Genomic DNA, 72,089 nt, shown 5'->3' with positions numbered 1-72,089 from the left:
ACAAAAAAACCCAGCACTGTTTTGTTGCCCTTCCGATCCCTCAGACTCCATTTAAAACTTTGCACTTCAGGTTAAGATTGTCATTCTTAGTCAACAAGCACCTTATTTGGCTACTAAGGTTTTCTACTTTTCTTTGCAGTGAGTTGATTTCACCCTTCATCAGTTTTTTGTCCAATATCAACTGATTGATCACATCCCTTAGCCAATCGGTCCCATCATCTTCATCCATCCATTCAAAGCACTTGCAACCCCTTGTTTATGTTTTTGGATCATAAAAGTTGCATGCTTTGAACTTTAATTTCTTCCAAGGTTCTCTCTTGTCCATGAGGTCAGCCTTGCCATGGGAATGCCACAGTCACAATTCTTGTTTTTGGAGGGTGAAGACCTAATCAAAGATATAATTCCCTGCAAATTGACCAAATTAATGAACAAATACACTAACATATACATTAAGTACCAACCTACAACATTAATTTCTTGAATCTGACACCCAACAAAAAAATCCCTAATTTCAATTTACATAACAAATCCTAAATTAAATTGCTGCAATTAACTACAAACTACTCTAATAAAAATTCGATTATAGAGAATACATCATTCCTAAACACTAAATTCAAACTAATTAAAGCGTTAGTAGAATATTAATTTGCTAAATTGTTCGAATTGAACAAAGTAATTACCTTTTTCCCGTTGGATATCCCCTCGCAAATCAAACCAAGCCAATTCCAATTACCTTGTTCAATGAATTCGCAGACCGCAGTAGATTGTAGGAAATAAATTGTGTTTTTGTTTGATGCAATTGCTACGAGAAAGATTATGCAAAGCAAAGATTTAGAGCAAAAAGTAAAGCTTGAAGAAACGTATTTAAATGGGGAGAATTATGAACTAGCCATTAGGGATGGCAATGGGGCGGGTCGGATGCGGATGATGGTACCTCCATACCCATACCCGCCTAAAAATCTTATACCCATCCCCGCCCCACCTCCCGTGGCGGTTACAATATCCACATCCATACCTGCCCCACCGGGTACAAGATAGGATTCATCCCCGCCCCATCACCCACTTGAATATTCATACCCACCTCATACTCGCCCCAAAATCGTCCCAAACCCATTGCCTTGATGCTCTATTGTATCACATTAATGACAATTATATCAAATTAGGTTAAGAAAATTGGGAGTTTCACTATTTAAGCTTATTGGGTCTTAGGGGGTATCAAGTTTTATAAATTCTAAACTCTTCTAAAAGAAATATGGTGCGGGTATAAGGTGGGTACGGGGCGGGGCGGATATGGGGCGAGTCTACTTAAAGTCCATGCCCGCCCCGTCACCCACGGCGGGTACACATTTTATACCCATCCCCGCCCCATCACCCGCAAACCTCCCTCCATCCCCGACCCAAGGGCGGGTCTTTCATTTAACCCGACCCACTTCCATCCCTACTAGCCATTGGAGTAGACCCCACTCACAAAAACAGTAACGGCATAAGGCAACAAGTACTGATATCGATAATTGTGGGATTTGGATGGTTGTAAAATAAAATAAAAAAAATTAAATAGACAGCGAATATCAAACATGATTATTTTAGTAGTATCAAAATTTCTCCATTAAGAACCGGAAGGAGTATCAAATTAACAACCATATATTCGAGCAACAGTATAGCAATATCAAAGGATTTTTAAGCTTTTCACAAGCAGTCAACTAGTCAAGCACCCCTCTGTCTCATTCCTCCACTGAAGCGGCTACTCTGAATTCTCATTTGAACCTGCTTCTGAGTTTTCTCTCCTCTATTGAAGCCTAGGTAAGATATTTTTCATCATCATTGAATAACAGTTTCGCAATCTAATGTCTATCGTTAATTTAATTCAATCCATGGTGGTTCCAAGGTGGATTGCTTATTGAACTGTTTGGTTATATAATAATTACAGAAGTGCTAGAATTTTGGTATTGATATTCATATTTCATAATCTGATGATTGAGTCAAATTTGTTTGCTATTGTGTTGCTAAACCCTTGAATGTTAGGATTGAACTATGAAAATGGAATTTTTCTCCGTGGGCCGAGCTTGGCCGCCCCTTCTGCCCTATCTCAGGAATGGGCGTCCGAGTAGTTGCAAGGCGGCGATAAAAGTCGACAAAGACCGTAAGTTTTACCGTGCACTTTTTCTTTCTTCGCTCCTTAAATTTTGAGCAACCTGAGTTTTATATATGGTATACCGGTATACATTTATCCATATGATAGTATGGTTGCATTGCATAGTGTCTAGTTATGCAAATAGGATAGCCAATAGTTTTGTGAAGATAATACACCACATGGGAGTTGGGACTAGTTGTCTTACGTCGAAGCTGAAGAGGGACTAGTACGAGTTTGGTGGGTTATTCCATAGTCAATTAATTGGTTTTAAGATGAAATTTTGTTTAAACTCTTCTCCTATGTGAGCTTGGTTTACTGAATTTGGAAACTTGAAAATGCAATTTTTTCGTTGGAAAGCTAATGAATTTTATATTTTTTGTATAATCAATTACAAATGGTATGAATAAAGAGAATATTAGAATTTATATGGCCTTTGATGAAGACTTTAGGAAGATAAGGTTATTTTGTGACTCTAAAATCTTTGAGGAGGAAAATTTAGTGGTCTTTCGGAAGTTCTCTTGAGTTCTTGAATTTTCAACATTCGAAAAAGTAAACGGAAGCTTCATTAGGTGCATCCATTGCTGCAATTTCTAAAGCTCTTTAAAAAAATAAAAATTATACTGACCACGGCGACCAGTACATAATCTTCTAGTAAGAAACATAATACATCCTTTCCTTACAGATGCAGTCCTTTTTGTGTAACAGGCAAATGGGAGCCTGAACATCAGTCAGTGCTATATCTTGGGGAAACCCAATTGAATCGGAGACAGTTATGTACTGCAGCTTCATTGGTGGCCATTTTAACATTTCAACAAGGTATCATATCGGAACCAGTAAAAGCTGTAGATAAAGCAGATGATAATCAACAAGATGACAGTGTATTGGGCCCAATCAAATCATTGTTTGATCCCAATGAAAAAACAAAGTCAGGCAAAGTGTTGCCAAAAGCCTATCTAAAGTCAGCCAGGGAAGTTTTGAAAACGCTTCGAGAGTCCTTGAAGGAGGATCCACAAGAGATGTCTAAATTCAGACGAACTGCAGATGCCGCAAAAGAATCTATTCGAGATTACTTAAGTAACTGGAGAGGGCAGCAAGCTGTAGTCAAAGAGGTAAGTGTTCTATGATAGCACACTGCAAAATTTATTTCTCACCTTTTCTTTTGATATATCACATTTCTAAACGCTACTAAGTTTAAGATTTATAATGAAGACAGAGCCAAAGATAAATAATCTTAGTACCACTAAGCTTTCTGCTAAGAGGGTTTTGGTCTTGCAGGAATCTTATATGAAGCTGGAGGAAGTATTTAGATCGCTTGCTCGCTTTTATTCAAAGGCAGGTCCATCAGCTTCACTCAGTGATGAAGTCAAGTCTGAGATCTTGCACGATTTAGATATTGTTGAAGAATACTTGTAGCTGGACAAACTTTGCCTGTGTAGTTTGAAATCCCTGTTCTTTGTGTATAGTACATTCTTACTGAAAGAGCTGTAACCGTTTTCTTCAACCTTTTGACATATTTATTGTCGTCCAACCAGTCTCACAACTGGTATGATTTATATATTAAGGTGGATTCGGCATAATTGTATAATCAACCGGCATTCGGTTTTATGATTTTGCAATGTACTACTAGTATTAACCTGTTTTCTGGGTTTAATGCCTCAAGTTGCTGCTGATATATACTCCCTTTATCCAGAACTGTCACCTTTTTTTTTTTGTCCCGGAAACATGGTCACCTTTCTAAAATTGTCACATTAACCTGTTTTCTAGAAATCATTTTGTTAAAATTAATAACATCTTTAATCAAGAGGGATTGGGAGAATATGAGAAAGTCGATAGTTGCAGCATTATAATAGAGTCAAATTGAGCGTCAGTAGGAACCCTGATGAGTCAAGGCTTAGCATAAAAATAACAGTTATTAGTAGAATCTTGCAAGCCCTTTATATAATGGATGATACAAATTAGACGGAGTATTTCAAAACAGAAAATATGAGGTCCCAGCTTGCTGCTCATTGATACATTATATGAAGCCCAATCTGAGGACAGAAAATTCAGATACTCTACAGACATGTTTACTGAATTTGAGTGTAATATCCAAGCGTATACAACAGTAATACCATGTTTAATAACTTCTACAAAAGTTGCTCAGATCACATACAAAAAAAAAAAAAAAAAAAAAAAAAAAAAAAAAAAAAGGCTTCTATTGTTCACTTAAATTTGTGATCCTAGCCTTTGCATTCCAACAACATTACTGGCAAATGTAGCACACCCTTAGTGTGCACTTATATGTCAAGCGACGTGATGATCTGTCTGAACCAAAAAAATAATCAGCCTAGCTGTTGCAGACATTAAAATAGAATACTTTTAAGAAGTTGAGGCATCATGTAGGTGCAGAAGCAATGGAAATTGCCTTGGACACAATTCCTGGATGAACTTGTCATCAAGCACGTGATAGAAACCCTTTTGAACTGGCCAATCAGAAAAGCACAATTAGACATCTTGAAAATACATCTACAAGGCAAAGCTCCAGACAACAATGAGTATCCAAGAAACTGATTGCCAATTTCCAGTTAAAGCATATTCATTGAGTTGAGAAGTAGACGCTTTCCCTCCCATCCTCAACAACAGTGTATAAATAATACAATAAAGAGCACATCCACAACATATTTTTACTGGTCATCATAAATAAATAATTTACTCCTTTCATGCAACTACTCATCCTCTAATTACTTGGATACTCTGAAAGTACCTTTAGGGCTTAGCCTCATTCGCTCTTTCCTAAGACCCTGAAGTCTCATGGTTACTACATCATGGATACATAAGACTACCAAAATTTCTACTAGCAAATTTCTGCACAGATTGATACAGGAGACCAGAACTAAGATACAGGACAAAATATCATGTTACCCAATTATATCAGGGTGCAATGGTAAACCCCATCAGCATACTCCAGGAATAAGCCGAGACAAAATGTGACAGTTAACTAAATGATCATTTGTATCAACACCAATCCTTGGGGAGGGGGGGGGGGGGGGGGGGGGGGGGGGCGATGGCATAATTGAGTTAAACACAATCATATGCAACAAAGTCCGGGAGAAATATACTCCAACCATAAAAAAGTTCATAATGGCCGACTCAGGTGTGAATTTCATAGGTTGATAAGTCTGATGTCAGCTATGTTTATTTTGTGCTAAAATTACAAACCTTGGCACTGTCCCTGCACGACGATAGTCATATTCTGTAGCCTGCCTGAGAGCCCTGGCAAAGGCCTTGAAAGTTGCCTCAATAATGTGGTGAGAATTTTTCCCAGCAAGCTGTGTCATAGATAAAATTTTCTTTCATCAATAAAAATGAAATGTCAATACTCTCTCAATTGCACAAAATAATGAAGAAAGCTGAAGGCCTGAAGTTTTTTATTTTATACGACGAGCATTCATTGTTCATTTCAATATTTTTATAAAGCTTTCTATTTTTAAGTTAATAAATAAGTACTACGTATATTAACTGTGAACAATGAATATCATGCCTAGCTCAATTACGAAATTACCCATGTCCATCACCTACCCACCATGAACAAAATGAATACTTGTGTATGATCTTTGACTCTTTGACAAATAACAAGAAAAAAGGATATTATAAAGCTTCAAAATCTTGTGAAATACTTGTAAGAGCATGATTAACATAGCTTGTGACTAGAATGCATTACATTTATTCACAAAAGTTTTTAAATTCACCAAGGATGCTGAATTATTATCTAATTTGGCTGCTACTGTAAGAAAGAGAACAAACCTGCCGAATGTGAAGCGTCATGCCAGAAGTATTCACCAAAGACTGGAAAAAGTGCTCCACAAGCTAAATACAGAGACCTCATGGTAAGTTATACAAATCATTCTTGCAAAAAAAAAAAAATGCAGGACAGCCGGCCAAAATGAACTAGTTTTTCAAAGTACTTATATGTAATGGTGAAAAACACATTATTAGATAAAGTCATCTTAGCATAATTGGCTAGGATAGAAGGTGTTCAGTCTGTATGCAGCTTATGTTAAGTAGAAACATTAAGATCAGGCATAAATTTTAATAAAACCAATGCAGCAACTAATATATGCGAAAACCGCAACATATTTCCCAGAAAATTAGCAGACCTATCAATTACAAAAATGAATATAAGAAGGCCAACTTGCAAAAACGCTATCTTCACAAATTATTAACTTCCAAAATCAGGTTGTAAGGGAAAAAGTAATATAATCAGAATAAGAGATGAGTACAGTTAGGTAATCAATGTCTAAACAGAGTTGACACTCTAAGCAAATTTGCTTGCCAACTAATAAAGTGCAGGAGTGACAAAACCAGCCTATTTTGCCAAAATATAGGCATTAAACTTATGACATTATACACTGATATCCTAATAATAAACACTCGAAAAAAAAATTATGTACTACTTATCCCAAGAATAATTAAGTCATAGATGTATAGAAATAACCTGGGTATCATAAGTTCCAACTCTCTCAGTAGGTATTTGTAGATCATAGCTCAAGTGGGGTCTTCCGGATAAATCCTGAAACAGAAACACGTGTGCCTCAAAAATTCAATAAACATTAGAAGCAACTCAAAGGAAGTTGAAGCTTTGCAAATTGCAATAAAATGTATACATTGTTCATTCATATAACTGATCTATTATTCAGGTAAAACATGAATAATATACACACCTGTTAAGAAGTTAAATGCAACAGTTTTCTATATTCATTTAAGTAACTGAACAACAAACAACATTTCAAAAAAACCAACAACCCAAAGTGTCATGGCCAAACAAACACAGACAACAAGATCTAGCATTGGCTTATCATCCTGTTGTTTCAGAGCCAAAGGGCTGAAAAAAATCAGATCCTTCACTTTGCTCCTTCATGTCTTCTGGTTTCTCAGGGTTCAGACATTCTAGATGACAGCAACAATGCACGAAAGTAAATCATTATATAGATTTACCCTAATAGATCAGAACATGCATATTTCATGCCAAGCACAAATTATGTTTCAAATAAGTGAGTCCTTCAAACACTCACTGTCATAACTCAAAAATTGGTTTCAGGAATACTGACAAATTCCATTCATTCATAGAAGTCACAATCAGTTACTTTTTAGCCTGTGTCCCCCCTCCAAAAGAGTACTGTTCATTGACAGTTATGCTACTTTCCACAGACATGAGAGTGCCATATTTTTTTGCCTCAATTATTTAGGGACCGAGAGGAATTTGGTGATTCCTTCTGACATATTTCTTCAAACAAATAGGAAGACTTACTGCCTAGTTTGCATAATGAAACAAGCATGGAGAAATCTCTTGCGTTCTTATTGCTAATTTTAGCCAATTTAATTAGAAAGGCACGAAGGTATGGTATATGTGTTACTGACTCAGCTCTTGTTTAGCATTTACGAAATTATAAATTCTTGTCCTCCAAGTTTAAAGTCTTTTTCAGAGTTACAACTGGCAAACTACATGACTTTTGTCCTTTACTCTTTCATTGGTATTATCCATATTTCCTAAACCACCAGTAGTTCAATCATGGTCACTCAAATAAATGACAAGTCATTGTAGCATTAGACTTAATTCATATTAGAGTTTCAATCTTGGATCAGTGGTACAAATTATAGTCTTTTTCAAAAACCTAACATTAATGATCTCACAGCATGCAAGAATGGATACAATCTCATGAATGTTGTGCAGAAGATTTGTTCATGATATAGTTCATAAAAGAGTTGTCTCCTTTTCTTATATCTATTTCATTCACTTCAAGGCTCATTCTAAAGCCTTCATAGCATCAGCTTCATCCAACTTCCAAAAAAAGATATCTTTCAGTGGGCACTTCCCAACTCTGGTTATCATTGCAAGTAACAATGTATACAACTTTATATCTATCAAACACAAATGATATTCTAATTTCTCTCTGTGCATCTTTTGGCTTGCTTAAACCCTCCCAAGAATCATAAAACCATTCATGGGTATATCCACTCCATTAAGAATCTCCATCACAGTTCAAGATTGTTTTTCTTTACACTTTTTGGTTGGGGGGGAGGGGGGGAGAAGGGGAGTTAGTTAGGGCATAAATTTCACATGTCATTAAACCAACTGTGTCAGTTATAACTAATATCTAACAGACTGCAAAGGATTCTGAAGTTGGGACACCTTGTATTCCTTCATCATTCCATAGGGAAACATTGATGACAAAAACAACAAAGCCTTAATCCCAAAATGATTTGGGGTTGACTAACATGAATCGTCATAAGGAACCATTTAAAAAAAATGGAACAAAGATAGAAAAGTGATAAAATGAAAATGGACAAAAAAAAAAGAGAAAAAACTTAAGAGCAAAAGACAAGGGCAGCGTAAAGTGAAAACACAAAATGAGAACATTAAAATCAAGTTCGTGAAAGTTTTATAAAAGAGGGCTATATGAAGATAAAAGGAGAGGATAAACATGCTAGTAAAAATACAGAAAAAGTTTAAGGGAAAAAATACTCAAAACAATACTTTAATATCAGCTAATGGCCAAATTTCTAACAAAAATCAATGTGCTTCAGCTTGTTTACAAGGTCACCATGGTTCTCCTCAAAAGCCCAACAAAACATTATTGAATAAAGTTGAATACTTCGTACATCCTTACTTAAACCTCATGTACAGTCAACAACTCAGCTGGTACATTTATGGAATAGAAGTGTACAACAGTATAAGATACTAAAAGTGTACATAATGACAACATACCAGTGACACATGAATCAAAGCTTCATCCAGAGGTGCAGAGAAGTCACCGAATCTATTGATTCCTTTTCTGTCACCAAGAGCTTGTAGCAAAGCCTACATCAAGAAATCAAAAAATTATAATGTAAAAAGCATTTAAGCTGGGTTTTTATCTAGATTTTAGTTGTAAAAGCCAGCAATACACCAGCAACAAACTAAACTCATAGACTCGATTGATAATTAAATTATAGCAACCCAAAAAAGCAAAAAAAATTAAAATTAAAATTAAAAAAAATTAGACGTAGTTGTGCAAACTAACGCAATTGCATCACTAGCTATTTAAAGTACCTAACACATAACGAGTTTAAATCAAATTTCATGGAAGATAATGATTAATGCCCAAAATAAATTTTGTATATATATATATATATATATTTTTTTTTAGACCTAAATTCTGAGCATACCGTTCCGAGGGCAAGCGCGATATCTTCATTAGTGTGATGATCATCGATATGAATATCACCCGTAGCTCTCACATGTACATCAAATAGCCCATGTGAAGCCAATTGCTATATACACAAAAATCCATAATCAGAATATCTTCAGCCTTCAGAAAACAAAGACAAATATAATAAGCAAATAGGATATGAAATTACTGACATCCAACATATGATCCAGAAAAGGGACTGAAGTCCTGCTATCAGTAACCCCTTTACCATCCAAGTTTATCTTCACAAACACATTTGTCTCTTTAGTTACTCTCTTCACCTCTCCAATTCGACGAACTAATCAGAACACCACAAAAAATAAAGAGAGATAATAATCAAAAACCTGATTAAATGTACTTCGTATAAAAAAAGATTGGGCAACTAAAGTCAACTTCAATTTCTTAGCTATTGCAAAATTTTCAATATATAAAACATAAAAAAAGAACATAAAATGAGAGTATAATTAGTGAAGATGATCACCGGTGTTTTGGGAGGCGGAAGTGGCAGGAAAGCCGTTGTCATCCGCCATTGAAGCTCGAGGAGTTGCAGTAACTGAGTTCGTTAATTTGAGATTCTTAGAAATGGGGTTGTTGAAGATGGGTAATTGGGCAGGGAGATGGAGAGTAGTTGGAGAAACCCTAATTTTGGGGTTGATGAGGTGACAACCACCGGGTGTACAGAGTGCCATAAAATGAGAGATACCACCGGGGAGCGACTGCAGAAAGACTTGAGCCAAAACTATTCTTTTAATAACACATTTAAAGCAAATGTTATCACATAAAATGTTGACAAATCTAATATCATATAATCATATCATATTTACAAGACTTGGATATTATAAAGAAAATAGGATCAGAACTTAGCACTTTTAAAATGGTGTTGCAAAAAAATCTTTTCTTGAAAGGCTGAAAGAAAAGCAAACTTACATGAAGTAACCACAAGAGAGTAAATTATTTATATTACCAAACAACTTTCATTAGTTAATTCAGCACCCATTCTTTTCAAAACTTCATTGGTAGGTTACTATCTAACCAAAATCAATAACAAGATATTTCCATTTCGAAGATCAAAGTCACCAGAATTATCTAACAATACACAAGCTCAACCAAAATTGTTAGAAAAATGAATGAATAAAATTTTTATGATAAGAATATACTCAATATTACAAACTACATCCAAAATAAGTTGAACATACACAGAGCATGAAGCCATGAACAAAACTTTAGGCTCGTAACTAATCCATAAATTTCAACAGAAAAGAAAAAAAAATAATTCAAAACCATTATCATTGACCAACTCTTTATCGATTACAACACATTAGAAACCAAATTTGATTCAACTAGCAAATTAGGCTTATAAGTTTAGTAAAAGGTAAAATTTCATAGTTCCATCCTAACATAAAGGCAAATTTGATTCAAATATCAAATTTGATTCATAGTTCGAAAAATCACATAAGTTTCTAAACTAGCAACAAAATCGTATATTATGATGTATCATAACCTTATAAATTATAACCAATGGTTCAATAGTCCACTTTAGAAGAAACCTAAATTGATTATACTGGCAATAAAATTAACGATAAACCCTAGATTGTGAGACTGATATTCACCTCAGAAGCTGCTTCAATGGAGAATGGAAATATCAGAAGTCGCTCAACGGAGACCGTGGAGTGCGCTTAACTGAGAGAGAGGAGGACCCTTTTGTTTCTGATTACTTGGTGATGCCACCCAATTTCTCGAAATGAAAAACAAAATTTATTTTTCAAAAGGTTAAATTTGTAAAATTACAGGTATCGCTACTTATTTAGTCTAGAGCTGTTTATGAACGGGTTAACCCGCCCAACCCGGCTCGCAAATTAAGCAGGCTTGGACAACCATTTTGAAAAAAATTGAAGATTTGGGCGGGCTAGACCCGGCCCGTTAATATAAATGGGCGAATATGGACAAGACAATATGTATCGTGGGCTAGCCCGCCCGGCCCGTTTATTTCAAAAATTAATAGTTTAATGATTTTTTAGTTAGTTGATTATGTAGTATATTTTAGAAAATAAATACAAAGAGACTATATTGGACTCCAAGCTTTTATTAGGTACAACTATTTACTTCAATTTTATATTTTATCATTTAAATAAGTTCATTCTTTCGTATTTTTCACTGACATATGTCACAAGTTAAATATGTTTTTTCCTAGTATCATTAGTGATCAAGAAATTTTTAAGATAACCTAATCAAAATAATATTAACATAAGTAAATGATCAAAAAATTAATTAGCGCTAGATATATGTAAAACAAATATTTTAGGCCCGTGAGCCCGCGGGCAAGCCCGGCCCGTTAATAAAGCGGACTTGGACAATTTATCAAGCCCGCATAAAAGGGCTTGGGTTAGCTACAATAAGCCCGTTGGACAAAAAATGAAGTATAGGCCTGGCCCGTTTTCCGTCCAAACCCGCAAACGATCACCTCTATTATTTACGAAATTGCCAGAGACATACATACCGGATTAGAGCTAGCATCCCTGACCCGAACTGTGACCCGTAATTGACCCAAAAACATCAACCCGAAATTGACTCGAACACAAAGCTGACCCGACCCGACCCGAAGTGAAGATAACCCGAACTTGACCCACCCGAATTGACACGATACCCGAATTGACCCAACCCGAAGTGATCCGATATCTAAATTGACCTGACCCGATCTTAACCTGAATTGATTGACCTGAATAGACCCGAAACCCGAAGAGACCCGAACTTTACCCGAAATGACCCGACTTTAAAATTAACAGATACTCAAAATAACCTAATTAACTAATTTAGGGCTTAATTACTTTACCCTAATAAACACTTATCAGAACTTGTTACTGTTATTATTGCTATTACTCTTCTTTTTTTAAGTGTTACCTTTAAATTCTTTTCCATCACTTTTTACGTACGGTGTAATCTCTTCACGTTATTGGAACTGCACTTATCAGAACTTATTAGACCTTATTGAACTTATAGACCTAATTGAACTTATTAAAACTTATTGAATCTTATTATTAGACTTGATTAAAACTTATTAGATCTTGTTTTGACTTATTAGAACTTATTAACCTTATTAAACTTATTAGACCTTATAAGCTTATAGTAACTTATATGTACTAATATGAACTTATTTAAAGTTATTAGACCTTAAACTTATTTTTATAAGGTGAAGTCGTTAAGAGAACAAGCCCGAAGTCCCGAACTAATTTGAAATTCTGAATAATTAATCAATGATAGTGATTATATATATGAAATAATAATATTATAATAACTCTCGGCAATAATAACAATGATGTTGACACATAGATTTATATTTCTTATTAAAAACAATAGTAATTATAACAATAACAATAATAAATTTAACTATTTGAGCTTGATGCCTTGACCCAAAGTTTCGACCCAAACATGACCTGACCATAACTTGACTCAACAACTGTACTCGAAGATTGACCCGACATTGGGACCCGAAGATTGATCTGACATGAATTGACCTGACCTGAACTCGACCCGAAGTGTTTATCCGATACCCGACCCGAATAAGCATTAACCCGAATCTGACCCGAAATCCGAATTGACCCGACCCGAAACTGACCTAACCCGAACGACCCGTTTGTCAGGTCTATACCGGAGTAGTATTTTGTTTCACATGTTGAAAAACTTTGAATTTCTCTAATTTATTTGTTTACATTTTGAAATATATCCTATTCTAAATAATTACAATAATGTCCTTTCATCCAACAATTATACTCCTTTCGTTTCTAAATAATTGACACATTTGACTATTACTAACTTTAACCATCATTTTTTAGTACCATACGGTATAAAACACAAATTTTATCATGAAATATGTTTTTAAATAGGTATTAACACTAAATGTGGATAATTTTAACAATTACCATATAGCTATGTTTCTATATAACATATAATGCACAAACATTGATCAAAATTATGTATGTAAATAGTGCAAAAATCAAAATGAGCACTTAATCAAAATCAAAATCGTCTACATTCTCCACATCATTTCCTTCCGACCTTCGCCCCCTAAACCCTACCAACCACCTTGTCTTTCTTCACCTTGAAACTTCACTGATTATCATCTTCTTTAAATATGTCTATCAAATTATTAGGTAAAAATGTGATCTTTAGAAAGCAATTGTCACCTTTGATGAATTGTAAAAGTGAATAATTCATGTCACATTTGGTGAATTGTTGTAAAAGTGAATTCATGTCACATTTGATAAATTGTAAAATTTTAGCTATCAATGATAATTAAAACATAAATTAATTGTCAATAATAAAAGTCAAACGTATTAGGCTACTATAAGGATCCTCCTTTTTTTTTTTTTTTTTTTTGGGAAATTCTCTTAGGTGAACTCCAACTTTTTAATTTTCTAGGTGGTAAACGTTCTAAAATATTATTATCAATGATAAACCTAAATTTTTTATATTAAGTCAACTATAACATTAATGATATATTTTAAATAGATATTTAACCATAGTTAGTTTTTTTTTTTTTTTAGAAATATTTTTTTAATAATTTTTTTTTTAAAAAAAAATCCCACAACCCACTCTTCCCCTAAGCTAGCCAACCAGCCACCCCATACCCCCCAACCCCGATCTCCCTACTCCCTGCCGGACACAGGCCGCATAAAGACCCTCCTCCCCCAGTGTCGGCATCGCATCAACCACCCTCGGCTCAGCCTGTCTCGTACCCCTTGAACCACAAACCCCCTTCCTCGAAACCTCCCCCTCCCCCACGAAAAACCCATTAAAACCAGCAAGGTAATCTAATCGACGGCGACACAAGGTGGGTTCAGCGAAATTTATGGCGGGATTAATGGGTAAGATTGATAGAACGAATGAGGAATTTTCAGCATCGTTTGTGGATGGTGTGTTTGCAAATAGAAGGAGGAGCAGCAGCACAAGCGCTGCTTTCGATGGTATTGCGAGCTGGGGTTGGTGGTTGTTGAAATCGAGGAGGAAAAGGGAGGGGGTGGCCAGAAATGGGGAGGAGAAGGGAAAGGGTGGCCAGAATCGGGAAGGGGAAGGGAGTTAGTGGTCGTAATCGGGGAGGGGAAGGAACATGGTGGCTGGAATCAGTTAGGGGGCCGGTGGTTGGGGATGCTGGGATCTGGGTTTCGGAGATGTCGGGATGGGGGAAAGAGAGAAGGTGGGGCGGGGGAGGTTAGGCGTCGCCGGCAAGGATGGGGGAGGTCGGGCGTCTTCGGCAGAGGCATGGCCACCGACAAGGGAGGGGCTGTCGCCTGCCGGTGGCTAGGTTGGGTGGAGGAGTTGGTTATTTTTTTTTTTTTTTGGAAAAATACTTTTATAATAATTTAATTATATAAAATAAAAAACTAACTATAATTAAGGATTTTTATTAAAATAACACTTATCAATGGTAATCAATAATATAGGTTTACCCTGATAATAAAATTTTAAAATGTTTATAACTTAGAAAATTAAAAAGTTGGAGTTCACCAAAGAGAATTTCCTTTTTTTTTTTTTTTTTTGGTTTTTTTATTTATTTATAGTGAATATTACCTAATATATCTTCTCTATATTTTAATAATTTTATTTCTTTGATTTTTAGACGGTTCACATTCTAATTATAAAACCATCGAGATTAGTTTGTTGTATATTTAAGAGATTGGTATTTGACACTGATATGAAAATAAATAAATAAATAAATAAATTTCGCATTATCTAGGCCAGAACCATCTAACCCAAAAGTCGAATAAGGGTTTCAAAATTTTAAATAAATAAATACGAAGTACATAAATAAAAGGAAATATTGATATTAATAATCCCAACTTTGCTCTATTTTTTTTTAATAATCCCAACTTTGGATTATTCTGGAATAATCCCAATTTTGGGGTCCATTTTCTTTCTTCAATCTCAAATCGGTCAGCAAAAGTCAATAACATATTATATCAGGTTTACTCGGCCTATGTCAAGTCCTGATTGGTCTAAAAAAGAACATCAGCCCCTCCCTTTCCCCATCGGCTCACTGCCTAGCCCAACCACCCCTCCATGTCGACCCGTCACCCCTCCCCCACCCCTGGCGTTGTCGATTTCCCTCCTCCCCGAAACTCCCTCCCATTCCCCTACGCAACCATCAAAGAACCCTTCCCCTAATCCCAAAACTCCAAACCGCCCCTAGCCCACCCCAAAACCTTATTTGTGGCTAGGGTTTTCAGTGGTGGGTGAGGGGTTTTCGGAGGTTTGCGGGAGTGAGGGAGGTGGTTTTAAGGTATTTTTAATTGTGGGGGGGGGGGGGAGCCAGAAAAGGAGAGTGGTGGTCGCAGCACTTGAAAGAGTTGTGTCTTCGATAAGTGCAATTACTAGATATATCAAGGATCACTATTATGGAGATAATAAGTTCATTCTCTTGGGGCGTCATCATCTGTTGCTAGACTATGAGAGATGATCTTTGGACTAGTAAAATAGTCCAAAACCCGCTAGAATGGATCCTATGAGGTCACACACAAAGGTATTGGGTTAAGCAAGTAAGAAGCCCATTAATGGGCCTTATGAGCATTTAACTAATCATGAATGGAATTGGGCTTTGTCATGGACTCTTATTTAGAGATGTGATCTATAAATAAGATCCATGCCTAGGGTTGAAAAGTTAAGTCACAATTAACTTACAGTGAATTGTGAATCAAGGCAACCAAAAATCCCAAAAACCCTAACCTTCCTCTCTCTCTCTCTCACGGCACCCCTCCCCCCCCCCCCCCCCCCCCCGTTGGACTTGCGGCCGGCCACCCCTAATGGCGTTCGTGGTGGTTCGTGACTAGTTCGTTGTTCGTACTTCTCCATAGAAAGTCGATTGAAGAGTTCAATCGCGACTAACTAGCATTAGTGGAGGTCTTAATGACCAAGTAGAGGAATCACGCTTGGGGTTCTTTATCTCCCTTTGTTCTTGCTCGATCACTTGTGGAATCACGCTTTAAAGGTATTAATTCTAATTCTTTTATGTGTTATGCATGATCTTGGGATTAGGTGCTATATGAATATGATTCATGTTTTCCGCATTCGTACCTATAAACTCCTACAGTGGTATCAGTTAGCCTATGCATGTACATATATTGAACATTAATTTTTTGATAATCCACAATTTTAATTCAATTAGGAGGGAGAATAATTTAATTATGGGTCAATTATTATATTAAATGTGATTTAACAATATAGAATCATTAAAAGTTGTTTAATTTGCTCCAATATTGGTCCGAAAATTGCCCTATATTATTCAAAAAAATTCGACCCCCCCACCCTAATATTTCGAAAATTTCGAAATCATAAACCCTAATTTGTGAAATTTGTGTTTTTGGTTTTGATTTAATTCGAAAGTTTTATGTTTAGAGAATTTAATCTATTTGATTTCATGTTAAATTATGAATTTTTCATGATCAAATTATTTAATTTAAAAGTTAAATTGAACTGGGATTAAATTCGTGAAGAACTCTAATTTTGAAATTAAATATGATTTGATTTAAAATTAGAAGGACCACACTAATTTAATTTTAATAAAATTGTTTTTATTTAAATTAAAATAAAAAAAAATTAAAAAAAAAAACAAAACAAAAGGGGTTTTGGGTGCGGCAGCCGCGGCTGGGTGGCGCCGCCACGGCGACTACCGCACCGGTGGTGGTCCAGGAGGGTGGGGGGCTAGGCAGAAGCCGAATAGGAGCAGCACAACAATGCACCACCAGCTGCGTGTGCTGCTGCTGCTGTTCCTGCGTTGCTGTGCTTCGGTTGGCCACCGTGGCTGGCTTCGGCTGGCCACACCACGGTGGCTGGCGCACCTATTTTTTTTTTAAAAAAAAATTAATATAAAATTAGATTTCAAAAATAAATAAATAAATAAAAGATAAGTTTTGATTTTGAAAAGATAATTAACAAAATTAAAGTTGTTATTTTTGTTAAGTTTGGATAATTATGGAGCAAAAGATTCTATTTGGATAATGATTGATTTAATGAGATTATCCCATAATTAATTTTGGATAATAATTGATTTAAAATATGTGATTGGCTAGCAATTAGGATAGAATCTCCTAAATTAGTTAGGATAATCATGGAAAATAAATATGATTTATCTTCCATAATTAAATATGATTTGATTCTATCTCTTACCTAAAATAAAATATATGATATTTTATGATTGGTTAGAAATAATATATGATATTATCTAATTGCAGTAATTAATTAATTAAAAATATGAGATATTTTGTGTCGTGTTTTCTTAATTATGAGCATTCGATGTTGTAGTTTAGAAAAGCATGATGAGTGATTTATTATGTGGCACTTTATAATATATGATATTATTTATTGCTATATATAGACTAGTATGGCCCATAGATTCTAAATACGATCTGCGCATCGTTTCGTGTTTTTGTAATCTAAATACAGTCTGCGTACCGTTAAGTATTTTTGTAATTTTATTTTATTTTATTTAAGTAGTAGTTAGAATATAGTAATATTACAGGTTGCACTTGATCCAAGAAGCCAATGGAGTGGAGGCCCAAAGGAATAAGGTGGATGAGATCCATGAAGATTCAAGTGGGAGCATTTTTCTGCTTTATTAGTTTTCTTAGGATTAAGGGGCCATACTATGTCATGTTTTATTTATGCATTAGTAGATTATGCATGTTAGATTTATTTTATGTTGATTGATGATGCGTTAGAGTTCACTAAATAATCACAACATAATTGAATCTAGGTCCCAGTAGTATTGAGGTTGCTTTTCCAATTGAATACCCAACAATCCTTAGATCATGAGTGATGGGTCGGCCTCAGCAGAGTGTCACTTGTTATCGTAGGTAATTTGGGGTAGATCACGTTCTACACATTTAATTGGTTATACTCAACAAGGTTACCTAAAGCATTTAAAACCTTCAAGCTAAGTGTAATAATTAAACATGTGATGGTTAATTATTCAACCAAGAGTTACAAAGAGTTGTAATCAGTAAAGAGTTTACTCACCTTGAAAATGTAATGCTTGATGGTAGGGCCTCAGTCCGGTCAACTATTACACAAATAAAGGGTCTTGGAATCATTTAATTCAATAGGGATCATTTTAATATTGAATAAATGCTTGAAAGTTACCAATTTAAATCGTTTATGGTACTTTAAAATTATTAAACATAATTAATGAACTTTGCCTCGTTTTGTTTTTGTTTGTAGATGAATAACTATAATGACAACACTATTTTGCCAACGAAACTAAATTTTAGGCTAAATCTCAGAAACTTCAGGGAATGGGAGAACGAGTTGAGAAATGTTCTCATAAGCCATAAGCTTGAATCTCGTTTATACATACCTGTTGAGGGCAAGTATATTGAAGGTTATGATCCTGAAAGGCATGCGAAAATTGTTTCGGATGCAGAGAAAATCAGGAATCTCATTTTAGAATCTATTCCAAATTGTTGGAAAAGAAGGTTCAGGCAATATGAGTTAACCAACTTGTGTGAATGTCTTCGTGCCGTCTGTCGAGGTGGCATTGGGGCATTAGGAAGTGGAGGAGGAAACTTCAACGACTACAATGTAAGAGAGGTCGTTAATTCGATCCCTCAGATTTACTATTCCTGGACTGACAGCATAAGGTATGAGGCTTACAATGTTCATTGTAAGATAATGGCTAAGAAACTCATGCCTGGTCAGTCAGTAAGGACCCATGTCAATGAACTGATTGATTTATTCAATCAGATGGACGTCCTTGGGAAACCGTTTGATGATGACTCCGCACATGACATAATCTTGTTCTCACTCCACGATAGTTTTGATATAGTCAGGCTCACTCATAATGATGAGGGCTCGACTGTGACATTAGTCAACCTTTTACTCAACCATGTTGAGGAGTACCTGAAAAGGAGACAAAGCGAATGCTTCTATTGTGGTGATTGGCTTCGCCATACACCAGGGTGTCCCCATTATACACCAGTGAAAACAGAAGGTAAGGAGTTACTTGATGTTTTTGTTGTAGAAATTAATCTTACCTCTTCTTCAACTTGGGTATTCGATACCGGTTGTGGTGCTCACATTGTTAATAACATGCAGGGCCTAGAAGGGAGTAGGGAATTAGCAAAAAGGGAAGTCACACTCCGAGTAGGAAATGGAGCAACAGTTGCTGCACTTGGAGATTATCATTGGAGACTTCCGTCTAGTTTAATTTTGGTTCTTAATAAATGTTATTATGTTCCAACTATTACCAAAAACATTATTTCAGTTCCTGTTTTAGATACTGAAGGATTTTCTTTTGAAATAAGAGATAAATGTTGTTTTATTTCCAAAGAAAATATGTTATATGCTAAAGCGAAATTATTTAATGGCTTGTATGTCTTAGATGAAGGAGTTATGTCTTCGTCGTGTGCAATTACTAGATATATAATTGGATCAAATTATGGAGATAATTAAGTCCGGACATTTGGGTCGTCGTTTTGCCATAGCTAGAGGTACTTACGATCTTTGGACTAGTAAAATAGGCCAAAGCCTAATTGGACGGATCCTATAAGGTCACACAAAGGGGCTAGATCGAGCATTAGAGTACGAGGCCCATTATGGGCCTCATCACTCTAGGTGGCCGGCCATATGGGGCTTTGAGAGGCTATTGGGCTTCGTGCCCTAGTCTAATTATAATGAGATTATAAATAGACTAGGTGCCTAGGTTTGCTAGTAAGGAATTAACTGATCATTTTAGATCAAACCCTAATTAGCAAACACGAAACCAACCCCCTCTCATACTCCCTCTCTCTCGGCTCTCTCCTCCTCCCGGCGCCGGTGGTGTCTCGTGGTGGTGGTGGTTCGTGCGGTGGTCGGTTGTCCGAAAAGGTGGTGATCGCGGTTTTCCTCAATCACTCGACCAATCTAGTATTGGTGGACGGCTCGTTCGAATCTCGTGGACTAAGTAGAGGAGCAACACTTGGGGCTCTATTCTCTCCCTGATTTGCCTGTCGAATAGCTTCGTGGAATTCACGCTTCAAAGGTATGATTATGTGTCTTGTGTGTTATGCATGCGATCCTTGGATTAGGTACTCTATTGAATATGATTCATATATATTATTTCCGCTGCGTAGTACCTATAAACTCCTACAGTGGTATCAGTTAGCCTCTTGCATGAACACGCTAGATCATAATAATACGATTATTTGATGTCCACGTTAATTTTATAATCAATTAAGAGGGAGAAATTAATTTAATTATGGTTCAATTATTATATTTAATGTGATTAAACTTTTGGAATAGGTTAAATGCGATTTAATTATGCTCAAATAGCCATAAAGAGGACCGAATTATGCCCTAGTATGTTCGAATTTTTCGAAACCCTAACCCTAATTTTCGAATAATTTCAAAATTTATAGCCCTAAAATATGATTTTTGTGCTTGATTTTGATTTAATTCGATTTGTTTTATGTTTCATAATTTTAATTGGATTGATTTATGCATAAAAATGTTTTATGTATAATCATAGATTTAATTTTAAAAGTTAGAATTAAATTGGAATTAATTTTATGACGAACCCTAATTTTAAAGTTAAATATGATTTAATTTTAATCTTATGGACTAATTTGGACTAATTTAATTTAATTAGGATAAATGTTATTTTAATTAAATTGAAAACAAAAAAAAAATCATTTAAGGTCGGCAACCGCGACTGGGTGGCGCAGCCACGGCGGCTGCCGACCAGGCGGTGGTCCAAGAGGGAGGGGAAGGGAGGGCGGCGGTCTTGGTGGCTGGGGCAGCAGCTGTGCAAGCGTTGCACGCTGCTGCCGTGGCTGCCTCTGCTGCTGGTTGCTGCTGCCTTGCGGCAGTGGCTGCTGTGAAGCGGCCAGCCACTGTGGCTAGCTCCGGCTAGCCAACCACGGTGGCCAGCAACCGTGCAGTCACGGGTTTTTCAAAAAAAAAAAAAAAATCTGTTTTAAAAATTTATTTCAGGATAATTACGAATTATTTTGGGATAAAATTGGATTTATTTTGGATAAGTTCAAATATTTTCAAAATATGATCTTTTATTTTAAAAAGATAAAGTTGGTTTTATTTGGATAAAATCTTTTATTTTAGGATAAAATCAAATATTCAAAAGTTGTTATATTTGATATTATCCATATTTAGTTTGTTATTTTGATAATTATCCTAAATTAAAGTGGTTAATTATGGATAAGATTGATGAGGATATTCTGAGCATATTCCGAAAGGATAATAATTGATTTAAATAATGTGATTATCCCATAATTAGATTAGGATGTAATTGATTTTAAAATTATTTGATTGGCTAGTAACTAGGATAGAATCTCCTAAATTAGTTAGGATAATCATGGAAGATTAAATATGATTTATCTTTCTAGATTAAAATATGATTTGATTCTATCTCATGACTAAATTAAATATATGATATTTTATCAACCGTCATGAATAATATATGATATTATCTAATTATGATTAAAATATAAGATATTTTAGGAAATGCGTTGACTTTATTATGAACATTCGATGTTGTAGTTTAGACAAGCATGTTGAGTGAATTATTATATGGCACTTTTCTAATATATGATATTATGTTGCTATATATAGACTAGTATGGCCCATAGATTCTTAAATACGATCTGCGTATCGTAATGTATTTTTGTAATCTAAATACGGTCTGCGTACCGTTGAGTATTTTTATAACTTTTATTTAATGTAAATAGAATAGTTATTTAAATGGTGTTAGCCCAAAAGAAGCCCATGAAGTGAAGGCCCAAAGGAGCAAGGTGGATGAAGATCCATGATGATTCAAGTGGGAGTATTTTTTTCATTTCTAGTTTTCTTAGGACTAAGGGGCCATACTATGTCATATTTTATTGCATTAGTAGATTATGCATGTTTAGGTTTATTTATGTTGATTGATGATGCGCTAGAGTTCACTAAATAATCACAACATAATAAATCTAGATCCTAGTAATATTGATGCAGCTTTTCCAATTAAAAACCCGACGAAAACCTTGATCGTTTGTGATGGGTCGGCCTCAGCAGAGCGTCATAATATATCTTGGGGAAGTGGGGGTAGATCACGTTCTACACTTTTAATTGGTTATATTCAACAAGGTTACCTAAAGATCAGTTTAGAATCTTGAAGCTAAGGGTAATAATTAAACATGTGATGGTTAATTATTCAACCAAGAATTACAAGAATTGTAATCAGTAAAGAGTTTGCTCACCTTGAAAATGTAATGGTTGATGGCAGGGCCTCAGTCCGGTCAATTATTGCACAAATAAAGGATCTTGGAATCACTTAAAATTCAATTGGGATCATTTAATTATTGAATAAAGTGTTTTAAAGTTACCAAATGAATGTTTTTATGGTACTTTAATTTTATTAAACATAATTTTAAACTTTGCCTTATTTTGACATAGATGGGTAGCCGTAATAACAATGACAACAACGTTTACAATTTGCGACCATTCCTTGAGAAGGATAGGTTGACAGGGGAAAACTTTTCCAACTGGGAAAGAATGCTAAGGCTTGTTCTGAAATATGAAGGTAAGGAGGATGTCATTGATACCCCATTACCAGGACCTCTGCCAGAAAATCCAACTGCGGCAGATATCAAGAAGCACAAGGAAGCTCATGATAGAGCTATGCCTATCACTTGCTTAATGATTGCTACCATGGAACCTAGTCTTCAAAAGCGTTTTGAAGACCAGGATGCCTACTCAATCATGGAAGAGCTCAAAGTTTTGTTTAAGAAACAAGCTAGAGTTGAAAGGTATGAGCTTCATCGTGAGATTATGGATTGTAGAATGGAGAAGGGTGCCACAGTTCATGATCATGTTTTCAAAATGATCGGCCTAATTCAAAGTATGGAGAAACTAGGGTACCCAATAAGTGATGATTTGGCAACATACATCATTCTCCACTCACTTCCAGAAAGTTTCAACCAGTTTATCATGAACTTTAACATGACTGCGAATGCAAAGACTATGAATCAATTGCATGCAATGCTGGTTAGTACTGAGAAACAAATCCCTAAGGAACCTAAGAAGGAAGTTCTTATGATTCAAAAGGGAAAGGGGTTCAAGAAGAAGGGGCAAAAGGCTAGCGCCAAGAGCAAGGGCAAGCAAGTTGCCAAGGCTCCTGAAAAGCCTAAAACGAATCCAAAACCCAAAGCTGCAAGTGAGAGTGAATGCTTTTACTGCAAGAAGAAGGGGCATTGGAAACGCAATTGCCAGAAATACCTTGATTTCCTCAAGAAGAAGAATGGAGCATCAACCTCAGGTATTATGTTATAGACATTTTAACTTTCACTAAGGTATGTGATACCAAGTTGCATAGCTTAACATTATGATGTTGCGCAGGAACTGCAAACAAGTGAAGCTAGCATGGAGATGGAGGTTGAAGGCGCACTAGGAGTATTTAAGTGGCCAGAGATAGCTTCATAGTTTTATTTTCTGATTAGTTTATCATGACATTTAGAACTATTTCCAGTTTTGATGAGACAATATTTCAGTTTCTTGTTTTGAATACTGATTTGTTTTTACTTGGCTTGGACAAATGTTGATCCATGACCAAGGTAATAAATTGTTTTCATTTTGCTAGATATGAGTTAATTTTGGTTTTATGACATTGATATAAGTAGATCACAAAAGTAAAATTAGATGATTCAAAGTAAACTTACTTATAACAAAGTAAGGTTAGGTCACATAAACCATTTGCACATCCAAAGTTATGGATGGACTCTTACTCTTATATGATTATGAATCACTTAAGAATTAGAAGTCATGCTTGATAAGGTATAATGACCAAGATACCTTTTAGTTGAAAGGGTGAAAGAGCTAAAATGACCTTTTGGAACACAAACATATGATGTGAGTGTACCATAAATTCAAAATTAGCAAGAGATTTAACTTTTTCATTGATTTTATTAACGATTTAAGTAAATATGTCGATAATTACTTAATGAAATAAAAGTTGGAATCATTGAAATGTTCAAAATTCCAAAATGAAATGTAAAATCAAGTTTGCGATAAAAAATTTAGCACCACAATATGATTGTTGTAATAAATATTTAACTCAAAACAAATGATCATCTAAAAGAATTGTTGAATTAGTTCACAATCCACGAACATTACAATCAAAATGTATGTATAAAGCAGGAATCAAACTTTGCTTGCCATGGTTCGATCTAAGATTTAATGATTTACAAATATCGTTTTGAGGATATGCATTAGAACAACAACAATTGCGAATATACTAAACAGAAACTTAACCAAAGCAGTAGAAAAGATGTCATAAATGTTATAGACTGGAAATGTTCCAAAGTAATCTTTTCTAAACAGGATTGAGGGAGTATGAAATTTATGTAAAATGTTTACAAAGATGACATAATAAACCCTAAATCAGAGGTATTATTCCTACAATCGCGTAAAAACAAAATGTTTATTGCTCGCGATAGTGTCTTTATAGAAAGAAATGTCTTCCTACAAAGCCAAGTGGGAGTAAAGTTAGATCTCGATGAGATTCGAGACGAGCAACAAAGGGATGTGGATAACACTACATCAGAGACGAAGGCGCATGAAATCAGCTAATTTGATAAAACATGTGTCGAAGCAAGCTAATTCAAGTAGCGAGACTTCTATCGTCCTACTAGAATTAAAGGCTTCAAAGAGTTGAAGAGAATAATTCTATTGTCGCTCATACCTATCGTAGGTTACTTAGGATTAAAACAAACAGTTTGTTGGAATTCTAGTAAAAGGTGGATTCTAAAATTTTCCTATTGGAATGGTTGGAATCCATACCTACAAGCAAGCTTTGGACGAGTGCCGACTCAGGAAATGGCTTAAAGCCAAGAAATCCAGAATGGACTCCATGTCTGTAAAGATGTGCTAGTCCACGATAGTTTTGCAAATGGGGTCAAACCTATTAGTTATGTAAGCCTATTCGGATTATTTCTAGTTATGGAAATCAAAATCACCTTCATGAAATGTTCTTGATGGATGGCATGTATATGATACAACCTAAGAGTTTTGAATTCCAGAAATTCCTAGAAAACTTTGCAAACTTCAGAAATTCATTTATGGATTGAAGTAAGCATTAGGGAGTTGGAATATTCAATAGGAAATCAAACGGTTTGATTACCTTAGAAGAATGAAAAGGAATCTTGTAGAGACAAGAATTTTAGTGGGAGCAATTGGTCTTCTTAGTCTAGTATGTAGTTAACATACAGTTCATATGAAATGATATATCAATGCTTGAATAAGTCAAGCAATGGTTAGAAAGATTGTTTCTATATGGGAGACTTAGGAGATGTTGAGTACATATTGGAATCAAAATCCACAAAGTGAATCTTGAAGGATGACTAGACCTAATCAAGAGACTTATGTTGATAAGATTCTTGACAAGTTCAAGATGCAAGACTCTAAGAGAGGATTTTTTCCATGCCTCATGGTTTTACACTCAGTGAAACTCTATGCCTTTAAAAGCTAGTAGAGTTGAGTTGTAAAGGTAATGTACCTTATGCTTTTGCAGAAGGGGCCATTACATGTGCCATGAAATGTACAAAGCAAGTTGTTACATATGACTTGTGCATGTGTAGCAAATTTCAAGCAAATACAGAATAAGCATACGGAAAGTTATCAAGAACAAATTCTTGAGTACTTGAGAAGCGCTAAAGGAATTTTTCTAGTTTATGGTGTTAAAGGTAAACAAGTTGTCAAAAGGTTTTACAAATGCAAGTTTTCCAAACAGGTAAGATGACTCTAGATGTTGATCTAGATGCACAATTTTGTCAGTATGGAGAAGTACATTGAGCTTGAAGAGTTCAAAGCTAAGCACTATTGCATGCTCAATGTCAGAATATGTGTATTAAGCTACAGTCGGATAGTTTTAGAGGAAGTTTGGATTAAAAATGTCATGTGACTAAAGGGTCACCTTTGCCCAAGAACAAAGGAGCCAGGGTCACATCACAAATCCAAACAAATGAATATGAGATATCGCCTCAGTTATGAGATCATTGACCAGCGGAAGGTCACGTTCTGCAAAGTTTTATTATGAGTGAGAAATCACTAAACCCCTTCCATAGACAAAGGTATGAAAGTCATATTAAAGTCTTGGATTGAAGCAAATTATGTAAATTTAAGTTGTGTATGTTTGTGAAAACATATTACATAAGAAAATACATCAATTTGCAGAATTATGTTTAAAATAGAAATTATTATTTCTCTTATTTAATTATGGTTTCAAATTAAATAAAATGTCCAAAATAATTATGAATTGATGGGCTCACTAGGTTGATGACCTTTTGAATGAAACCCCACAGGTGAACAAAATTCATATATTATTTAAGTTCCTAGTTCGAAATCATTAAAATGGACATAAATGATTTCAATAAATGGACTAGCATGTAAGATTGATTGGATAGCGCAGTTTCATGGGCTATAGGGGCATAGTGATGCTCGGTCAATCACTTGGATATGCATGAATGATGCATGATCGAACTATTGACCTACTTTGAAGTTCAAGTATAGAGCTTCCGTATATATTAGTGGATTCCTTTGACATGAGTGGAACATTGATCTCAATCAATGATTGTTTTAACTGTGGTACATTCAAACGTCTGGCTGTAACTGGAGATTATAAAGGATGTTTCCCGGTTACTTCATGAGTTGAGTGGGAGCTTTGGTTGCCATAAGATTGGATTGAGTCTACCTATTAAATTAGGAAATGTGTCATGGCCTCTTGAAGAGGGAGAATTCAGAAAATACGTGGCCGCGTTCAAATGCATTACTCAGTAATCATTTGGTTTTGTAATTCTAACTCAGATTTCAAGAAATGATTTGTAGATTAATATGATCTCGACATGTAATGCAATCATATTATCAAATCGACATATACATTGACTTAAGGAATTTGAATATTGCACCCTTGTCTCAGACAAGTGGGAGATTGAAGGAGTTATGTCTTCGTCGTGTGCAATTACTAGATATATAATTGGATCAAATTATGGAGATAATTAAGTCCGGACATTTGGGTCGTCGTTTTGCCATAGCTAGAGGTACTTACGATCTTTGGACTAGTAAAATAGGCCAAAGCCCAATTGGAAGGATCCTATAAGGTCACACAAAGGGGCTAGATCGAGCATTAGAGGACGAGGCCCATTATGGGCCTCATCACTCTAGGTGGCCGGCCATATGGGGCTTTGAGAGGCTATTGGGCTTCGTGCCCTAGTCTAATTATAATGAGATTATAAATAGACTAGGTGCCTAGGTTTGCTAGTAAGGAATTAACTGATCATTTTAGATCAAACCCTAATTAGCAAACACGAAACCAACCCCCTCTCATACTCCCTCTCTCTCGGCTCTCTCCTCCTCCCGGCGCCGGTGGTGTCTCGTGGTGGTGGTGGTTCGTGCGGTGGTCGGTTGTCCGAAAAGGTGGTGATCGCGGTTTTCCTCAATCACTCGACCAATCTAGTATTGTTGGACGGCTCGTTCGAATCTCGTGGACTAAGTAGAGGAGCAACACTTGGGGCTCTATTCTCTCCCTGATTTGCCTGTCGAATAGCTTCGTGGAATTCACGCTTCAAAGGTATGATTATGTGTCTTGTGTGTTATGCATGCGATCCTTGGATTAGGTACTCTACTGAATATGATTCATATATATTATTTCCGCTGCGTAGTACCTATAAACTCCTACATTAGATTATACAACTCATATCTACAACATAGATCATAAAAAGCAAAGAACAGATGGATCAAACCCGACTTACCTATGGCATTGTAGGCTTGGACATATTAACCAAAAGCGCATCCAGAAATTACATAAGGATGGACTCCTTTCAACATTTGATTATGAATCATTTGAAAATTGTGAGTCATGATTATTTGGTAAAATGACTAAGTCACCCTTTACGGGTGTAGGTGAAAGAGCTAGTGACCTTTTAGGACTCATACATACGGATGTGTGTGGACCAATGAGTTCAAAAGCTAGGGGTCAATATAGATACTTCATTACTTTTACTGATGATTTAAGTAGATTTGGTTATGTTTACTTAATGAAGCAGAAGTTGGAAGCCTTTGAAAAGTTCAAAGAATTCCAGAATGAGGTACAAAACCAACTTGAGAAAACAATTAAAGCATTACGATCCGATCGTGGTGGTGAATATTTAACCCAATAATTTGATGAACATCTGATTAACTGTGGAATACTTTCACAGTTAACCCCTCCAGGGACGCCACAGTTAAATGGGGTGTCAGAAAGGAGAAATAGGACCTCACTGGACATGGTTCGGTCCATGATAAGCTTTACTGATATTCACATATCATTCTGGGGATATGCACTAGGAGCAGCTGCCAGAGTACTGAACAGAAGCCTGTCCAAAGCAGTTGAAAAGACACCATATGAGATATGGAATGAAAGAGTTCCAAATTTGTCTTTTCTCAAGATTTGGGGAGGTGAAGCCTATGTAAAACGTTTACAAGGCGACAAACTACACCCTAAATCAGACAAGTGTTTCTTTGTGGGTTACCCCAAAGAGACAAGATGGTATTACTTCTACAATCACGAAGATGACAAAATGTTTGTTGCTCGCGATGGTGTCTTTCTAGAAAAGGAATTCCTCTCTAGAAAGCCAAGTGGGAGTAAAGTAGTTCTCGAAGAAATTCGAGACGAGCAACAAATGGATGTCGATAACTCCACATCAGAGGCGAGGGCGCATAACCATGCGTCGGAGCAAGTTAATTCAACTAGCAAGACTCCTATCGTCCCACTTGAATCTAATTCTTGCGAAAAACTTCAAAGAGTTGAAGAGAACATTTCTATTGTTGCTCCTACCCCACGTAGGTCTACCAGAATCAGAAACAAACAGTTTGTTGAAGTTCTGTTAACTGAGGATTCTGAAATCTTCTTATTGGAGAATGAGGAACCTACAACCTACAAGCAAGCTTTGGCGAGCCCCAACTCAAATGAATGGCTTGAGGCCATGAAATCCGAAATGGAATCGATGTCTGAAAATGCTGTGTGGACCCTGGTGGACTTGCCTAATGGGGTAAAGCCTATTGGATGCAAGTGGGTTTACAAAATTAAAACAGACAAGGATGGAAATGCCTACATCTATAAAGCAAGACTGGTTGCGAAAGGGTACAGACAGATTCATAGTATTGACTATGATGAAACCTTTTCTCCAGTAGCAATGCTTAAGTCCATTTGGATTCTTCTAGCGATTGCTGCATTTTTCGATGACGAAATTTGGCAGATGGATGTCAAAACCGCCTTCTTGAATGGGTTCTTGATGGAGGAAGTGTATATGACACAACCTGAGGGTTTTGAAGATCCAGAAAATCCTGGAAAGGTATGCAAGCTTCAGAAATCCATTTATGGATTGAAGCAAGCATCAAGGAGTTGGAACCTTTGTTTTGATGAAGCAATCAAACAGTTTGGTTTTGTTAAAAGCGAAGAGGAACCTTGTGTATACAAGAAGTCTAGTGGGAGCAGCATAGTTTTCCTAGTCCTGTATGTGGATGACATACTACTCATGGGAAATGACATACCAATGCTTGAGTCAGTCAAGGAATGGTTGAAGAGTTGTTTTTCCATGAAGGGCTTGGGTAACGCCGAGTACATTTTGGGAAACAAGATCCATCGAGATAGGTCTCGAAGAATGATTGGACTAAGTCAAGAGACTTATATTGATAAGGTTCTTGACAGGTTCGAGATGACAAACTCCAAGAGAGGATTTCTCCCCATGTCCCATGGCATTACGCTTAGTAAATCTCAATGTCCGGTTATGCCAGATGAGATGAGACGTATGGCTATCACTCCTTACGCTTAGTAAATCTCAATGTCTGGATGTTGCATTTGCTCTAAGCATGTGTAGCAGGTTTCAGGCAGATCCAGGTGATGCACACTGGACAGCTGCCAAGAACATCCTTAAGTACTTGAGAAGAACGAAAGGAATGTTTCTAGTTTATGGTGGCGAAGAAGAATTGGTTGTCAAAGGTTATACGGATGCGAGTTTCCAAACAGACTGAGATGATTTTAAATCCCAGTCTGGATAGATCTTCTGTTTGAATGGAGGAGTAGTGAGCTGGAAGAGTTCGAAGCAAAGCACTGTCGCATACTCTACTATAGAATCAGAATATTTAGCTGCTGTTGAAGCAGCTAAGGAAGCAGTTTGGATTAAGAAATTCCTTATTGAGATGGACATTGTACCAAGTGCTCAAAAAGGGATTGAGTTGTATTGTGACAACAATGGCACCATTGCTCAATCAAAGGAGCCTATGTCACACTTTAAATCCAAACATGTTGAGAGGAAGTATCATCTCATTCGAGAAATCGTTGGCAGAGGAGATGTCAAGATGTGCAAAGTTCATACGGATGAGAATGTCGCTGATCCCCTTACTAAACCCCTTCCATTGCCTAAGCATGAGAAACATGTTAATGCAACTGGATTGAGGCTAATGATGTAATTTAAGTTGTATTTGTTTTTAGAGAAAAACTTATTACATATGTAATACATTCATTGGCAAAATTATGTTTAATCAAAAGTTTATCATTTCTCTTATTTAATTGTGGTTTCAATATTAAATAAAATGTCCAAAATAATTATGGATTGATGGGTTCATCAGGTTAATTATTTAATGACCTAGTGAATGAAACCCCACAGGTGAACAAAATCCATATATTATTCCAGTTCCTAGTTCGGAATCATTAAACTGGACATATATGATTTCAATTAATGGACTAGCATGTAAGATTGATTGGATAGCTTTGTTTCATGGGCTATAGGAGCGTAGTGAAGCTCGGTCAATCACATGGATATGCATGAATGATGCATGATCGAACTATAGACCTACTTTGAAGTTCAAGTATAGAGCTTCCGGATATATTAGTAGATTCCTTTGACATGAGTGGAACATTGATTTCATTCAATGGATGTTATGGCTATGGTACACTCAAACGTCTGCCCGTAACTGGAGATTATAAAGGGTGTTTCCCGGTTATTTCAGAAGTTGAGTGGGAGCTTTGGTTGCCACAAGATTGGATTGAGTCTGCCTATTAAATAGGAATGTGTCTTGGCCCCTTGAAGAGGGAGAATTCAGAAAAATGCATGGCCGTGCTCAAATGCATTACATAGTAATCATTTGTTCTGTGAATCTCACTCAGTTTTTCAAGAAAAGATTTGTAGACTAATATGGTCACGACATGAGATGCAATCATATTATCAAATCGACACACATTGACTTAAGGAATTTGAATGTTGCGCACTTGTCTCAGACAAGTGGGAGATTGAAGGAGTTGTGTCTTCGATAAGTGCAATTACTAGATATATCAAGGATCACTATTATGGAGATAATAAGTTCATTCTCTTGGGGCGTCATCATCTGTTGCTAGACTATGAGAGATGATCTTTGGGCTAGTAAAATAGTCCAAAGCCCGCTAGAATGGATCCTATGAGGTCACACACAAAGGTATTGGGTTAAGCAAGTAAGAAGCCCATTAATGGGCCTTATGAGCATTTAACTAATTATTTATGGAATTGGGCTTTGTCATGGACTCTTATTTAGAGATGTGATCTATAAATAAGATCCATGCCTAGGGTTGAAAAGTTAAGTCACAATTAACTTACAGTGAATTGTGAATCAAGGCAATCAAAAATCCCAAAAATCCTAACCTCCCCCTCTCTCTCTCTCTCACGGCACCCCTCTCCCCTCCCCCCCTTGGACTTGCGGCCGGCCACCCCTAGTGGCGTTCGTGGTGGTTCGTGACTAGTTCTTTGTTCGTACTTCTCCATAGAAAGTCGATTGAAGAGTTCGATCGCGACTAACTAGCATTAGTGGAGGTCTTAATCCGTGCCTGTGGACCAAGTAGAGGAATCACGCTTGGGGTTCTTTATCTCCCTTTATTCTTGCTCGATCACTTGTGGAATCACGCTTCAAAGGTATTAATTCTAATTCTTTATGTGTTATGCATGATCTTGTGATTAGGTGCTATATGAATATGATTCATGTTTTCCGCATTCGTACCTATAAACTCCTACAGCACTAGCACGGGGGGAGGGGGGAAACCGACACAGGGGGGAGAGAGGAGTGAGGGTAGCCGATCGACGACAAGGCTTGGGTGGTAGATTGGTTGGGGGTGTTTTGACTATTTTTTTTAAAAAAAATTATGTTTTACCAATTAACTTGCAACATGTGTCATTTAAAGAAAAAAAAACTCATTTAATCGGTCACAAGTAGGGTTGCAGTCCAAAACCGGGCCGGACTAGAATCGGAATGGACCGAAACCCGGAATCGCCTATTTTTTAAGACCGGGGATCGGATCGTAATCAACCGGACCTAGTTCCGGTCTAGACCTGTTTATTCCGGTCCGGTCCGATTTTAGATTGATTATATTCTTTTCTTTGCATTTTAATATCTTCATAGATTCATCATTTTTTAACGTCTTGTTTTTGTTTGCGTGCTTTCCTATTTTGCACCTAGAGTTTAGAAATTACAAGTTTTGTACATAAATTTTTGTAGAAATTTAAATTTTAAATTTTAACCCAAAAAATAAAATAAAAAATACATTTTCCAATCCATTCCGGTCCATACCAGAAACCTGGAATCACCAATTGTGAGGACTGAAGACCGACTCGAAATCCAACAGTTCGGTCCGGTTTTTGGTCTCAGTTCTTTTTTTAACACCACTAGTCACTGGTCATTGAGATTGAAGAAAGAAAATAATTTACAAAGTAAGAATTAATCTCAAATAATCCAATATTGTAATTATTAAAAGAGAAGGTGGAGCAAATTAGGATTATTAATATCAATTTTTGCTAAATAAAATTACGAAAATAAAGAGGAATTAAGGAATATCTGCCACGAGATCATTCCCGAATCATACAAAAGACATATTCCCTGTGTATTGTAAGCCAAGTTCCAAGTAGAAAAGTATTTCATCCAAGGCACCGATCAGCAGCAACAATTCTCCCGAAAGATGGCGCTTGCCAAAGGAGTATGCCTTAACCACATAGCCAGAGAATCCGCTGACATCAAACGCCTCGCCACTTTCTACCAACAGGTTGTTTCCTCATTTCCATGTTATACTTGTTATCGTATTTGTTCAAATTGTATTCTCCAAATTATTAATTATTCTGAGACTGAGGGAGTAGTACAGTATAATTTATCTAATAAATTTTTACTGTGGTAGGTACTTGGATTTGAGCAGATAGAGAGTCCTAAATACGGTGAATTTGAGGTTATATGGATGAAGCTACCCCCTTCTTTCTCTCTCCATCTCATTCAGAGGAATCCTTCGACGAAACTTCCAGAAGGTCCGTACAGTGCTGATTCTGCTCTTAAGGATCCTAAGAACCTTCCTAGAGGTCATCATGTCTCCTTCGCTGTTTCCAATTTCGATGAATTTGTTCAATCTCTCAAGGTAATTAATCAATTTCATTTTTTGATTAATCTGCTAGTTTATGATTATCTATTGTTGTTAAGAGTAATGCTTGATCTGTGCACAGGATGCACCATGCACATGGTGCACCTAGTTATAAAAAAAAGACAAAAAGAACCTATAGGTTTTTGAAAAAGGACATATAAGTGTTTGACATAGAACACGTTTGTCTTTGAAAAAAACATGCATTACCAAAGAAATAAAAAAAAAAAAAAAAAAAATTTACCAAAATATCATTTTCCCAAAAATAGTTTTTTCACTCTTTAAAAAGTCAACTTTTCATAATAATTTTAGTAATTTTAGTTTTCACTATTAAAAATTATTTTCAACTAAAAATATTTAAAGATTTCATTTTCAAATTAAATTTCAAATTTTAAAATTCAAAATCAAATATGTTAAAAGAACATAAGTTATAATGTAAAAGAACATATAGTTCATACCTAAAGAACATACTGATCAAACTCAAATAACATACGATAATAAAAATAATTTAAATATATATGATAATAAAAAAAAATATATAATATATGCGTCATTCATTACCTCAAGGAACATACGAGCCAAATTCAAAGAACATATGAGCCAAATTCAAAGGACATACTTTGCATTATTGAAACTCAAAAAACATGTTTAATCAATATATGTTAAAGAACATAAGTATAAAAGAATATATTATCAAACATATATAGGTATGTTCTTCGACAAACATAACTACATAAGTATGTTCTTTGTCAAACATGGTATGTTATTTGTTCAACCAAATTATGTTATTTCTACCTTTTTTTATTTATTGAGTGCACATGTGTACCATGTTCTGGGAATTGTTAATTTTCAAATGGCTTTTCACTAAATGGAGAATAATACTTGGGTTACTTGATTTCTGTTATATACCCGAGTTTATGATATTCACTGTAAACACGTACTATGAAATAGTCTCGGGTTTACTAGTATGTACTCTTCATTAGTTATTATAGAACTAAAACCCTTGGATTGTTTCGATTTATTGTAAATTTTGTAATTATGATGTATTGGTGACAATGTAACAAAAATTTGTTAATACCTGCATTTAGAGAAAATTAAACCTGTAATTTAGGACACGGATCAACTGTTATTGACGTCGAAATCATGAGATTATAATGTTTTTGCTGATATACAGGAGAAGGGAATTGAGACATTTGAAAAAACTCAACCTGATGGAAAGACGAAGCAAGTGTTTTTCTTTGATCCAGATGGTAGGTTTTTTAATTCTCTTGCTATGGTTAATTATCTGAATTAGATTTTGTTAGTTTATAATTTTGTTCTTGTGAATTGTCACTTCAGGTAATGGCTTAGAAGTGGGGAACTTCGGAACTCCATCTCAGTAAACAAAAAACTATCCGAAAATTCAGCTGTTGAATAAGATTTGTATCATGGTTATGACTAGAAGCAAGTCTGTATAAGTAGGTCTTGAATTCAAGGTATCACAGGTTATAACCTCGAAGTTCAAAGTGTAAGCAATCGTCTTAAATAAATTCAAACTTTTGAAATTAGGAATGATCCCAAGTTTGGAGGTACTTGTGAACTGTGTTGGTGTTGTTTTTGGGTTTGTTGTTTCCTTGTTTTTGTTGGTTATTTGGGTTGGTTTGTATATATTCAACAAATTTCATATCATACTATTGGAAACCAATGTTCTGCAAATTCAGAAAATTGGTATATCATGCTACCGGTTAATTTCATCAACTGATGATAATTCATAATCAAATTTAACATTACGAATAAACAGCAGCAACTGCTGTCATGCGATGAACCGGCATAAATTACACATGATAATGAGTATACAATAAAGCCCGCCCTTGATCTATATGCCAATTTATACACATCAACACAACGTTACATTGGGTCCACGGACAAAAATCAGTGCCGAAGCTCCATCTCCAAAATTTTGTAGCACTCATATAGACTACCTATCTCACCTTTCAGGATCAACCTCTGATTAATTAAGGGCCAGAATACAGAACCCTCTATGTAGAAAAATCATAGCCACATTGAGTTGTTCAGCGGCACAGCCAAGTGGTTCAGAATATCACAACCAAACCAAGCGGACTAACGAATTCATGATCAGTTGATAAACCTTCCAACCACATTGAAAATGATGGAAAGTCGTCAGATTCCAGAACTTTTCCCAAATTTCATCCACAGTTCACATGGAGCAAACTAAGCATCAACATGTACCCAATCTACGGTATGTCAAGCTCACCTCAATGCTGTTCTAGCACAGGCGACTCCTGTCTCTACTGTTATCTGATGTCTAATATACATTATACCTGATCATGGAGCTCAGAGACACATAACAAGCCCGTAACTCCAATGCTGCCATCATCTGAAACAAGAGGAGGATCCTCACTATTATTTGTGTTTGCATCAGCAGCACTGACAGAAACTTCACAAGGAAATCTACTCATTGGTTGGACATTAGCAACTTCCACATGCTGCACCTCACCTTCTAAAGTTGGCTGCTCAGCAATCCCAGGCTTCTCTATTGGACTGGTACTAAGACCTGCATACCGTGGAGATTTGCATGCCCTGTCATCAACAGGCATTGCTTCTATGGTCTGACTACATTCTATAACATTTGTAGAAAAAAGGATCTTAGGCTCATGCAATGGATCATGATTGACATTGTCAGATACATTCAAGGATTGTGAACCAGAACAAACATCAATTTCAGCTGGGAGAGCATCATCTACTTCAACTTCTGGAGGATGAGAAACATTATCTTCAGGAGGTTCTACCATAGGTTTTTCCATTACAACATCAACATGAGATGCTTCTGATGAAGAGAGATCTTTTCCATTATCAGCAGAATTTCCAAAAACATGGATTTTTGGTTCATGAGCTGCATCTAAATCATTATTATTGGAAACATGCAAGGATTTTGAGTCAGGAAAACCATCAGCTTCAGCTGGGACCATATGAGCATCATTTGCTTGAACTTCTGGACGATGGAATATATTATCTTCAGCTATAGGCTCTATCATTGGTTTTTCCATTACAACATCAACATGAGATGCTTCCGAAAAAGAGTGAGCATTCTCATAAGCAGCTGTGTTGCCAGAAACATGGATCTTGGGTTTATGAGCTGCATCTAAATCAGTATTGTCAGACACATGCAAGGATTGTGAACCAGAACAAACATCATTTTCCTTTGGGACTACATGAGAGTCATTTGTTTGAACATCTGGAGGATGATGAATAATATCTTCAGCTGTGGGTTCTATCATAGGTTTATCCATTAAATCATCAATATGAGGTTCTTCTGATAAAGAGTGATCTTTCCCATGAGCAACAGATTCAGTTTTGGAAAATAAAACCTCATCCCTCTGGTATTCGTTATCACTCCTTTGAAACTCATTTAACAGATCATTACCAGAAGTAACAGCTAATTTACCATTTGCAGTTAGTGATCCTGATTCGGCAACACCCATGTTGACTCCCTGTGTCAATTTACGGTCAGCAGATACCCCCACATAATGGCTTACAGATGAATCATCCAAAAAACTTTCCTCACTTGCATCTACAAAAATGTGATCTTTCACATCAACAGCAGACTCATAGAATTTGTTATCCAACTGCTTTCCAGTGGCTGTAGACCCCAAAATTTCCTCATCTGAAACTAGTGGCTTAACTTCACCTGACACAGGCACAGCTGCAGAATCAGTTTCTAGGTAAGGCTTACATGAATCATGTGGGGCGGCAGTTGCTGCACTTGCATCAGCAGAAATGTGATCATTCACATCACCAATGGACTCATTGAGCTTTGTGTCCAGCAGCTTTTCAGAGCATGTGGTTTCTAGGATTCCTTCATTTGAAACTAGTGGCTCAGCTTCATTGAAAACAGCTGCAGAAGCAGTATGCAATGAAGGCTTATTGTCACTGGAATCACATGGGGTAGCAGCCTCTACAGTTGCACCAGCAGAAATGTGATCCTTCAAATCACCGGCAGATTCGTTGAGCTTGGTATCCAGCTGCAGTTCTGAGCTAGTAGTAACAGAAATTTCTTTTATCTTCTCATTTTCAGTAGGCAAAGGATTAACTTTGACACAGCATTCTGCACGAGCACTATGCATCGACTTATCATCTGTGCAAATGGAATCAAAATCAGTAACAGGTATATTTTTCATCTCTTCTTTCTCTGGTTCTGCAGCAGCAGTGCAAAGCTCGGGAGGGGAGTGAAGATCGGATTTCTTTCCTAAACCAGGCATGACCAAGGCATTCTGATCGTTTTCAAATGAATGGGCCCCTGCCACTACAAAGATATGCATAATTTATTAAAACTCGACGAAGCGGGGTACAAGACTATTCAAATCCTCTTTACACCATTGTTTACCTGCTAAGCCTCTATTACTGATGTCTTGATCCAATAGCTTCTTTTGGAGCATATCAGTTCCTGGAAACACCAACATGTTTCCGGTCTTCATGATTTGCTTATCTGATTCCTCAAGAGTACTGAAACCAAAAACAGTAGTCCAGGTATCCATCAACTCAGAGATAGCAGGAATTAGCAGTTTCTCAACTTTAAGTGAGCGGAGAGCCTGGGACATGGAAGAAAAAACCTCATCATTACAACTGTACATAGCATGTACTACAATAAAAAATTTCAATGCATCTTGCAATCAAGAAAGTCATATGGGAGTGTATCAACAAACAATAAAATCTCAAAAGCTGAAGTAACCAGGCATTTGCTCAAAGGTCAATTTGTAGAGATTCCAAGTTCAACAATAAGCAAGCACACCTCAGATATCAATTCCACTCATTGATAGTAACTAAATGATTAAAAATTATCATGGCTCTGCATTTTAGAAATCCTTGCTCAAACTCAATAAGGTTACCTAGCTGCATGTAATAACGCTGAAACTATATGGAATCACTCAGGTACAAACTTAAATAAGTACAAATCTCACCGGCAACGACGGAACTATTCCATGAACATTAATGTAACACTTGCCAACCTTATTGTTCTATACCCTTTGGATGGAAATTGCAAGATTTCCCACATAAAACATGAAATTTTAAGAATACATAGAGCGGGAAATTTGTAGCCATACCGACTCAATGGCTGAGAAAAGTCGACGGCACATCCCTTGACGCCTATAAATGTGACGAGTTCCAATGAATGGCATCTCAGCAAACTGTGTACTCCGTAACCTGAGCAAAGAAAACCCATAAATGTAATCATGCAGAAAGAAATATCAAATTTAGTATTGGAAGTAATCCAGAAGATAAAGCAGACAAAAAATGACATTAATATACAGAATCTAGCATGCACAAAGGTGTCATAGTGCAGAAGCTAATCACAGTCAAACTCTGCATTGGCCTACACAATAGGCAGATAAGGCTTGAAAAATAAATGGTAATAATGAGGTCTCTATACATACGAGCATCAACAAGTCAGATTCTTGATAGTTGACGAATTTAACATTTTATCAATTACTTTATTTTATTATTCAAATCAACTTGTATTTTTGCAAACTTACTTCCTTTGCTAAAGTTTTCTCAAACCTTCATGTTTACTCACATGTTTCTCTTCTCCTTTTTATTCCCTTACCACTCTTTTAAAACTCTTATCAAATTTTATTTGTATACTCTTTTCTGGATCTCACTTTACACGCCTTTTTTTCAAACTGTTATTCAATTGATTATCTGTTATGTAATTGTTCCTTGTTCGAACGTTTCCTTATGACAATTCATGTTAACAAACCCCAAATCAATTACCATCCAAAAATTTTCAAACTTAGCCAAAGCCAGGGAGCTCAGATTCTTATTTATACCATAGTTAATTTGTCTCAATTTGCAAACTTGAAAGCTCTTTCAAAGAGGAGATATTACATATATTAATTATAAAGAAATTTTGTATTTTACCACCCACTAAATACACATATTTCGAAATTACCACCCAAAATTTTTTTATTTTAAATTACCACCCATTAAATTAAAAAACTAATTAAATCACCACCTTTTTCATGTTTCCGGTCAATTTTCCGGCAGTAGCCCCACTTTTTTTTTTTCCTCCTTTTTTTTTTCTTTTCTTCTCTCGATTTCTCTCTTTTATGATTCTATTGTACTCTACTCTACTCTTCCTCCATTAAATTTCTTCATCTCTCTTCATAAATTAACTGTCAAATCATCAACCTTATTTCAAAAAACCCCCAATTTAATTGAAACATAAACCCTAATTTGAAAAAACCCTAATTTCAGGAAACCCCCCATTTTAATTGTGTGAAGAACCCTAATTTAACTAAGAATTGAGCTTACCTGATTGTGAAAGAAGTGTTTGCACTTGTGTGGAAGTTCTTCAAATACAACTTGCAAAATTTGTGAGAATTTGGAGGTAACTGATGAAGAAATTGTGGAGGAGTTTGAAGAGTCATTTAAATCGAGGGAAAAAAGAATAAAGTCAAAATAGCCGTTATATGGGGCCCATTGCTGGAAAAATGACCAGAAATATAAAAAGGTAGTAATTTAATTAGTTTTTTTTATTTAATGTGGTAATTTAAAATAAAGATTTTTTTGGGTGGTAATTTCAAAATAGGTGTATTCACTGTATTTAGTGGGTGGTAATATACAAAATTTCCTTATTATAATGAAGGAATCTTGAAAAATTAAAAAATGGTTCTTGTGGATTTTGATCAAGCCGGAACAATATGAAAGAATCCAAAGCAAAAGAAAATAGAATGATCAAAGAAGCTCAGTCCTTTACCCATTTCAACTCACAAGTAGGGATAAAATCAGAGGGTTAAGCTAGCAGAGCCTACAAACAACAAGAGCAGCTCAGCTAATAGCCTAAGTAAGGCAGGGCACTAGGGCTCACGTAAAAAGTTTTAACCTCAATATTCTTCCAAATTAAAAAGTTCTACTTTAATATTTGCTAATACTTTGAGGCCTCATCAGTATAACTTGTACTGGTTTACATAAGAAATAGCTTTCTTATTCTACTGAGATTCATATAAAACACAAGCCTTCCAAATTGAACATAAGCTTGGCTTAGGAAGTTAAAACAAACACAAAATTGCAGCTTTTGTGCTCCTTGTTGACTGCGATTGAGAAAATAGTTACAATCTCTGTGGTTCTGTTTAAAACACATAAGACACCCGGGGGGGGGGGGGGGGGGGGGGGGGGGGGTTTGTTAAAGACTGGTGATGAGATGACATGTGGAATTTGTAACTCAAATAAGCAATTCAGAAAGAGGAAAATGGGGGAAAAAAAAAAAAAGCAGAGTTATACCACGATGAGCATTATGGCTATTACATCAAATACAAGTATATTCACTTACCATTCAGAACCACTTATTAATATAAAATAGGAAACAACAAACAGTTACCACCATGAAATTTTTGCAGCACTATACCTGATAGAAGCTGCAGCTATAATCTCATCACCCTTCTCCAGAATAGCAGTGTAAAAGCCACTGTAATCAACTCTAGTAATATTTGACCTGCATTATGGAAAAAGCAGTTAGTCTCGGTACTCCGATTTTGACAACTTGCTAGTTACACGATATTTCTTTCTAACAAATATAACTGAAGCTCAAATACAAAAATAGACGCTATTGTAGATTGTACTCTGTACCAATGTATCACAACAGATCCATCAAAGAAAGACAACAAATTTCCATGTTATTAACAAAGAGCTTGAACTTGAGATGGTCAATAGCTCAATACACAGACTTAGTTCAGAAATTGATCCAAAAGTTTCACTGCCTCAGAAAGCCAGGTGCAAAGTGCAGACAGTAAACCTGAAAACAGATTGCAGAGTGGATGGGAGACACGGATACATTTGCAATTCCACACACCATTGCTGTCAACTTAATCAGTCCAGCTCCCACCCACCTTACTGGAAAAGGGGAATTAAATATCCTACACTTCTGTCAACTGTGAAGCTCGGACTCGGCCAACCACCCCACCGTACCGGTGTCGACACGACCCGGGTGCGGACACGGAATCCGGGTCGGACGCTTGGGAGAAAAAGTGGACTCGTTGGTCATAAACCCTAGATCTAAAATAGAAGAAAGGAATCACAAAAAAAAGAGTCTAAACCTTGGGGCTTTTGTTCGAAAGTGAAAGGCGAGTAGCCCAACACTAAGAGGTTGCCGGTTTTCATTCTCGGCGATGGGAGGCTGGTTATTCAGCTTCTTCGACATGTTTAACTGTGCAATTTCTTTTTTTTTTTTTTGATAAAAAAATAACAAGGGGTGGGGTTGGTAGGGATTATACTCGGTATTTATGTGGGTGGGGGTAAGTGGAGGACCTCACGTGACTCCTTTACTTGATGTTTTCTTTTCTTTTTTTTTTTTTTTTATTCTCTTTTTCTTCTAAATCTTTATTTAAATCTGACTAGTTAATATGAAATTCTTTTTATTTTTTTCCTAAAAAAAAAAAAAAAAAATTATTTCTACATTAACTTTTCTTACATTGTTTTTTTTTTTTATTGCCGTGTCCCCGAGTCCAAAATTTGAATTTGGACTCTTTTAACACATGTCCACGGATCCTTAATTTCACAATTTTCCCTGACACTTGGACCCATACCCGGGTCCGAGCATCCTAGTCTGTCAATTGGTTGGGTCTGTTCCTAATCTTAAAGACAATAGATGGTAAGAAAGCAATCTAGTGAGTTAAATGAAAATGTCACCATATATATTCATAGAACTGTCCGTGATACAGAGCATGAACATATTACACAATGAAAGCCTTCAAAAGGCTCATTTTTCTATTATGTTTCTTTGACCAATGATCAATCAACAAATACATGTGCTCTTCCAGAAGCAAATCCAACAGAAAAATCCTAGCATGCACAATATTATGCAGAGAAGGGCAATACATGAACACGGATTCTACAGAAGACATGGATCAACTTCGAACTTAATGTAAAAATATAATTTTCTCTGCCAACAAATACACATCATGTTTGCTATTTTGAGGTTGAAGTTAGAAAATTTTTGACCATATCTTTTCATCTCCTCTTGAACTCAAATCCCACTATGGAAAGAATGAGGGTGGGATTGCCTTATCATCCTCCCACCCTCAAGGTGTCTGGGTTGTGATGCACCAAACTATCTCTAGCACCTTGTAGATTAGGTTTGATGGTTATTTTCAACAACAAATCCTTAGGCCCATCAGCTAAATGAATCATCACAAGGAACCATTCGTGAAAATTTAAACAAGGAAAGCAAAGAGATGCAAAAGAAACTAACCAAAGTATAAATCAATCAATTAATCAAAAGCCTTAATCCCTCGATCCCAATGTTTTTTAGTGCGATTCATTATCTTGATTCCCTTATAGTTGGCACTTGTCACAGAAGCCAACTTCATTCATATACAAATGGATTAGGGTACGTTTCCACCACTCCAATGTCATCTTTTTATTTCCCAAAATCTTTTTGAAGACTCTTGTCAACCATTCAATTCCTACATCTCCAAATGTCTTCTCAAGATGTCAAATATTATACTCCCTTGGTCCCAAAAATGGTAGCACACTTTCCAAAATGTTCAATTATTTAACACAATTCATTTTAAAGAAAGGGACCACATCTTTTTTTTCCCTCTCAGATTAATATACCTACTATCACCTATCATATATTCACATCTACTCTTTCTGTCAAACCTCAATAAATAATATTTAAATAAAAAAAATTATCCACTATCTCAAGTCACATTTACTTTTTCACTATAATCCCTCAATTAACAGTTACCCACTATCTCTAACACTTGTTCTCCCAAAAACCATTTCGTAAAAGTGGGAGTTATCTGAATTACTCGAATCACATTTATTAAAAAGTTGTCCTAAATTACTTGCAATACTTCTATAAAAAGCATGAATCCTCAATTTCTTTATTTTTTCTCACTTACCTTGGGACATCCTAAAAAAGTAATGATACATTTCCCACTAATGATTAAATAGAAAGTGTCAAAAAGCTATATAATGCCTAAAAGTGTTGCAACTAATTTGGGAAGGAGGGAGTCATAAGTAATGAAAGATATTGACTATCAGAATTGTGAGTAGGAGATCGCAAAATAAAACCAATCAGGGCTTTAATTTGAAGAAAGGATACACTTCTTTTAGCATACATCATTACAAGACAACTTAAGAGAGTAGACATGGAGATTAGACTTGGGATCTTTATAGCAAAAAGGCACATAACTTAAAGGGAAATGCAAAAAGGAAAATACAATGACTCTTTGTTCTTACCCACTGTTGTAGAGAACACTGTGAATCATATTAATCCCACTTCTCCTGTCAACTATTGGCAAAAAACATTCATCCATAACATTAAGAGCAACAGCCAACTTCGAATTCCATTCCACCCTCTGTGGATAGCCTCGAACAGAGGTGTCCGAATCTAGATCTGTCCGATGAATAAGAGACCAAAACAATCCAGCTTCCAATTCCTGTTTGACCCCAAGAAGCTTTTGAAAGTGCTCAGAGAGCTGTCCAATTGACAAAGACCCAGAAATAAGTTAAAAAATTTAACAACCAGTTAGAACATCTGAAATGATGAAAACATAATGCTTTTGATATAGCAAAACCAAATATTAAATGTTTGGAACTTGTGTACTCATAGGGAAGGAAAGCAAGACTAATTTCCTTAAGCGTTTATCACAAGTCTGTAACTAAGAAAAAATATACCCCAAAATAAAAGACACATTGTGCATTTTCTCAAATAGTTTTCTTAATTCCGCAGCAAATGTATATAGTTCCTCACACCCTAATAAGAAAATAGGATGCTATCCTCATTTGGACCACATGTTATCAAGGAATACATGACACCAAATCATGAATAGAGAAGCAGGCACAAAATAAATAAGCTCCAAAATCTCAATCTTTAAATACTCATAGAAAAATTCCTCCATTACTTATACTTGCAAGACTGAATATTTTAAATATCTTGGGTACACAGAGGGGGACAAGTGATGATGTAGTGAGCTTGGACGGAAAGGATTTGACCATGAGTGAATGTTTTAAATATCTTGGGTCGACCATCTAGAAAAATGGTGACATTAATCAAGACGAGAGGATTAAGTCGAGGTAGCTTAAATAGAGAGCAAACACGGGAGTATTATGTGATCGAAGCATTCCTTTACAATTAAAGGGAAATTCTACAAGACTGCCATAAAGATCGGTGTTGCTCTATGGTATAGAATGTTGGACTTCTAAGAAGGAGCACATTAGAAAGATGAAGGTTACGGAAAACACATGTTAAGATGGATGTGCGGGAACACAATGATAGAATTAGAAATGAGGTTATTCACAAGAAAGTGAGTGTGGCAAACATTGCAGACAAACTAAAGGAAAATCGCCTGCGTTTGTTCGGGCATGTAAGACGAAAACCCAAGGGTGTACCGATACGAAGTGTGGAAGAGTGGGAACATGGAGTGGTTAAACGAAGGAGAGGGAGACCGAAAATGATTTGGTTGGAAGGAGTTAGGAAGGATATGAAGTACATGGATTTGCATGAGAACGAGGCATTTGGTCGTAAGAGATGGAGAACGAAGATTTTGTGGATGACTATACAGAATAATCACTTTTGGTTCATGTAGCCAACCCCACTTATGGGATTAAAGCGTTGATTGATTAATTAACTGACTTATACTTGCAACAATTTGACTTTAAACTATTCATTTGCTACACTTTGACTAGCTTTAATGATTTTAATGTAGGATCTCGTTAGATTTGTCTTGATTTGTATTATTTTAATATTGAATGCGTATAATTTTTGCATATTGATAATTAAAGATATTAACGATTGAAGTAATGCATCAGCAAGCGTGAAAAGAAAAGTGTTGCAAATGTTAAAAAAAAAAAAAAACAGAGGAAGTAATGAATATGTAAATAAAAATGATTTTTAAAAAAGGGAAAATTGTTTGTACATGATGCAAAATCATGATACGAGAAGTAGGCACAAAATAAATATCATCCGTCAACCAACCAAAATATGGCACCTCTTTCTAACTCTAAGTCAACATATGGTCAATCATAGAACAAGATAAGTTCTAAATTCCCAATCTTAAAATTCTCCTGGAAAATAATAAATGAATCTATACTTAGTATTTAAAAACATAAACCACAAATTATTCATATGCCACATGTCACCTCCCTTAATTTTTCCCTTTTTATATTTCTTTTTTAATATAAAAATAAAAATATTATATAATGTTAAAGTCCCCATGCATTATGTAAGAAAATGAAGTGTTTTATCTCCACATAATAAAATAAAGTTTAATTAATTAATACACATTACATAAACATATAAAGTATAATAAAAATAGTCTTTTCATCTCATAAACTTAAAATATAACTTAAATTATGTCATTTCATATCCCACATATTCATGCATATATACCTAACTAAATTCCTTCATCTTCATCCACGATTCCACCCTCATTCTTTTATCCTTTTAAGCTTCACCTCAGTGGTCATGAACATTTACTTTGTATTTTATATAAATAGTTTCAACTATTTAAAACCATACCTATATATAAAACTAACATAAGCAATAACCTGTACATCGGAGAGGCTAATAGGCTAGTTAATATGTTAAGAAAGAGAAAATTGTATAAAAAGACATACATACGGCACTAAAAACAAAAAACAAATACCTCTTGACATGTCTTCCCACAAAAAGGAGGGCGGTTCAAGTAATTAGAAGTATCATCAAAGTCCTCCGCACAGGAGCAATGATCTAGAGAATATAAATAGTTATATTAAAAAAACAAAAACAAAATATGAATAGTTGGTCTGGAACCAGAAGCTCTCATAGGACGAATACTTGATATACTAATAAAGAAACATGAGAAAAGGAAACTTACATTTTCTTTCACATAAACTGCAAGTGAGCACTGCATCCTGTCTATTGTCATTTTCCTTACTGAAACTCATGTCTGCAAGGCCACAGAATTTGCAGGAACAATGTGGGCAGTGCCAATCACCAGGGGGAAGCTGCTACAAGAAAAGTGCAATCTCATAAGAGATGAGCCGGTTATGTGATCTACCCACCATTGTCTTAAAAAATAAAATAATAAATAAAATTTAACAATGCAACTAAGTAACCATATGCTTAGATAAGAAAGAAATGTATATGGCTCAGGAAGCAAGTCCTTAATTGAACAGAATTTATCAATCCATGAAGATCTGACAAAGCTCCAACAGTCCAACCCCTCAAAATCAACCCGCCCTCCCCCTCCCGGAAAATAATAATATTTAAATAAATTACTGTAATTAATTAACAACAATTATCCAATATAAATGAAGGGTGCAAAGTGACCAAGTTTCAAACCCCTGCCGCCACCTCAATCTCTGATTTGTTTTCTTCATCTCATCATAGCCACTGAACAATTAGTTGTAAAACATGGGCTACAGAAGCCATTAGAGCACAAAGTAATGTTGGACACATGCTGAGTATACATATAAATAAAAAATATTTTAAAAATATCACCTTCAAATTTAACTGTCTTAAATTCTTTTCACTTAAACATAGCTTATCATGCAGTTTTAACACCAGTTTGGAGAGGTAACACAATAAATATTACATAGAAGCCTAATGACAATGCTTCAATAAGTTGAAATCTTATCCTGAATAAATTAAAACATTAAGCAATGCAGTAGCACACCTCGATGCCTAAGCAATTCTGATGAAATGTTGATGGACAGCTGTCACAACAAATCAAATTCCCACCATCACAACAAATGGCACAGGTGTCATCATTAGGATCATCCCCATTAACATCTATCTTATTATAGCCATTACGTAGAGACTCCTCCTGTCTGTTCCATGCGTCAACCTGGCACTGCATCAGTGAAGCCCCAGAGCTTAAATATATGTTTTGGTATGGCTGGCGAAGTTTGCTTGCTGCATGAATCTCAAACTTAGAAATAGTAAGAATTTTACTACAACAGCCACAATGAATTCCTTCTCTTGTGATCCAACCCTCAAGCATGACGCGTGTGCATCTACGGTTCATGTAATGCACCTTCTCACTCAGATTCACAGTTCCAGAATCAATCAACCAGGACAACAAATTACGTTTTCCAGTGTATGGAATGAAGCCATCACTGACAGAATTCACCCCCTTCCCAGAATTACGAACTAGCAACGTACACCTGCCAATCTTTTTACTTTTCCTTGCATGAATGAATTTTTCACCCCTTTCCTGCATCTTACTATTTGAATTGCTTTTACCCCTATAGAATTCTTTCGATGCACCTTTCAAGGATTTACCACTGCGTTTCATGAATGAACTCAACTTGTCGTCCCGTCTGCCACTGCCTCCACTGTCAGTATCTGACTCATCTTTTTCGAAACTACCACTGGTGAATTCTTTCTTTAGTTTACTCCCTGCTTCCTCTCTTTTCTTCCTTTTCAACTCCTTCTCAATCTTCTTTCGGGTTTGCCTCGTCAGTTTACTCAATACATTCTCCGATATTGGAGCAAACGAAGAGCAATCATCACTAGCTTTAATGCTGCTCCCTTCTTCCTCGAGTTGCTTTTGTAGTGCGTCATAAGCTTTTATGATTGACCAGTAAGCTGTACCAGTAGGGTTAACATAAACCGCATCAAAGTAGTCTCTTCCCCGCCTAGGTCTATAATCTATTGTCCAGCCTGCAGTAAGAAGCATGTTCCGTATTTTCTCACGTAACAACTGCTTCTCTGTGCCACTGCCACGCTTGACTTTCCCTTCCTTCAGCTTGATTGGCTGAGCACTTTGAGGTGACTGCATACTTCCTCCACTCCTCCCTCTTTTCATGGACCGCTTAACTTGCATACTTTCAGTTTGCAGCTTTGGAGATGAGTCATTATTCTTGGCTTCTTCATCACTCTCCTCACTGCTCTCAGCTGGTTTCCGCTTTCTCCGTTGATTTTTGTCCAGCCTATTTGCTGCAATTGGCTTTTTAGGCAGATTTTTTTCTGAATATAGTGAAGCACGGATGGGAATGTTCTTTGCAGCTAGTTCTTGAGACCTAAGAGCTACATTATTTCCTTTGACATGTGTGTACTTTTGTGAAAATTGTTCACTAATCTCCTCCTTATGCTTGACCCTCACTTTAAGTACGCCGTTCTTGCCCTGTAGTCTAATAGCTTCATCAGACCCACCAAGTTTCTCTTTTCCCAAATAAACAGGAAGCTCACTTCTCATTTCAAACCCTCTCTTACCAGAATATACATCACCCACACTAATCTTATCACTACTAGAACCCCCATGGAATGAATTCCTTCTCTTATAAATAATATCACCCTTACTCGACCCACTATCAAAATCCAACCCACTACTATTATTCATCCCTGGCATCGCGCCCATAAACCTTCTCTCCTCACCCCCAATTCCTCGGTCATAATAATGCCTCATCCTCATCATTTCAACATCACTCAAATCATCATACTCATCAAAGTCATAAACATCAAGTTTACTTCGTTTCGGCCCTGCCCCCCTCATCAACCCATTACTACCAAAACCCGTCTCCTCATCGAAATCGTCATCATCATACATAAGTGAACCACCACTAACTTGATTCACCCCACTCACCCCTCGCCTCGGATAAAATTCCGAAAACTCTTCATCACTCGACTCCGGCTCACTGACATTCAACCTAGGTCTCTTCTTCTCTTTCTTTGATTCATGGAGCTTTCTGCTTTTCGAAGATCCCACCCCACTAACCCCGTCATTCTTTTTCTTAATAATCAAACAACCTGAGGAGCTCCTATTCTTCACCACACCACCCGAATGACGCCCACTACGATTTCTTCCCTCCATTTCAATCACAAATTATCACCATCACCTGACCCCCCAAAAATCCCCAATTTTTCACATGGAAATTCCAATCATATTCACCGAAAATACACAATCAAACGAGCCAAAATTGGAGCCCTAGAAATTAATTCTACAAACAAAATTCCTCAGATCTAAACTGAATTGAATGGCAAAACCCTAAAAATTTGGCGAAATTAAGAAATTGCAATTAACTCGTACCTTATTTGGAACAGCAAAAATTGAGGGGGAAATTGAAGTGGCAAAGTAACAATTGATTAATCGACGAAGGGATCCAACCAGGAAATGAGGAGAGGAAGAGAGAGAAGCACGAACAAAGCTTCTTGGTGCGTAAAAAGAGAGACTACTTTTTTTGCAGGTTTTTTTTATTTTTTTAAAGATAATAAAAATTGTGTTAATTACTGTACGTATTTTTTTCATGTCATATAAACAAAAATAAAAATGTTGTTTTAGAACATAGGATTTTTTTTTTTTTTTTTTTTTTGACAAACGATAAAAATAAACTACACATTAACATTAAAGCAAATAAAATTAACCATCGCTTCTCTAGCAATTTGATGAGCCCGATGAACACGCTGACGATCTGCCTTATGAACACGACAATATTGAAAGGTTGAGCCAAGCCGCTTAATCTTGGTGATGAGCCAGAGGTAATCAATGTTACCCTAACCATCCCCCCCGAAGAAGCGTAACAAGATTATAGGAATCAGTAGAGATTGTGAGGGACTGAAACCCACAATCCAAAGCCCACTGTAATCCATACCAGCACGCCATTGCCTCGGCGTGTAAGGCTGAAGAGCAAACGCCAAAGTTACTTCCGCCAACGATCCGGTCATCTAATGGGTCCACATTATCCAAGCACCACCCCATCCCAGCATGGTCAGAATCTTTGAACAAGAACCATCAATTTGTATTGATAGTAAAGCAGTCCCTTGGTTGAGCAAACCAAGTTGAGCTGCATAAAACCCAAGCGGGGGCGAGGTACCAGCTATACCCCCAATAACAGGAAGGGGGGCACCATAAACTTCGTAGTCGAGGAATATTGTATGAGAATCCATGACCTCTGCAAACTGAGAAGTAAAGGAGCGAATAGCAGTAAAGTCACTGAAAATTCTGGAATTCCGACATAACCAAAGACTCCAAAGGGTACCGACAAAGGTACCCAATCGAGTACTATAAGGTTCATCCTGACTAATGAAAAGTCGAGTATAATCTTGGATCCAATCTGAGAGAGAAAGGTCTCCATTAACTTGTGAGTGAATATCGAGGCATCCACCCCTCCAAACTGTTCTTGCATTACTAGATACTAGATCAAAAGAAATCAAAGATATCAAAAGAAAGCTTTAGATACTAGATCAAAGGATAATGCATGAACATTATTTGCTCATATATCAAACCTGCAGTGAAATGTTTAATAGAGCATGAGGTTCTAAGCGGCAATATTTATTCTTGCATGGGAAAGCTTAGCGGTGATATATGTCAATATTCTTAATCTATTCATATTATACATAAGATGTGTATTACAATACTCCCCCTTAAACGGATTTCTATAAGATGACTCTTACCTATTAGGCAAAAACAAATGGTACCGCTATTGCACCTATATGTTTATCTGCCTCATTAAAACCTTGCCAAGAAAAACCTATGGGATAAAAACTAGGACGAATGAAAAGGAGTACCAATATATATAGGGCTCCCCCTCAATTTAACCCAGATCACAAAGACGACGCATGCCAATCATATGCACGAGTTCTTGAAATTTGCTAGGTGGTAATGCCTTTGTGAACAGATCAGCTAAGTTGTTACATGACTGGATTTGCTTGACATCGATCTTTCCTTCCTTCTCCAAATCATGAGTAGAAAAGAACTTGGGGTCAATGTGTTTCGATTTATCTCCTTTGGTATAGCCTCCATTGATTTTTGTAATGCAAGCACACATTGTTATCTTAAAAAATTGTAGTTGGGCCTTATTCGATTGTTTTGATGCCGCTTTTGAGTAGTTGTTGGGTCAAGTATCGCAACCGCATACATTCCCTACCAGCTTCATAAAGGGCAATCAATTCAACTTGGTTGGATGAAGTCGTTGTTTAGTGTCTGCTTGGTTGACTTCCAAGAGATTGTTACGTTATCATAGCTAAAAAGATACACTACTAGAAAATCCGTGTTTTGGGGACGCTTTTAAAGCTTTTTTTGGATTCCAAAAAGCGTCGAAAATTTATTTCTCGACGCTTAAAAAAAGCGTCGAGAAAACGTGAGTTAAGAAAATTAGGAGTCACATAAAAGCGTCGCAAATCTTGACACTATAATGTGTCCAAAGTTTTATACGAAGCGTTGAAATTTTCTATAGTTGGCGCACTTTCTCAACTTTCGACGCTTTTTTGTGTCTACAATCTTAAATCTACGCTTTTTAGTGTCCACAGTTTCATATATTTTGATATTTAATATTTTGGTGACTCTTTTTTCTGTCTATATATTCTAAGTTAGGGACACTTTTGCTTGTCCATATTCTTTAAAAAAAATCTAGAATATATTTACCAAAAAACAAATATTTCACACTGAAAATTATAACTAGCATACTAGTATTGCATATAAATATATTATGGTACAAATATGCACAATATCTCATAGTAGTAATGAATTTTCTATTACAACAAATATATATAATTCCAACTTATACTTCTTTCGAATAGTTGTAGACTTGTAGTGGAACAAATTTTGTAACACCGATATAAAATCTTTACATAGCTTGAAAATATCTTTCTTCTGTCCTTGTAATCTTGCACGATGTTAGACATTTTCTACAGCTTCTCAGTATTCATACATGAATGTCACATAATCTTTTAACCCTGCACCACAGTTTAGCATTTGCATCAAGACATCACACAAAGAATTTAAATACAATAATAGAGCCATATGCCAAAAAAAACATAGAGTACATTCTCTGAAAAACATTTTCCACCTTATCAAACCAAAAATTACAACCTACTTTCAAAACCAATCCAATTACGGAGTAGAAAACTTACCAAAAGTATCAAAGGTATCCTTACTCAGAAGACAAGACATCATTAGCCAGTATTTAATATGACACGATAGGCTCAACGATATAAACAGAGCAGCAGGACTCAACCCGGTAATTTAATCTTTTAAGAAAAACTGAAGTCCCAAGGATTATATAGTCCAATATCAGCATGAAAAAGAAAGCTGTAGAACTTCTTAAACTAAAAGTACAAAGCTAATGAGAAGGATGTTTGAAACGGAATGAAGCTTACTTGATAGTGTTGGTGATGACATCAAAAGGGTTACCAGCATCCACATACAGCAAATTAGTCCCACTAAAATTTTCAACTTCACCCTACCATGCCATTTAGAGCATAGCTCTAAAATAAGGTTCAATAATAGGTAAAAACACAACATAGGTTGTCGACGCCATTTAAAGTAGAGTTGTTATTGGCTTGAACCACCAAGAATTGAGTTTCAAATGGAACGTCTCCTCCACAATTACCCATTCTATGAGTCATCCACCATAGCTTGATCTAAATACACAACCCCTTGCACCCAATATATTTGTATGTTGTGTTGGGTGCAAGGGAATTTTATATTTGTATGTTGTGTTGGGTGCAAGGGAATTTTATACAAATATAAAATTTTCAATACGATGGCTTACTACTACTACACATCACAGTAACTACAAATTCAATGCTTTTTCACAACAGTTAAATATTTCAAATTAAATTTGAACGGTGTTTTAGCACAAAAGCATGGAAATTGATGATGAAAAGAATGAGATTACCTTAAATCGAAGAACTTAACAAGGAGAAGAAGGAAATTATATCACGGCTTCCACCCAAATTCGCTAAATTTCAAGCGATTTCGAAATATGATGAACTGAGATCTAAGAGCGCATTCAAAAGATGACGAACTAATATCTAAGAGCTAGAGAGAGAAGAGAGAGAGAGAGAGAGAGAGAGAGAGAGAGAAAGAGAAAGAGTGAGAGAAGGTTTCTATAAGGCGGTTTCACTGTTTAAGTTTTTTTTCCCCTTATACACCATTTTTGGGTTGCCTTGAGTCACGTGCAACTCATACAAATTTTTCGACGCTTTTTGTCGTCAAGAAACTAATTCGACACATAAAAGCGTCGAAAAATAGCGGAAATCTATTTTTACATTGACACCTCATACACAACATCGAGCCAATAGCGTCCAAAAACTAAGGGATTTGTAGTAGTGATAACCTGTTTGTGATTTTGATTTTATAGGATATGATAAAGTAGCCTGCACCCGCATACATGAGTAGGATTTCCGTTTCTTGGATAGAAGAGGCTAAATCGATTGTTCCGCTTATATAGCGCATTGGGTGTCTTACTCCATTCCAGTGTCTGCTTGTAGGTTCGGAGCTGTTGTAATACCCCGTATTTTTATATGTATATTAACTTAAAGTATTATTTTACGAACTATTTAAATAATTCGAAATATATTATTTATGGTATTTTAATAATTTAAAAAGGTTTATTTTAATTAAAAACTCATTTCTATTTATTTATTTGGTTTTAGAAATATTTTATTTTATAATTTAAAAGTTTTGGGGCATATTTAATTTGTTAAAAGGAAGTTTTAAAGTCAATAAAACTTTACAAGAAAGTCAAATGACTAGTTTGAATAGGAGTGGGAAGAGTTGTCTGCAATAATTTGGCTACTCCTAAAAGTGTTTTCATTCTTTGGCTGGCTTTGTGGAATAGGCTAGTCACTAAGGATAGGTTGTTGCATTGGCATATCTCTTGTGATCCTAAGTTCTTTTTCTGTTTACAAGAGAATGAGAGTGTGCAACATTTGTTCTTTGATTGTGATTATTAAAAACAGGTTTGGGGCAAAATTTTAAGTATTTTACAGATTCCTAAACCTGTGTAGAGATTTGATGTTGAGGTTGACTGGATAAAGAAGCACTGCAGGAGATCCAACACTAAAAGTCAGTTGCTGCATGTTGCTTTCACTGAAGCTGTCCATAGCATTTGGACTCAAACGAATTATGTGTTGTTTACAGGGAGCTGCAAAGCTGCTGATAGCTTAGTCAGGGATATTATTTTCAATACAGCTTGTAGATGTCCTGAAGCTAGCAAGAAGTATTTTATTGTATATTTTTTTCTGTAGTTTGTTCTGTTTTGTCTAGGCTTGTTCTTTCCTGTCTTTTTTTGTGCCTAGATCTTTGTATGCTCTTTCTATCCTAGTCTCTGCAGTAGCACCCTTCCTAGAAAGTGGATGCAGTAGATACTAGTGCAGTTGGGGTTGGTAGTTTGAGGGTTCAGGTTGAAGGAATTATGTCTTTAATAAGTGCAATTACTAGATATATCAAGGATCACTATTATGGAGATAATTAGTTCATTCTATAGGGTCGTCATTGTCTGGTGCTAAATATGGCAAATGATCTTTGGGCTAGTTAAATAGTCCAAAGCCCAATAGAATGGATCCTATGAGATCACACAACAAGGGTATTGGGTCAAACAAGTAAGAGACCAATTAATGGGCCTCATGAGATCATGACATACCATATGGAGTGTTGGGCTAGAGTAGTTTGATTAGGAAAAGGAGTTTGGGCTTGACATGGACTCTAATTTAGAGATATGATCTATAAATAAGATCCATGACTTAGATTGAAATAACAATTCATAAGTCAATTAATTGTAACTCAAGCAACGAAGTCCCAAACCCTAATCCCTCTCTCATCTCACGGCCCTCCCCTCTCTCTCCCTATCCGTATGGCCGGCCACCCCCCTTGGTGGCTCGTGGTGTTCGTTGTAATACCTCGTATTTTTATACGTATTTTAATTAAAATAAGTATTTTGAGAAGTATTTAATTAAATTGAAATGTTTTATTTAAAATATTTTAATTATTTATTTTAATAAGTTTGGAAATATTTATAAAAGGAAAGTTTATTTAATTAATTAATTTAATTAAGTTGGGGTTTAATTTAAGGAAAGTTTTATTTTAGTAAAGTTTTATTAGGGATGGGATTAGGAAAATTAAAAGAGGAAAGTTTAGGGAGAAAGGTCTTAGAGAAGGGGTATAAATATTCCACATATGAGGCAAATCAAACTTTGCCCAGAGTGGAGAAAACCCAAGGTAAACTTTTCTCTCCTTTCTCCTAATTTTTCTTTCTTTTTCTTTTTCCCTTCCCCTCTTTTCTTTTTTGGCTCCCCCTTCACCACCACCGGCCGACCACCAGCAGCGCCAGCCGCTGGCAGCAGGCAGCCACCGGCGCTGGCAGCAGCCAGGTGGCTGTCGGCTGCCATGTTTTTCGAACAAAAAAAAAAAAATTGAAATTTTATTGTTAAAAACTAATCTATGCTTAAATCTAATTGTTAATTATGAGTTTTGGGATTTGATTTTGATGTTTGATTATAAGTATTATGTTAATTAATTTTCAGATTATGTTTTAAATTAAAATCCCCAATTTTTGAAACCCTAGGTTCTTGATTTGTAAATTATTAAAGGGTTATGATGTATAATGGTTTAAACCTTTGATTAAAGTGTTTTAAGGCTTAATTACAACAAGTTTTTAATTAAAATATAGTGTTGGAATTTTTAGTAGATCATCTAAAATCAAGTTTCTTTAAGGAATTTTAATTACCCATTAATTGGGATTAAAGTATGATGTTTTAAATATAATTTCAGCTTATTTTAATTAAATTATGAGGGGTTTTATAATAGTATATATTGCTGGAAATTTGTGTAGAGAGGATTTTAATACTCTTCTATGATTTTAAATTGTAGGAGACTTTGAAGTAAGCGATTTTTATTAGTCGTGGCGATTTTAAGATCGTATACAAGGTATGTTCACGTACTTAGCATAATTATATTAATGTAGTAGCATGTTAAATGTGTTTGGTTGATTACAAGTAGTATCATGCTAGGTTTGGATTGGAAATTATGATTTGGATGTTATTGGTGATCGGATTATGAAGCATGATTTATTTGTGATGAATTATTGGATGGAAAATAATAGTTTGGAATATTATTTATGAACCACATATTTATTTATGGCATGTTAGAGAGCATGTTTAATTAAACTGAATGTTTAATTTGGCTTGGAATATTGAAAAGAAATTTTATTATGGTTCATATAATTTTATTGATGCTATAAGCATGAGGAAAGATCTATATAAGTGTCTATGTACACGAGGAATAAATTGTATGTTGGTGCCTTAGTGCACTTAAGGTGTTTTTAACACCGAGGGATAGGAATTGTGGCGCTTTATGCGTTTAAGGTGTCTTTGACACTGAGGTAGATTTAAAAAGGATTCAACATTAAATATTATGTGGTCACTAATTATTCAAGAATTAAATTGGTATGTTTGATTGACTGAATAATTATCGTTGATTGAATGATTATGGTTTGAGAGTCATCACCAAGTTTAATAATCTGTAAATAACGTGAAGTGAAAGAGATTACGCACCAAAACTCTTGGAACATATATACCTTGAGTATGAACATATGGGGGGAGTTATGGGGTTTTATATTTAACCATAACTTCTACTGGAGTACAGAACACTGTACATTCCTTTTATTATTATTATTGCGCAGGAATTCCGCCACCTATGTGTGGTTATTGATGCTGGCACGGTTAGCTCCCGTGTCAGTAACCTCAATTTATTTGGGGGAGGTTGAGTGGGAAACTTGTTCGATGCGTAGTCAGCATTACATAAATTATGTAGTGTCTAGTGAGAAATTTTATTAAATGTTGTATGCTTGAAAAACAGGTGCAACGAGGCAAGTTGTGTGTTGATAGGAAATTGTATGCTAGTGTGTTAATTACGCTTATGTACTCAGCTTTGCTGATTGTGTGTTTTGTGTGTTTGTTGGCCTTATCTTTATCTTGGCCCTATGATGACCCATTTTTAATGGAGAGTAGTGGAAATAGGTAGAGATAAGGTTTTCAGGTGTTGAAGCATATTCATGAATGAGCATGAGTGAAGAGCGAATCATGCTAGTTTCTATAAGTATATGATGTGTTTATTGCTTTAATTATTTATGACATTATTTAACACAAAGGTTTTGAGTTCGGTTTGGTTTTAATAAGGGCCTATAATGGTTCCAAGTTGTAGGTCGATTTTATTTTACTTCGTTTGACTTTAGTTTGACTTTACTTTCGTTGATTGACTTTTCAAGTTGACTTGTTTTGAATGGTTTTGAAATTAGTCTTCCGTTGCGTGTCTTTGATAGCTGCCTTAGCCGTTTTCACGGTGGCGGTAATGTCTTAGATATTCCTATTTAAAGTTTTAAACAGGGCAAAACAGGTATTTTAAAAGAAAGGAATTTCTAGGGTGTTATATTCGTGGTGGTGGATCGTGGTTAGTTCGTGTCTCTCTTCTCCGTTAAAGGTTGATTGAAGCGTTCAATCACAATATACTAGCATTAGTGGAGGTTTGATATGTGCCGGTAGACTAAGTAGAGGAATCACACTTGGGGTTCTATATCTCCCATTGTTCTTGCTCGATTGCACGTGGATTCACGCTTCAAAGGTATTATTATTTGTTCTTTATGTGTTATGCATTGATCTTGGTGTTTAGATGCTTATGAATATGATTCATGCAATTCCGCTTATAGTATCTACTAAAGTCCTACAGTGGTACCCTTTCTAGAAGATGGTCTGTGCCTTTTTGTTGTCTGTAGGGTTTTAGCCCTTGTTTGGGCTTTGTTTTGTTTGGTGGTGTCTGGTTGGCCCTAAGGGTCTTGTGGTGTTTGGGTTGGTTTCAACTTAGCTATGTTGTAAGTCGTAAGCATTTACTTTTGGTAATAAAATTTTCTCTATTTACCAAAAATAAAAAAAAGGAGTGGGAAGGGTAAAAAGGGAAAGATATGCAAGGAGGGTTTTGAGAGGGAGTATAAATACCCATCTATGAGCAAATTGAGACTTTGTCTAAGGTGGAGAATACCCAAAGGTAAACTCTCTCTCTTTCTCTTTCTCTCTCTCCTCTTACTTTTTTCTCTCTCCTTAATTCCCCCCTCCTTTTTGTTTTCTCACCTCCACACCATACACACACACACACGTGGCTGACCACCACCACAACCACCTATTGGACGGCCACCGCCACCAGCGAGTGCCGACAGTAGCAGCATCGGCGAGTGGCGCGGGCAGCAACCGTGCGTGTGCAAGCCAAAAAGAAAAAAAAACTCCTTTTTGGTTTTTAAATCAATCTAGCTTTGATTAATTATTTTTTTTGGGTGTGTGTGATAATTTTATGATGTTTTAATAATGGTTATTATGTATATAATTTTCAGATTTGGTTTTTGAATTAAAAAGCCCCAAATTGATAACCTTAGGTTTCTAAATTGATGTTTATTGATGGAATTTGATTGTAGTTGATTGAAACTATTAAAATTAATGTTTTTAAACTAAATTACAACACCTTTAAGAGTTTTTATAATGCTGAAATTTTTATGTAGAAGCTAGAATTAAGCTTTCTTGAAGTATTTTAATTACCCATTAATTGGGAATAAAACTAGATGGTTTTAATTAATTTTCAACATGTTTTAGAAGGTTTAAAAGTGTTTTAAAGAGTGTATATACTGCTGGAAATTTATTATAAATAGGTATTAATATCTCTTTATAATTTTGGGTAATAGGAGACTTCCAAGTGAGTGATTTTATGTAGTCGTGGTGATTTCAAGATCATATTCGAGGTACGTTTGCATACTCGGTAATTATATACGTGTGTAGAAGCATGCTAGGACTTGTTTAATTATTTCCAAGGTAGTATCATGATAGGCATTGGTTGGAATTATTAGTTGATTTGTAAAACATGAATTATTTAAGGTGAATTATTTATTGGAATTAATTATGTTGGCATGTTGAATATGGACCACACTTTTATTATTGGAATGATTAAAGGCATGTTTAATTAAACAAAATGTTTAATTTGGTTTGGAATATAAAAAGGGAATTTTATTATGGTTCATATGATTTTTATTGATGTTATAAGCATGATATTGTACACAAGAATGAAATGAAATGCGGTGCCTAAGTGCACTTAAGGTGTTCTAAACACCGAGGGACAGGTTTTGCGGTACTTTATGCGCTTAATGTGTTTCAACACCGAGGTAGTTTAAAAAGGATTCAACATTAAATTGTATGTGATCACTAAATATTCAAGAAGTGAATTGGAATGTTGATTGTTTGAATGGTTTATGATGTTTGATTTTGTTGTGGATTGAAAGTCATCACCAAGTCTAAAATATGTAAACAACGTAAAGTGAAAGAGATTACGCACCACAACTCTTAAACGTATATACCTTGAGTATGAACATATGGGGGGGGGGAGTTATGAGGTTTTATATTTAACCATTGCTTCTACTGAGAGTATAGGATGCTGTATTATCCTTTTATTTTATGTGCAGGACGTCCATAACTCATAAGTGACACTTTCCCGGTGTAGTTTACCTCAATTTATTTGGGGTAAGGATTTGGTGGGAAACCCGTTCGACGCGTAATTGTAGATACCTGGTTGTGTCTCCCCAAAAACTAAACCCAGTGATGAGTACTTTTTACGTCATTTATTATCGAGTAAGGTGAAATGTCAAAAAGTCTCATGAATTTCCCCTTTTCTAAAATGTTTTAATCTAAAAATAATTCATTTCATATTTCCAAAATCATTCATTTCATATCCTATTTATGAAAAACGTCCAAACCAATTTAGAATGATACATAATCTGGGTCCAATAATTGTGTAGTTATATGGGGCTTGAAAAGAGCTTTCTAACGATATATTATAAGCCTAAATCCGAGTTATAACGAGGAAGGTATGGCCAAAATACTAAACTGGGCCTAAATCGAGCTTTATATGCGGACCCAATAATCATGTGGAGGGTCCATTAATTTTAATTATATCTCTAAAACCATTAGGATTTATCTTAATTTTCTAGAATTATCTAGAAGGTTATTTTAAATTAAAGGGATTAGGATTAATTATATCATATAAGAGATTCTAATTTCTCCTATTTTGAAAAGATAATGATCAAGAATTCTACATCGGATAAAACAAGTATTTTTAAAGGATTTAAATCTGATTTAATAAAGATAAGTCAGACTTCGGCTAACCCAATTTAATTGGAAGTTGGATTCTGTAAGAAATCTTATCGTACGGAATTTACCGCGATGCGATAGATCCATCGCGTCGTGATGGGCTTGTCGGATTCCGACTCGTTTTCTGATCTTTTTTGGTCGTTTTCTTTACAAATAGGGGGGATTTTCCCCATTTTTAATCATCCACAAACACCAACAATCCACAATCACCATCTCTTCTCTCTCTAAGCTAAAGCTTATTCTCTCTCTCTCTCTCTCTCTCTCTCTCTCTCTCTTGATTTTCTAAGCCTAGCCTAAACACATCTATTTGATTTTTCTTGATTTGATCAAGATTCCTCATTCACGAGACGCTAATAAACCTAGCCAAGCTCGAAGTTGCCTTTGACCTCGACGTGAAAGGTTGATAGTTCTGAGGGTTTGGTCCCAAGTCTATATTTCAATTAATATTATTTTAATTGTTTAATTTAGTATTTTTTTTATTGAAGTTACTAACGTGTGTATTGTTTTGATAGAAAGAGGTACGAGGCTTCAAAGTAAGTAATTTGATTTATTACTTAATTATTATATTTCTTTAGAAATCATGTTTAGATTATTTTATTAATTCCTAGTATCATGTTAGGATGCCTTTATTGCTAGGGATATCCATAATTCGGATAAAAACCGAAATCCAATCCAATCTAAACCGAATTATCAATTCGGATCGGATCCAAACTTTAAATCGGATCAGATCGGATTGAGATTTTTTGAAAATTCGGATTTTCGGATCGGATTGGATTGACCCTAATCGGATCCAATTAAAACCGAAAACCGAAATTTAGATATCAACATGTATAATATGGACTGTTGTTTGGATTGTCTGTTGCTGCTGCTTTCTTCTTAAGTTGTTGTTGCCTGCTCTCTTTATAAGTTGATGCCTCCTACTGCTTTCTGTTGGAATTAGTATTTGAAGTCTTGAACAGAAAGTTGTTGCTACTGATTTTGAACAAAAAAATGCTGCTACTTAATTGTTATAATGAACTCTTAGTATTGCCTTTTAGTTGTACTACTTATTTTGAACAATTTAATTTGACTTGATGTTAAAAAATTTATGTTAATCATGACTACCGTTTTATATTATCTGTACTATTTTATTAGACGTTATAAATCAACTTATTTTAATTCGGATTTTCGGATCGGAACCAAAATATTCAAATTTTAATTCGGATTGGATTAGAAGAGTAATTCGGATCGGATCGGATTGAAAAATGAAAACCGAATTATAATTCGGATCAGATTGGAGTTGGCCTAAATCCAAACCGAAAATTGAATGGACACCCCTATTTATTGCTTTTCAGTCTCATGTTTAGGGAATTAATTAATATTTCTAATATCATGTATGTTCCTAGATCATGTTAGGGATAAAACTTTTATATTTATTATTAGTGACATGCTAGGATTTGTTAATAATCATGTTAGTATCATGCCTAGGATATTACTAATATTATGCTTTGAGAATATTATTATTATGATGATGATTTGTGATAGGAATGGTGTCCTTCAAACAAGTGTATTATTCCGATAAAGGGTTCAGAATTATTAGAAAGCTAATTATTCAGTGAGGTGAAGTGATCGGAATGCCTAGCTAGAGGTCGCTTCCGATCAGTAATATTACATTAATATTACAGCTTAATCTTAACTGAACCCTACGGGTCACACCCAATCAAGTAACCGTTCCATGACGACGAATTAATTCGAAAGGAATTCATGAGTCATTAGAGTATTATGAGCATAGACGTCGGATATCGAGCTAGGAGCGTCGAAACCGAGCGTCTCAAGTCGAGTCGAATTTATAAAACGACGCGACGGTAAAATCAAGCAATCAACAAGGTCACAAATACCCTTAGCATCGGAATGCCCCGAGCAAATCGAGTGCTAGGGGGCATAGCAACTAGCATGACGAGTGCACCAAGCCGAGGCTGCTAGTAGTGTGCATGGTAGCATCGCGTGCTAGCAGCGCTGGTTAGTGCAGGGCATCGTATGCTAGCCATGCGCATGCTAGCAATGCTCGAAAATCTTGCTGGATGCTAGTGATGCACGCCTAGCAGCCCGCACTGGACAGCTGGCCTAGGCCGCGCGAGCTTGCTGCCAGCCAGCAGTTTCAGCCAAGGGGCCAGGCGCCAACATGGCGGCCTTGACGTCCAAGGCTGGCTGCGGTCAGCTGGCGCGCCACGATTGGTGGCTAGTAAAAAAGGGCGGTTTGTGAGGATGCTTGGGGATGAAGGAAATGGTTCCCCTCCCCTTGGTGGTCCTCACCTACTTCATCATTCTTATTATGTCACTTGTTGATTCTTGATTGTTTTGCCTTTTTCTTTTGATTTTTGATTTAAATTAAATTAGAAAAAGGGATTTTACCAACTCTCCCACATTGATGGGAGAGAGGAATGTTCATGGGATTTTCTCTATAAACACCCAACCTTGGGATTTGAGAAAATCCACTTTGAGTTGTGAGCTTGAAAGGATTATCAAAGGCTTAAACACTTTCGCTCGTAATACTCTAAGTTTTTGGTCTAGCCACGGCTAAGCTCCAAGGTAAGGTCCGTACGGGTTGGGCATGAGGGTGTTAGCCGTAGGAGGCTCTCGCATTTGTGAAGCATGGCTAGCTTTCAAGTAAGAGTTCATTCGAAGCGAAGCACACGTCGAGGGTAATTTCGTCTTTCCCTTTTCTTGTTTATTAATTACGTCGTTAATTAATATGCATGTTTTAGTTGCATTTATTTATGTGCGGGTCTTGGGGTTGGGTTTTAGTTATGCGTGGTGTTGGACATCATGAAACCCAACAATTTATAGAGTTAATAATTATTATGTTGCTTGATATATTATTGTTATTTCTTGATCACACCCTCTCTTGTAGGTTTAAAGGGAATTTGTACTTGAAATCACGTCTAATAAGATAATTAATAATTTGAATTAGGCTAACATGATTTTAGTTCAAGTGATCATCAATAATAGATTTATTTGTGCATTAATAATCAACCAACATAGATTAAACAGGTTTAGGATTAAAATATTAATTGCATGCTAATTGGAAAGCGCACATGACTATGAGAAGAACAAAGTAAAGCCCTATTTAGGGTGGGTTCAATCTCTTTTAGGTTGGATTCGTACCATCATCCCTGAATATCAAGTTATGGTTCGGGACCACTATGGTGTTAGCGATCTCTATGATCATGAGTGGGATGTAACCTTCACCTCGTGGACGGTTTACAAGTTCCTAAAACTTGTTGGCGACTCTTTTGCTCTATCTTCCTTCCCTTTGGACGCCACCGTGTTTAAGTGCATGATCATAGTGGGGCTCAAAGTTGATGCTTAAAATATTCCCTACAGTTTTTGGCGACTCCACTGAGGAGGATTTCTATTTTTGTTCCTAAAATTTATTTTGGCAATTGAATTTAGAATGAGTGGATGAGACTTTAAACGTTCAAAATATTCATGTGCGTAATTTTGATTAACATTGTGGCATAAGCATAAAAAGGTCTGCATTGGAAAGACCATTCGTAATGCGTAAAAAACGTAGGATTTTTACATGTAGGAAAATTAGGAAATATCTTTCACAACTACTACCTCCGTTTCATATTTTTTGCAACTTTGGAATATTTTATATTTCTCAAATAATACCCCTTAGTTGCAAAAAATATGAAACGTAGGTAGTAGAATCGAAAAAATACTACGAAATTCGTAAAATCCCGAGAACACAGAAAGCTGCCAAGGAGTGTAGGAACTGTCGCGAGACGAAAGTGTCCATCGCTGTGCGATGGCTTCATCACGACACGATAAGGTCATCTCTGCGCGATGGATCCTTTTTTCTCGCGTCGAGTTCTTTCAACACCGAGCCAGAAATCTGCCTTCTTGTTTTGACCGATTATATTACTATTTTGCTGATTTTACTTCCTGATTGAGTTTTTCCTTCTTTTCTGAAACCCATATGTGTTCTACATATGAATTTAGCCCTTGAGAATTCATGCTCCATCTACCCTATCCTAGTTTGTGAATTCATCAAACCATGGAAGCAAGTTTAACTTGTGGGGTCCCATCCATACGCGCCAACCCTTCCAAAAGGTAAGGCTTCCACGCGATGCATCTGAACTCATAACCATGGACCCTATTTTACTACCATAATCCTTGAACTTTAGAGAACTAGAACCACATGGTTAGGTTGCAAACTCATTACATCATGTTGTGACTACTTGACTACTTATGAATCTCTTACTTGTGCATAGCCTATATGTGATTGAACTAACCGTTTGTTTTTACTTGTGTTTGTAAATAAGTCTTAATAAACTGACTAATGACTACAAAGGACTTTTCTTAATTAATTAATTAATTAATTAAATTAGATTAATTAAGTCTGATCATATTCAACTTAGCGAGACTGTAGGTTTACCTTTTCGAACAAGAACACCGAAAACAAGTTAAAACTAACGTTTCAGTATTGACGCGGAGTTTTGAATTGTGACGCAAAGCTCCAGTGCTCATCGCCACACGATAGAAATATTGCGCATCGATGGGGTTGACGCGACGCGACAATTCCATCGTTGCGCGATGGTTCGGTTTTCTGCTCAGGTCTTCGCATCGAGTCTAATTCGTTTAATTAATTAATAACCGAGGTCATAATTCGAAAGTTGTTGTTCGAGGCTAGTCACATAGTCCCATGGTCTTTACACGAGTCTCAAGCATGTCATTTTCACTCACTAGTTAAATGCACATACTTTGTACATATGTCACCATGACCATGTCGAAGAGTCTTGTGTGCGTTTTTTCCGTCATTTTTTAGGGAGTTAAGTCGGATATTATCCTCCCAACATAAACCATGTTGCTTGAACCATAATTTGATCCCCATACTTGATTCCCAAAATACACCCATTTTTTGCTTCTTCTTAAACCTATAAAAGTTAAAGTCTATTCGAGTCGAGTCATTAAAAGAGTCAATGATTTGATATTACAACACTTGGTCAGGAGAAAAGGACGTCTAATCAAGGACAACACCTTCGTTTAAGTACTGCTTTTTGATAAACCGATTCGACACAGAAAAAAGTTCGTAATAATGGCTAGTCAAGAAGAAGTTGATCAACTCAAACAAATTGTCAATGGACTCGCTGAAATGCTTAAGGGGCTCACTACGCAAGTCAATGATCCCAGCAGGCAAGTGTCGGTCGATACCATCAAGCGCATCGAAGATAGCCTCATTAAGATATCTAATGACTACAGGTTCCATGGGATTAGCTCCTAAGGAGTCTCAATGGACAAAGAACTTCTTCCGCAAAAGTTCAACGCCAATGACATCCCTAAGTTCAAGCCAACTGACAATCCTTATTTACATTTAAGGGCTTTCAAGGCAATTATGAATATTAAGGCAATTGAGAAGAGAGTCTTTCCTTCACTTTTCCCACTTTCTCTTGAAACTGTATGTTAACAATGGTTTTTCTCCTTCGATAAAGAAAAGGTTGCTGCTTAGGAATCCATTACAAATGCCTTCATTGATAGGTATAAATGTAACATTCAAGTTGAAACTGATCATAGGGAACTTGAAACTGATTATAACGGCAACACTCGGGTGGCTAGGTCCTCTCAGTAAGAGAAGCTACATTACAAGACTGGGAATGTCCCCCTACTAAAAATAGGGAAGATGTCTTTGTTGTTTACTAGGCCTCTCGAAGAGCGAGACTGTGAAATGCATGGCCGTGCTCGGATGGATGTTAGAAATCATCTGTTTATTGACAGTCGGACTCGAGATCGAGAAACACTTCTTGACATAATAAGGATGACGAATAAATCTTACCTTATAGTTCATGAAGAGACATTAAGTGACATAGGAAAAAGGCTATACACTAAAAGCGCACTTGTCCGGAAGGACAAGTGGGAGATTGAAAGGAAGGGTGTCCTTCGAACAAGTGTATTATTCTGATAGAGGGTTCGGAATTATTAGAAAGCTAATTATTCAGTGAGGTCAAGTGAACGAAATGCCTGGGTGGAGGTCGCTTCCAATCAGTAATATTAATGTATAATTAATATTACAGCTTAATCTTGATTGAATCCTTCGGGTCACACCCAAGCAACTTATGAATCGAAGCGACGAATTAATTCGGAAGAAATTAATGAGTCGCCCGAGTAATTAATTTTTAGACGTCGGAAATTCGAGCTTGGAGCGTCGAAACTGAGCGTCGGAAGTCGAGTAGAAAATGATAAAAGACGAGACGAGAAAATTACTAATAAATCAACAAAATGACTAAAATACCCCTAGCATCGGATATGCCCGAGTGCTAGGGGCATATGGCCTAGCAAGGTGGCTAATAAGCGCACCAAGCCGAGCCTAGGCTGGCTGGTGCGTGCTAGCACACCATGGCTAGCTAGGTTGGCCGCAGCACACTAGCACCAAGCGCGCATGTGCGTGCTTGCTAGCAGCCATGCCGCAGCAGCTAGTAGCAAGGGCCAACACGCATAGCGCGCCGGCCCGTAGCAGCTAACAGCAGCATGGCGTGCTGTGCTGCGCCTTGCTAGCAGTAGGCCTCGGCCAAGCAGCCCGCACACATGTGTGCGGCAGCAGCTAACACCCTACACTTGGGGTGCCTTGGTGCCCAAGTGTGGGTGCCACGTGGCGCGCATGGATTGGATGCTTGAGGCTTGAGGTGGCCGGCTATGGGAGAGGGAGTGGGGAGAAAGTTTGGTCCCCCCTCTCCAAATGGTCCTCACCTAACCTCTCTTGTGAGCATGCCACTTGTTGATTTATTAGTAGCTTAATTATTAATTTTATTTTTGATTTAAAATAAAATGGAAAAATCAAATCACCCACATTGATGGGTGAGCTTTTCTCACTCTTGATTTTCCCCATAAATACCCAAGTTGGGGTATTGGGAAAATTGCTTGAGTAAGTGTTGAAAAAGGCATCACCATTGTGAAAACCTTTGAACACAATTAATTACTCGGGTTTCAAGGTCGGGTTTTGCTAACTCCTAAGCAATAGACCATTTTCGGTGCTCGGGTTGCGGGTGGACTTCGTTGGAGGTCCTCGTGTGAGCGGGGCTAAGAGCTTTCGAAGTAAGAGCTCAATTAAGTGAGCGAAGCACGCGACAAAGGTATTAATCTCTTTCTTAATCTTGTTGTTTAAGTCAATTATAATTTATGGTGATAATTATTGTGAGTGTGATCTTATCTCGGGTTTCTTTCTGCGGTGGGTCGGATGTAGGGATTTAAATACTTTAATGCTGAATTTCACGAATCATATTCGTTTGCACCTAAACAGGATCTACAAGCATAACACATAAAGAATCACATAATACATACCTTTGACACGTGATTTCCACAAGCGATTGACTGTCAATTAGGGAGATAATAGAGCCCCAAGCGTTGCTCCTCTACTTAGTCCACGGGATATGATTAAACCTCCACTATTGCTAGGTAGTTGGGCACGAACACTTTGAACCACCTTCTACGGAGAGGGGAGGAGAAAACCGAGCACGAACACCACAACACCACCACCATGCGCCACCTTACACTAGGGGTCGTACGGTTGTACGGATGTGAAGAAGGGAGTAAGGAGAGAGATTATGTGAGGCTAGGGTTTGGTTGCTGACTAGTCAATTCTCAATTGACTGGTTAAGTGTGTTCTATGAAACCCTAGGCAAGGCATCTATTTATACATCATATGTATAATTAGAGTCCAAACCAATCCCACAATACTCTCCCTTTACAACACATATGGCCGACCACTCCATAATGGGCTTCTTTCTTTTGTTCAGTCCATCACCCTTTTGTGTGACCTTATAGGATCCATTCTATTAGGCTTTGGACTATTTGACTAGCCCAAAGATCATTGATCACGTCTAGCAACAGATAATGACGACCTAAAAGAATGAACTTAATTATCTCCATAATTCGATCCATTATATATGTAGTAATTGCACTTGACGAAGACATAAATCCTTCAATCTCCCACTTGTCTGAGACAAGTGTGCAATATTCAAATTCCTTAAGTCAATATGTGTTGATTTGATAATATGATTGCATCACATGTCGAGATCATATTAATCTACAAGTTTTTTCTTGAAATCTGAATTAGAATTACAAAACAATTGATTACTAAGTAATACATTTGAGAGCGGCCATGCATTAAACTGAATTCTCCCTCTTCAAGTCGCGATGACACATTCCTAATTAAATAGGTAGACTCAATCCAATCTTGTGGAAACCAAAGCTCCCACTCAACTATTGAAGTAACCAGGAAACACCCTTTATAATCTCCAGTTACAGGAAGAGGTTTGAATGTACCACAGTTAAATCAATCATTGAATGGAATCAGTGTTCCACTCATGTCAAAGGAATCCACTAATATATCCGGAAGCTCTATACTTGAACTTCAAAGTAGGTCAATAGTTCGATCATGCATCATTAATGCATTTCCATGTGATTGATCGAGCATCACTATGCCCCTATAGCCCATGAAACTGCGCTATCCAATCAATCTTACATGCTAGTCCATTGATTGAAATCATTTATGTCCACTTTAATGATTTCGAACTAGGAACTTAAATAATGTATGAATTTCGTTCACCTGTGGGGTTTCATTCACCAGGTCATCAACCTAATGAGCCCATCAATTTAAAATTATTTTGGACATTTTATTTAATTTCAAAAACCATAATTAAATAAGATTGAAACTTTGTTTCAATTGATAAACATAATTCTGCAAGTTAATGTATTACTTATGTAATATGCTTTCTTAGAACATACACAACTTAAATTACATAACTTGCTTCAATCCAAGAACCTTAATATGACTCTCATACCTTGGTTATGGAAGGGGTTTAGTAAGTATAATTCATGAGACATTCTCATAAATATGAATTTTGCAACTTTTAAATTTTAATAATAATATTTATCTCCATACACTAAGAACTTCCTTCATCCTTTTACTAGGAATCAGAAATTTCTAATTGTATTCTAATGTTACATTGGATTTCGATTCAAATCTATCATCACTTGTTCTTAAAACACGTGAATCAAATAAACGAGTATAGTCCATGACATGCATGATGCATCCTTTGCAAATTGCATAAGGAGAATCATTCATAACCTTAATTTCATCAACCTTTCTCAAAGCATTGAATCTTTAAGCAATGTGCTATGTTATATGGGATTGAAACTATTTCAATATAATGTTGAACCTCATAAGAATCTTATCAATATAAGCTTCTTAACTAAGCTCAAACATCCTTCAAAAACTATCTCAATAGATCTTGAATCCCAACTGTACTCATCTTCCTCTTCAAGGGTTTTCATACAAAATGCATTAGCCATTACTTGACTCTTCAAGCAATGAACAATTGCTCTTTGTACTAGACCAAGAAGACTTCATAGCTCCCACTAAACATCTTGTATGCATAACATCTTCATTTTATGAGAATATCACCTGATTTGATTAACTCATTAAACCGAAGACTCTAACTCCATGATGCTTACTTTGATCCATAAATGGACCTCTTACACATCCTTAGGATTATTAGATTTTCAAAACTATTCTGATTGTATCGTATACAAATCTTCTTTCATAAACAATTTCAAGAAAGTGTTTTGAAATCCATCTACCAAATCTCATAAGGTAGAAATCACTAAAAATATCTTTAATAGATCTTGGCAACATGACTAATGTAAAGTTTTCATCGTAATCATAGTCATACTATGAATTAGTTGAATCCTTTAATAAGTATTTGCTTTGGTTAGAAAAACAATTTTCTTTCTTGTCTGTTTTGCTTATAATGAGTCTTACCCAAATAAGCAAATTAATCAAGTGTCATACACTTACTTGCAGACTTAGAATCTATTTAAGATTTCCATGGTTTTTAAACCACTTGGAGTTGTAACTTGTCAATTCATCTTTATTACTTGCATAATCATCATGTTCCAAAATTAATATTTTAGAACTCTAAGTGAATATGAAATCATATTTCTTTGGCTAAGTTTTATATATGCTAGTCATCATTGTGTGTTTTTATGCAACAATTGAAACTTATACAACCAGTTTGTTTAGTTTTCAATGAGAAACGACAATTGAGGGTGTGCACTTGGAATGTACTACCTTTGACACATGGTTATTAATCCCATTTCACTTAATGAGACCACGCGTTGTCATTTATAACATGAGGTGAATCATGCTTATATTGTTGCTTTTATTTGATTATTTCTCAAATTTCTTCAAGATTTCGAATTCACTTTTCTTAAACTCTTTCAAGACTCTCGAACTTTTCGAATTAGCTTATACTCCCACTTGCCTTTTGGAGAGGTACATTTAGCATAGGGTGAACCAACCATGATTTAAACCATGTTTATTTGTTGCTTTTCCCAAAATCTTTCGAGATTTACACTACTCCCTCTTGACCTTTTAGAATAACATGTTTTCCATAAGGGCATCTACTTGAGCAACAAACATTTTTGTGCTAAGTATGACTTGTGTAGTAGTACCCCGTGCTGTATATAGGACTTGAACGTGCATTAAACTATTTAATACAACTTTTATTCCTTACTTTGTAGAAAGACTTTATAAGAATTTTTCTCATCCATATCACATATGAAGCCTTTGCTACATTTTGATTTGATGAATGTAGTTTTGTTTAGTTTTGTAGCTTATCTTAAAAGTATACCCCTTGAATAATGGTTGGAAGATAGGTAATTTTCATCCATTATCAAAATATATCTTATATAGATTGATAGCTCCTTTATAAACACTTCATAAGGTCTCTTTTGGAGTTTGTTGTAAAACAATTTCACAATTCTTGGATGTTTATCAAGGTAGGCTCAAATTCTCATTGTCACGATCATATCGCAATAAGTTGAATATATATTGCCAAGTAAATCTTGACTCAAACTTTCACAATACAATCATATTGTAATGTAATCATTATCTTGTCAAGTTGATACTGAACTTCATAATGAACCTTTTGAATTTTTCAAAATTTTCACACTTATGATTCAACTAAGCAGTAAGTGTTATTCCAATGAATACTACAAGAAGGGGGGGTTGAATTTTAGTATGAGAGTTTAGCCAAACTTTTTGCGGAATTAAGACTAAGTAAGCTAAAGGAACAGAAAGATAAACTGAAGGAACTAAAGGATGCAAGAGAGATTTTTACGTGGAAAACTCCTTGGCCCTAACAAGGAGAAAAACCACGACCGCTTGGGATTTTGGGAAAAGAATCTTCACTAGAATAGGGAAAATGGTCCTATTACAAACCAAAGACTCAAACTTCAAGTTCCTCAACGAACTTGAAACCCCGAGGAACAAGTCACCCAACTTGTTACTCTTCTCTTCTCTTTCTCTTTCTCTTCTCTATCTCTCTTCTCTTTCTCTTCTCTTCTCTTTCTCTTTTTCTTTCTCTTTCTCTTTTTCTTCTCTTTCTCACTTCTCTTTCTCACATACATAAA

The 72,089-nt window shown here is 36.1% G+C and overlaps 4 protein-coding genes across 7 annotated transcripts; 2 read left to right on the top strand and 2 right to left on the bottom strand.

The window, feature by feature from the left end:
• Positions 1–1,605: 1,605 nt before the first annotated feature.
• Positions 1,606–3,803, top strand: LOC145582052 (photosystem II D1 precursor processing protein PSB27-H2, chloroplastic-like). Its single transcript, XM_081639083.1, has 4 exons — positions 1,606–1,800; positions 2,023–2,140; positions 2,837–3,240; positions 3,407–3,803. Exons 2-4 carry the CDS (start codon positions 2,032–2,034, stop codon positions 3,542–3,544), a joined length of 651 nt encoding a protein of 216 aa, XP_081495209.1. The 5' UTR covers positions 1,606–1,800; positions 2,023–2,031; the 3' UTR covers positions 3,545–3,803.
• Positions 3,804–4,303: 500 nt separating this feature from the next.
• LOC145582050 (imidazoleglycerol-phosphate dehydratase, chloroplastic-like) lies at positions 4,304–11,092 on the bottom strand. Its single transcript, XM_081639082.1, has 9 exons — positions 10,950–11,092; positions 9,821–10,066; positions 9,513–9,637; positions 9,317–9,421; positions 8,877–8,969; positions 6,606–6,680; positions 5,915–5,977; positions 5,330–5,439; positions 4,304–4,593 (listed from the first exon to the last, which is right to left on the bottom strand). The coding sequence occupies exons 2-9, from the start codon at positions 10,026–10,028 to the stop codon at positions 4,566–4,568; spliced, it is 807 nt and encodes a 268-aa protein (XP_081495208.1). The 5' UTR covers positions 10,029–10,066; positions 10,950–11,092; the 3' UTR covers positions 4,304–4,565.
• Positions 11,093–33,221: 22,129 nt separating this feature from the next.
• Positions 33,222–35,361, top strand: LOC145583045 (glyoxylase I 4-like). Its single transcript, XM_081640160.1, has 4 exons — positions 33,222–33,391; positions 33,521–33,751; positions 34,926–35,001; positions 35,090–35,361. The coding sequence occupies exons 1-4, from the start codon at positions 33,308–33,310 to the stop codon at positions 35,131–35,133; spliced, it is 435 nt and encodes a 144-aa protein (XP_081496286.1). The 5' UTR covers positions 33,222–33,307; the 3' UTR covers positions 35,134–35,361.
• A 63-nt stretch (positions 35,362–35,424) lies between these two features.
• Positions 35,425–49,931, bottom strand: LOC145583044 (uncharacterized). Of its 4 annotated transcripts, XM_081640157.1 has the most exons (9): positions 49,765–49,930; positions 47,410–49,573; positions 46,609–46,741; positions 46,399–46,481; positions 43,991–44,229; positions 41,154–41,240; positions 38,854–38,953; positions 38,136–38,340; positions 35,425–38,054 (listed from the first exon to the last, which is right to left on the bottom strand). In XM_081640157.1, the coding sequence occupies exons 2-9, from the start codon at positions 49,546–49,548 to the stop codon at positions 36,067–36,069; spliced, it is 4,974 nt and encodes a 1,657-aa protein (XP_081496283.1). In that variant the 5' UTR covers positions 49,549–49,573; positions 49,765–49,930; the 3' UTR covers positions 35,425–36,066. The 4 variants fall into 4 exon arrangements, with proteins under 4 accessions (XP_081496283.1, XP_081496285.1, XP_081496282.1 ...); XM_081640159.1 differs by having other exon boundaries at positions 35,425–38,048; positions 47,410–49,931; XM_081640156.1 differs by having other exon boundaries at positions 47,410–49,930.
• Between the last annotated feature and the right edge of the window lie 22,158 nt (positions 49,932–72,089).

This window comes from Chenopodium album, chromosome 15 (genome assembly GCF_948465745.1).
Source record: "Chenopodium album chromosome 15, dcCheAlbu1.1, whole genome shotgun sequence".
Lineage (NCBI taxonomy): Eukaryota > Viridiplantae > Streptophyta > Magnoliopsida > Caryophyllales > Amaranthaceae > Chenopodium > Chenopodium album.
This window is presented reverse-complemented; position numbering and strand designations above follow the sequence as displayed.

Coding starts and splice junctions, on each gene's coding strand:
- LOC145582050 (XM_081639082.1), bottom strand. CDS start 10,028: ATGGCACTCTGTACACCCGGTGGTTGTCACCTCATCAACCCCAAAATT. Junction 5,978..6,605: donor TTGGAACTTATGATACCCAG/GTTATTTCTATA, acceptor CTCTGTATTTAG/CTTGTGGAGCACTTTTTCCA. Junction 5,440..5,914: donor TGACGCTTCACATTCGGCAG/GTTTGTTCTCTT, acceptor TCTATGACACAG/CTTGCTGGGAAAAATTCTCA.
- LOC145583044 (XM_081640156.1), bottom strand. CDS start 49,548: ATGGAGGGAAGAAATCGTAGTGGGCGTCATTCGGGTGGTGTGGTGAAG. Junction 44,230..46,398: donor GTGGGAAGACATGTCAAGAG/GTATTTGTTTTT, acceptor TCAATTGGACAG/CTCTCTGAGCACTTTCAAAA. Junction 38,954..41,153: donor ATAGCTGCAGCTTCTATCAG/GTATAGTGCTGC, acceptor TTCTTTGCTCAG/GTTACGGAGTACACAGTTTG.
- LOC145582052 (XM_081639083.1), top strand. CDS start 2,032: ATGAAAATGGAATTTTTCTCCGTGGGCCGAGCTTGGCCGCCCCTTCTG. Junction 2,141..2,836: donor GATAAAAGTCGACAAAGACC/GTAAGTTTTACC, acceptor TTTGTGTAACAG/GCAAATGGGAGCCTGAACAT. Junction 3,241..3,406: donor AGCAAGCTGTAGTCAAAGAG/GTAAGTGTTCTA, acceptor TTGGTCTTGCAG/GAATCTTATATGAAGCTGGA.
- LOC145583045 (XM_081640160.1), top strand. CDS start 33,308: ATGGCGCTTGCCAAAGGAGTATGCCTTAACCACATAGCCAGAGAATCC. Junction 33,752..34,925: donor AATTTGTTCAATCTCTCAAG/GTAATTAATCAA, acceptor GCTGATATACAG/GAGAAGGGAATTGAGACATT. Junction 35,002..35,089: donor GTTTTTCTTTGATCCAGATG/GTAGGTTTTTTA, acceptor TTGTCACTTCAG/GTAATGGCTTAGAAGTGGGG.